The sequence below is a fragment of the Eucalyptus grandis genome, chromosome 6 (genome assembly GCF_016545825.1).
Source record: "Eucalyptus grandis isolate ANBG69807.140 chromosome 6, ASM1654582v1, whole genome shotgun sequence".
Lineage (NCBI taxonomy): Eukaryota > Viridiplantae > Streptophyta > Magnoliopsida > Myrtales > Myrtaceae > Eucalyptus > Eucalyptus grandis.
The window spans coordinates 3,668,147-3,740,235 of record NC_052617.1 but is presented as its reverse complement, the minus strand read 5'-3'; the positions used below and the strand labels follow the sequence as shown (position 1 = coordinate 3,740,235).

The window sequence follows — 72,089 nt, the reverse complement described above, 5'->3', positions numbered from 1 at the left end:
CGCACAGAAGCCCCAGAATTGAAAGGTGTAAACATATCCTTCTTTCAGATACCTGCTTCAACAAACTAGGGCTAAACCATTTTCCTTGCCATTCACCCTACAACTTTATGACCCAAATATCTTGATATTTGATATAATCAATGACGACTAAGATCAAATACCTTTTAACTCTTTGACAGCAAAAGTCACGTCTACTGGGTTGCTGCTATGAGCATACTGCACAAACTCTTCCACATGATGTATCCACGGCTGAGTGTAGGAAAGAGTTGTTCTCTGCAACCAAAATATGAACCATGATATTCTTCTCCATATTCAGTCGAAAAGAGTAGAGCTGGCGTCTAACTTTGGTAGGATCATTGTAGCTTCAAAAATCAATGGCTTTCCCACCATATTCACTTGCAACATAAGAAGGTATGGAGCTGAGTTCAGTTGCTGAAGCATCTTGTGAAGGATGTCTGAAAATTTGCAAGCAAGTTCAGATGACGAGGCCTCCCTAAAATATTTGCTGGGGCATTTTTTTGTATCTAGAGAAAGTTGTTGTACGATGGGTCAACAATTCAAGCTATCCAGTATATTTTTTTAATGCTTGCATACATATGACAAGAACTTGGCCTAAACCTCCACATGTACGCATTAACAAAAACTCACGGTTGGTACAGTGAGATAAACAGGTATCTCTGCATGGTGCAGCTTCTTATCAAATTAATGCAGGTTTGACAGGTGCCAGCCTGCGATTTGTACTGCACTCAGAAAACATACTGAATGGTATGTAGTTGAAATTATTGAGTCAAGGACTTAAAATGGTAAGTGCCCAACAAGAAAAGAAGTATAAGTGGTAGAAATCGGAATCTAATTTGACATAAACTTGCTGCTGTCTCTTTATTTTGAATCCGTTGGCTTTATAAGTCATACTGATGCACTGCAAAATCCGTAAGACAGAGTTCCCGCTGCTTTTGCATGATGAGAAAATGGAGAAGCTCATCTCCATGGCACATACGACGCAATGATGCTTATCACCATAGTTTGCAGTCCTTTTCCACAATGAATATGTCATTTTCAAGACTTCATTTCTGCTGATTTTTATATTAAATTGGAGCATATTATTTTTAGGAAGAAAAAGGAATCCTCTAACTCTTACATCTATGCCCACAAGTTTGAAATCTTAACCATCAAAACACCATTTCTGGCATAATGAACTTAGAGCACTGTGCGAACAGTTAAGAGGTCTTTCCTGTTGAAGAGCTGTATAGTCCTTTGAATTTTGGATGCACGTCCGCTCACTACACACTCAAATAATCAATGTTTGTAATAGGTGTTCTAAGGTAAGAACAGATTACCTACACATATTATTTAGTCAGTCACTTACAACTATAAACTAACAGATATATTAGAAAGATAAGCAATGACACTAAACCTTCAAAAGAGCGCTACATTGAACCTATGCGCCTTATACTATAAACGCATCAAAGAGGTTTGACTTGAAGGTCATCAAATAATAGGCAGATCTTGACGAATTGAATGCGTGAAAGGAAATGTGGAGGTTTAATAAGAATATTAGAATCTTAATTAAAAATCTACAAGAATGAAGGTTATACTTGTACTGAGATCAATAATATTTCTATTCTAGTTTCAAATTAGCACAAAAAGTGCGAAATGCCTCACACAAGCTTAGAACTTGGATTTTGTTATTTGGCAGTTAAATGCAACGAAGCAAAAGGAAGTCATGGAAAAGTATGTTCATATTAGAGTTATGCCAGCGAATGTAATCGTGCTTTCACTTGTTGAGTGTTGTAAAATTCCATACAATAGCATCAAACAAAATAGACTTTGAATCACCCTATCAACAGTATTAGATTCTTTCAATGACTTCAGATGTACGCACGTCAAGTTCTAATCAATGTAGGTTAATGAATTTCTGCCTCAAATCCACTGCCAAAAGTTTCATCCACTCGGCAACCGGTTGAAGGACTCAAATTTCACAATCAGACACTGTATCGACCGAAATGAGCCAATACTTAATAGAGCATAGCATCTAAACTAAACATCACTCATCAGGGCTCGAATAAGCAACTTCTTAGCTATTCCTCTCGATGGATGAAGCTGAGGAATGATCGACATGGATTTTACTCGCGACCCGCGAACTTTTTGACCGGAGCTGTGGGTGAGAGAGAGCGAAGAAGAAGAAGAAGAAGAAGAAGAAGAAGAAGAAGAAGAAGAAGAAACGGGGAAGGAGAAGCTTGACCAGAGAGGTCGTTCCCGACGCGGGAGAGGTGAGTGATGGAGTCAGCGACGGTCCTCAAGGCGTTGCCAGTTGCCAATGAGGTTGAACTCGATGTTTTTCGTTGGCGCATGTGCTTGGGTTTTGATATGGTAAAATGAAACGCGCGAAGGAATTAGGCGATGAATATGAAACCAGACGGGGAGGAATGCATATGCATGTTTCCGTAATTTATTTTTTGGCCAATGCGATTATTATAGTTGGTTGTTTTTCTATTTATATATTTTTTAAGGAGAGCCTTATTTTATTTTATTTTATGTTCATGTTTGTTGACTTATTTATGCTATTTGATCAAAAGCTTTTGAGTTAGTTGAATTTATCCCTTTTGAGCGCAACAATAATCCAATCTTTCTGATCTAAGTCAACCGCAGAATGCTCGGCTCATTTTTTGGTATATGAAAGAAGCAGACTCACACCATGTCGTGTAAAAATATTTCAATAGATATTTTCGTTAATTGATAACACGTCATCTACCATTTTTGGCCCCATAGATAAGATCATATCATTTGATGTTTACTGAAGTGAGTATATTAGCTTTCCGATTTATCAATGGATACTGGATAGCACGAAATAATGACAAATTTCAAGTAGTAATTATAATATATTCATAAAAGAACTAATCCTTAAAAAAAAGCACCAAATTTAGGTTAAGTGATAATTCTGACCCAACTTTCTTTTGTCTCGTAAAAAACTACAAACTTAAACCCTTATCTCAACTCTGGCCCACATCATCAACTCTATGTACAAACTCTATGTATGAAGTCAACCTTGTTTCAAGAAAAAAGGTTCATGGTGTCTCTCGATGGGCGGTGATCTATAGCTTTAGATTACGATACAATGGCGAAGTTTGGTCAAAGAAATTCAATCCGGGGATCTTTTTGATTTGTTGATGAAGTATAGGAGACAATGAACAACTTCACTGTTACTTTTCAATCTATGGCTCAAATAAGAAGATAATTAATAGCACTTTACATCTAGTTAGCAAGTGCACATGGATTTATTATTAAGGATAATCAATGGTTCTACGTTAGGGGAGGTCGGATTTGATAATTAAGTGAAAGTTGATGATTTTTTTTAGATAAAGAAAAGGTTGGGGCTAAAATTATCATTTGACCAAAAGTTGGTCCTTTTTTTGGTAATTAGGACATTCATAAAATGTATAGTTTAAATAGTTATTTATATACACTGGCTTTTGTCATTTATAATATAATTGATTATAGCATCACTTTGGGATATTTGTGCTGCAATAGGCTATTTTAAGGGTTTTTTTTTTTTTTGGGTGGTATTTGCCTTGATATAAATCCGAACTTTTTTGCGATACGTACAAAAAGTAACAATAATTTATACTCTGCAGTCCTTTGTCAAAGGGTTTTTTGTGGTTAATCATACTCTAAGGCGTTCGTGGGTTGGATACCATACAGGTCAAAGACGATTAAGCAACATCGTTGTTGGGAATTTTTTTTTATTAAACAAAGGAAATCACGAAGCCGTCGGAGACAATGGGAAATAGGGACCCGGAGGTCTGAAAACGAAACCCGTCTCGCCTATTTTTTTAGGTATTCAGTGTCATCATCAAACCTCCCTCCGAACCTGTTTCTTTCGTAGCTCTGGCTCCAAGCCTCTTCTTCCGCTTTCTGAACCTGTTCCTTCAAAACTCACGATCGCGACCTCTTCTTCTCCCACCGCACTTTTCATTATCACAAAAGAAAAGACGAGGCAAAGTCCAAGGTTAATGGCTACCAGAGGTCCAGCTAACGGCGGTGGTCGGAGGTAAGCTTCCGCATCCTCAATCATGTATTAACTACTGCTAGCCCAGCCTCCGTCTGGAAGTTGGAGAATTGCCAGCATGAGGAGTATCGTCCTCCATTGAGCGTGAGGAGGATCTCCAGGTAGCTGCATGGTGGAGGAGCCCCATAGAGCGATCCATGTTCCATGGAGGACCTCCCTCCGTCTGGAATTTGGACTGAAGCGTGGAGGTCGTACAGGTCGAAGCCGCTCCGGTTCTTGTCCATATAAACCTCCAAGGTGGACTCATCCAAGCTGCTCCAGGTCTTCTTGGCCTTCGACCTCCACCTTCTGCATCGAAGCGTGGAGTACGGGGAGGTCGAAGCTGCTCCAGGTCTTGTCCATATAAACCTCCACGGTGGACTGGTCAAAGCTGCTCCAGCTCTCCTTGGCCTTCGACCTCCACCTTCTGGACTGGAGCGTGGAGGTTGGCCAAGAAGACCTGGAACGGCTTCTTGGACCTCCAAACCTGGAGCAGCTTCGGCGAGTCCACCGTGGAGGTTTATATGGACAAGACCTGGAGCGGCTTTGACCTCCACGACTTGTCGAAGCTGCTCCAGGTCTTCTTGGCCTTCGACCTCCACCTTCTGGACTAGCGTGGAGGTCGAAGCATGGAGGTCGTGGAGGTCGTGGAGGTCGAAGCCGCTCCAGGTCTTGTCCATATAAACCTCCACGGTGGACTCGCCAAATCTGTTCCATGTTTGGACAAGGTCTTCTTGCGTCCTTCTTGCTGCTTCAGCTTAAGACAAGGTTGCAAGGTCTTATTGGGTCCTTCTTGCTGCACCAGGTTTGGATATGGTCTTCTTGCACCCCAAACCTGGAGCAGCTTCCGCGAGTCCACCGTGGAGGTTTATATATGGACAAGACCTGGAGCCGCTTCGACCTCCACGACTCGTCGAAGCTGCTCCAGATCTTCTTGGCCTTTGACCGGCTTCTTGGACCTCCACGGCCAAGGAAACCTAAACCGGCTTCTTGGACCTCCACGACCAATAAAACCTAGACCGGCTCTTGGACACTGTGGACTCAACGAAGCTGCTCCAGGTCTTCTTGGCCTTCGACCTCCACCTTCTGGATTGAAGTATGTAGGTCGTGGAGGTCGAAGCCGCTCCAGGTCTTATCCATATAAACCTCCACGGTGGACTCGTCGAAGCTGCTCCAGGTCTTCTTGGCCTTCGACCTTCACCTTCTGGACTGGAGCGTGGAGGTCGTGGAGGTCGAAGCCGCTCCAGGTCTTGTCCATATAAACCTCCATGGGCCTTCGACCTAGAGCAGCTTCGACGAGTCCACCATGGAGGTTTATATGGACAAGACCTCCACGGCTACCGTCGAGGTCTTGTCCACGGCCACCGTACCTCCACGGTGTGCAAGACCTCCATGGACATCACAGCGGTCCTCCACGAAGTCCACCGTGGAGGCTTGTCCATATAAATCTCCACGGAGGTCCTCCCTGGAGGTTTATACGGACAAAACCTGTGGAGGTCCAGGTCTTGGCCGTGGACACCATGGATTGGACCTCCAAGGACACCTACAAGACCTCGACGAGGTCTTGGACCTCCAGGGACACCACAGAGGTCCTCCACGGACTCCGTGGAGGTCCATATAAACCTGCATGGAGTCCACGGTGGAGGTCCGTATAGTCCATATACAAGAGGAACTCGTATTAAGAACAATTTACTAATTGGAAGTCTCGCTAGCTTTTCCTACTAAGAAAAGCTAAGACCTGCAATTAGCTTTACTTTGTTTCTACCCAGTGAGCATGGGGCGTGCCAAGTAGTTTTGGGCGTCTTCGTGGTTTTGTTTTGTGGATAAGTGCTGTTAGAGTGGTTGTTAGGGAGGTATCCCCAGGTACTCTGATGTTAATTTTTTCCCAATAGATGGGTTACTCCAGCAGTACATACACAGTATAAAATCCTGCAGTGCGTAGTCTTGTTAACTATGATTTGCTCTAGATGCTTGGCATCATACCGTGCATTAAGTTTCCTTTTGAACTTAAATTGGGAGTTTTTAATAGCTTTTGGATGGACTATCGTCTTATGCTATGCAGAAAGAGCACAAAACTTGAGCTTTTGCAAAAAATTTGTCGCCTAACACGCAGCTTGTTGATTTTAATTCCAAGAGGTGGAGCAGAGGTTACTCGTCAAATTGCTGCAATCATCCGAGCTCTTGATTCGCTGGAGGGGCACCTGACTGAAGCCCTCCCGTACACGGATGTTCCGGCCAACACTACCCGTGCAAAAATTATGCAGATCTACAGAGTGCTCAAATTCATCAGGATGGAAGAGCAAAATATGGACTCAAGGTTTCAACTCGCGTTCATTGTCATTACTGTTGCTCTCAAATGTGTAAGGTGTGGGCTACTGATGTATGTTCTATTTGGTGACATGCCTTGGCTAATTTTCATCCTCTATGTCTTGATGACATTCGCATTCATTGCAAATTAGACAATGGTGATAGTTTCCAAGTCTTTGAATGTTGTGGTTTGCTCTTTTTGAAGTTGTTTATCATTTTCTCAGACATGATGCGAATAAGACAATTGTAATAGTTTCCAGGTCTTTGGATGTTGTTGTTTGCTCTTTTTGAAGTTGTTTGTTTTTTGCTCAGACATGAACCTTGTCTTGTACTATTATTATTTTGAACTACTTTTACATTACAATGCTTTGATTTTATTACTATTGTTGTGCTTTTGAGATTAGTCTATCAGAATTACTTAGTAATTTTTATTTTCACACAGTACTTGCTAATATAACTAGGTAATCATGCCTAGTGCATGGTTGTGGACTGAAAACAATGGCCATTTGTGCATGTTATGTAATTTACTACATTACACACGATAATAACACATGAATTAAGTTGATTGAGATTTAGGTTCTTAAATCCACGGAAACAGTTGCTTTTTTCCTATATTATGAAAGCGTACACAAAATGTGCTTAAAGAAAATTAAAGTAAATTTATGGAAGTCAAATGTAAAAATAAATATTAACATAGTTTTTTTTTTGGTCGAAAAATATTAATATAGTTTAAAAAATTAATCTTGTAACTAGGGAAGCAAGCATTGTAACAGATGGAGACCTATCATGGTGACCGTTAACTGGTTGTAACTGTGCAAGCAAAAAGCAGTTCATCTCCTATTACTCATCGTGTTGAAACTCAACTCCATCTTTTCATACATTTGGGCTGTGTTTAGCGGTCGATATAAAATTTAGGATATGATAAAGTCAGATATAAATGGGATATAGGCATGATAAAATTATCCCATGGGGGAGGTGGAATAAAGGTGGATAAAATTTCTAATGTCTATAATATAAAAGTTATTTTTCTATAATAACAAAATTATTAAATTAACAAAATTGAAATTATATTTCAATATAAATAATATTTGAATTCTAATTTAAGATATTAAAAATAAAAAATAGAAATTTATTTTTAATTAATTTTATTTCAATTTATATATTCAACTTTAATTATATCTTATAATAAATATTCAATCTATAAATAAAATATTTTTATTTATTATATATTTTAGGTATTTTTGTATTTGGGTATGTTAGTATAGTTTACTATTTGATAAAATTTTATTAAAGAATGATGAAAGGGGAAAAAAGCAATAATAAAGAAAATAATATAAAAAAGAGGAAAAATAAAATAAAAATAAATTAAGAAGTAATATTACGAGAGATTTTCACCATCTCCGTTTATGAACATTTAGGTTCATTTATAATGATATGCCAAAAAATTGTACATGATATAATGTGAATATATCCGACTTTAATACTACGATTCACCAAATAATTGACAGGATATAAAAAAATCCCACGATTTCATATCTTATCCAATCCAGTTTTATTTCGATTAGAAATCCAAACAACTAAATATAGCCTTGGTGTTTAGTGGTTTGTTTTGACAGGCGATGGTGACCAAAGTTCCTAAAATTATAGTATGATTGCTGATGGTTCGGCAAAATTGGTGCTTGAAGATGCATTATCAAATTGGTGAAAGAAAATCTTATTTTGATTAACCACAAAAAAATTTAAAAATTCAAATCCAAAAATTCAAATTGACCTAAACCATTGCAATATATACATACCCATATCCAGATGCTTCGATTCAGTTCAAGTTTCACAAAAACCTATTGGACCGAACAATTGATACTTTGAGAGTGCGTTTGGTAATGTTTATATTTTGGGAAATATTTTTCTTTTTTAGAAACACTTTTTTAATGTTTTTGTTTTTGTTTCCAAGAAAAGTTTCTGAGCATTTGAACACGTTTGGTAACTATACAAAATTTCTGTTTTTCGGGAGAGAAATGCGTTTGGTACGACCCCATATATTCTTATGACTTAGAATTTCTTTTAATTTATTAATAATTTTATTACATTTTCATTTTTTTCTCCTTCCTCCAGTTAGTCGTTGGTCGGCGATCAACTAGAGAAGGGTTGTGATCGACCAAAGAAGGGTCGGGAAGGTCGGCCTCAGGGGGAGGCTCATCAGCCACTAGCGAGGTCAAGCCTTGCTGTGGCTAGGCAAGTCTCGACCTCGCCGTCGCGGTAGTTGGTGAGGCTCGGCCTCACCAAATCTCGGGCGAGGTTGAGCCCGGCCAAAGATCGGTGAGGCTTGCGGTGGCCAAACGAGGCCTCGCCGGAAACAAGAAAAGATATATATATATATATATATATATATATATATATATATTTTTTTTGTTTCTTGTTTCCCAAATTTGTTCTCGGGAACAAATTTATTCTCCGGAATAAAAAACTTACCCAATACATTTCTATTCTATTTTTACTCCGGGGAACAAAAAAAAGAAACACTTGTTTTCGGGAGTTGTATAAATGCACCCTTAATTTATACATGTAACTTGTTTCTTGTTGGGGAAGGATTAGATACAACGTAAATGTGGTAGTCGGTTGGGGGCATCGACCTCAGACTAATGCCTCTGCTCAGATCTGGGAGCGGCGTCGCCGGATCTCAATTGCCCAGAAGCCGTCTCATTGTCTCCACCTATGCACATTTCCGCACCCATTCAACGCGATCATGACCCGATTAAAGCCTAAATTACCAAAATTAATCTACGAAAAATCAACGAAATCGTTTTATAAAGCAGAAGATGATCTACCCCGAAAAGGGAAAAAAAAAATTAAAAACGACGACGACATTCGGGCATTGGTCGTGGGATGAAAACGAAAAACCGTTTTAGCCCTGACATCCCCGTCCTGCAGCCCATAATATTTTAATTTCCAAAAGAAAATAATAGGACGAAACTTACGTCAACGTGAATTCTGAAAAATAAAAAACCAGAGTTCATTTTCCGCTCGTTCATCACTTTTACCCACGAACTGACTTTCAGTAAAAAAATAAAACCGTTTTAGCCCTGACATCCCCTGTCCTGCAGCCCATAATATTTTAATTTCCAAAAGAAAATAATAGGACGAAACTTACGTCAACGTGAATTCTGAAAAATAAAAAACCAGAGTTCATTTTCCGCTCGTTCATCACTTTTAGTCTACTTAGCTTGCAAATTGTCGACGAAATTGGAAATAAACGAAAATTACGAAAAGGTAAAAGAAAAGAGCAGATTCCACGCCGACTGACCTGGCAAAACTGGGTTCTCTCTCTCACTCAAAAAGGAATAAATCCCATCTGAATTAATTCAACAGGAATCCAGTACACTTATAATAACTTTATCAAAAATCAATTTTTTGATCACAATTATAATAAACTTAACCCAAATTAATTTATTCGACCACCAAAAATCTACACTAGTATATTTATGATAAATATACTATTTGTTAAGTTGGATCAATACCACAAAAAATGACATAACTGTAACAAATAAAGAATAAAATCTTAAATTGATATATCAGTTAACTATCATGTAATCAAATTTAACAATTTCACTATAAAACTTATGAAAAATGATAAATTTGTTATAAATATATCGGTTCGAAATTTTTCATGATAAAAAAATTAATTTATAGTAAATTTATTATAAGTGTAACATTTGGGATTGGAATGAACCCATCCTATTTTCTTGAAAACATGCCTGCTGCCACATCATTCGCGTCGGATCGCCGACCCAAGGCAAAGCTCGCCACCCACACCCAACGGTTGGTGCTGGACTAAGACAGGGCCACGAGCGGTGGAATCGCACCTTCGTTAGCCACCATCGTCCGGTGCGCGATGCTGTCCTCGTACAACAGCACCACCACCGCAATCTCCTTCTGCCTCTGCGTCCCCTCCTCCGCCATCGCCACCCACCACCACCGGTATCCCCCCCCTCCACCAGCGCAGCCCTCGCCTCCGCTGCCCCAACCAACATGCTCACCACGACCGCCGCCTTGTCCACCATGCTTGACCCCAGCTCCAACATCAGCTCCACCACGGCCTCATCACCCCCGCCTGCACCGCCCTGACCTTGTTCTCCTTCGCGAAGCATAGCGAGTAGAGCGCAAACGACGCGTCATTCTTCCCCTGCAAACCCCCGCTCTCTAGGAGGCTCACTAGTGGCGGGATCGCCCCCGACTGCCCGATCGCCACCTTGTTCCTCAATATTCGAGAGGGGACGCAACGAACACGCCGGGTTCTCCTTTGCCGTCTGCGTCCCCATCCTCAGGGCCCTCACCAGCGGCTCTATCGCCCCCAGACGCAGTTATCAGCTCCTTGTTCTCGTTGTAAAGCGAGAGGTTGAAAATTGCCGTGACCACGTGCTCTTGGACCAGAGCAGAAAAGGTGTTTGTATGCAACAGTTAATTGCGGTTATGTCCAACTGTTTACCAATTCGACGAAATTTCAAAAATTTTGCTCCGATACACAAAATTCATTCTCGTAGTTACCTGAGGATCAGAGGACGAGATGAGAGTGATGAGAGGCCCGAGCGCGCCAGCCTGGGCAATGCAGACACGGTTCTCGGGCTTGTTCTTGGTGAGGAGCCTGATCTCGAGGGCAGCCTGCTTCTGCTTGTCGAGGCAGCAGGAGTTGAGGTTGCGGACGAGTTGGTGGATGAGGACGTCGTTGTTGTCGGAGGAGCAGGCGACGGGGAGGGGGCGCCTCTCATTCGAACAAGGGCCACGAGCATCTTGCGTGATCCAATACTGAACTTCCGTTCCAGAGAGAAGAAAAGGAATACCGACGCCGCTAATATAGACGGGTTTACTGTCCCCAGTTAAAAGTAGATTCATTTCTCAAGAGGGAACCCCTGGTAATAAAAGTCCATCAGCTGGCACTTGATCCCCAATGTTAAGAGGGAAAATATCGTCTGGACGAAGATGATGTGCAGGTAGTTTTTGTCTAAAACCGTTTCTGGTCACCTGAACCGCAATTTTTTTCTTCTCTGCATGGAGATCCTCAGACTGCAAAGATTGTTTATAATCACTCACGGCACTAACAAATACGACAAGCAGAATGCCAGCCACAATTCCAACTCCATCGCAGGCACACTTTGACTAGCCATCGATTATTATACCAACAATTAGAGAGACAAAGGCACAAACTACAAATTTATTCAAAGAACCAAGTACATTATGTCTTGGAGAGCTTCTGAAACAAAGAACTAGAATCCACGGGATGGGCTCTCCGCAGATGTCGAGAGCTCGTCTGCAATACCTTAACTCCCTCATGGCTTCTTAGTTTTTTCTCACTGTGGCCCTCAACAATGGACTCCGATTCATCTGCAGCCTTGACATCTTCAGGTACTTTGTAATCACTCAGTCCTGTAATCGTGCGATGAATAGCACAGGCTTCTGATCGCTTGGACAACCTCGGTTTCCAATTTCTTCTCCCCCGCTGGAGTGCCTCTTCCGACGAGTTCTTTGCCTTCACCTCCCCGAAATTCTCCTTCAAATGGTTGTCAATGTCTCCTACCGCCCCTCCTCACTCCTACTTGGCTAAAAATTAGCAACTTTTATGTGTACAGGAGAGGCCCTCGCCCGACCTAATCTCGACCTAATCTCAAGAGCGAAACCAAAGCTTGGAGGATTGGCATAAACGACTAGAACCTGAGGTTTCTACCGTACTACCAGATCGGATGTGGGGAAATGTTCTTAAGAGCTTCGATCTGATCAGTGAATCGAGAAGGAGACCAAAGCTGACTGGAAGATTAAAATAAAATAAGGAAAAGAACGAAACGGAACGATTGCCTTGGTCTTCTAAGCCTTCAATCCATCTTCGCTGGACGTTGATAGACGAAGCAATAAGTGGAGGTCTCATGGGACGCGAAGTGCACAATCTAGCAAGCAACTATAATGCGTCTGCAAAGGAAGTGCGACGCCATTGACGACGATGATGCCAGTGGGAGGAACGACTATATAGGGGAGGAATACGAAGGTGGGTCGGAAGCAACACCTCGACGAGTCGTCGACCTCCTGGAACGACAAAAAGGTCCTTTATAGCTGTGTAGTTTTCTCAAGCTCCTTCTAGGACATTTAGAAATTTAAAGTTGCCCCGGAAAATCAAAGATTTATATTGCTTTGCAAGATGCGAAACTTTGGAACAGGTTCTTGATTGGACTCCTGCCAACTTAAACTGTAAATGTAATTTAATGTTTAAATATTTTGATAAAATTAAAAAGATTTAAATGAATTCAAACTCCAGTTAAAATTACATAAAACTGTGATAATCGTTACAACTGTAATAATTGTCCTCTACCGGTCATATACATGCCGATAGATGTTTTTAATAGGGTTTTGCTTTCTGGATTACTTATGAGCCTAAACTTAGGACAAACGTTTTTATTAATTCAAGATATATAAAAGAATTGTCACGTTACTTATGAAAATATGGATACTTGAGCTTGATTTTATTCCATAACAAAGTAAACGATAAGAGATGGGAGTTAGACCCACACATCGTTTATAAGATGTAAGTATTTCGAAAATCTAAGTTTTGTCTTTTCGGTTTTTTTAAAATTACATTTCGTAGTTGCTTGACAAGCATGAGCACCCCCACCAATTTATTCTTCCCTTACTGACCATACACCTTCCTACTTTTCAGCATTATTAAAGTCAGGAAAGGTAGTTTTGACCAGGAAAAAGGGTAGGAAAGATGCCGGCCCTACTGTAAGTTTGCTTAGCTTCGACGGCCAAGATTTCTTTTGATACCTTGATCTATCTATTATGTAAATACATTATAATAGTGAACTCTTTCTTGAGAGTTGTCCTTCACTAGCGACGTGTAAATTGCGGAATTCATTCTGCTTGTAAAAAAATAATTGTCATGCACTCTCCACCCACTTTACTTACAACCATAATTTTGCATATATATCATTATACGTACGAAAATTCACGGAAAGAAAACTCTATTTTGCAACATCGCTCCCCATAAAGCTCAAAGACGAGGAGTAGAGCTTTGACTAGTCTTTTTGTATTATTTTTTTATTTTTTTATTTTTATAGCAGTAAAAAAGAGACTGTCAAAGGTCAAAACTCGGAGAAGACTTCTCTCTTTATTCTGTTCAGGTACCGTAAGCAAATCGAACAACGGGGATAAACGCGTTAACTTGTTGATTAGGACTCAGAGAGAGAGAGAGAGAGAGAGATTGTGATTGATCGAGAAGGCCCGCGGCAGCGTAGTCGTCGGAGAAAAATTTGGGTGCAGTTGGGATGACTATCACAGCACCGCAAGTCCCTCTCTTTCCCTTGGTTTCTCCCTCTTCTTCACGACTCTCCCTGTGGCCAGCCGTCGGCCATTGGTCGAAGGGAATAAACCAAAAAAGAAAAATGGGGGTGGGGGAAGAAAGTGAGGGAAAGAAACGTTGAAGAAAAAAGAGACTTGCAACTTTTTTTAAAGATGGGCCCGCGAGTGGACTAATGCTAATGCATTGCTGATTGCGAGGTGGCTATCCACCTGCACCCAATATTTCCTCGGAGTAGTTCACGTATGACTCGTACGTGATTTGCCCACACTCACTGCATGGTACTTCACAGGACCAAAATTTCAAACCGACCAAACCGCACGTATGGATCGGGCGTCGTCCGCCGAGAAAAGACAACTCATTTTACAAGATTCCTATACAATCGCAATTCCCCTCATGTGCTAATTCGGTGGACCGTACGAGTATGATACGAAATCCTTTACGCTATCCCACCACAGGATCTTCTTGTACCTTTCCAACAACCCTAGAAACCTGAACATCTTTTTTTTTTTTTTTTTTTCTTCTTTCAGGTTCACCAATCAATTTTATCTTGGTTAGCCTTGGCTTACCTCGATAAGTCCACGATCCCGAGCAATCTTAAAGGTGCATACCTCATAAGTCTGATTTCTTCGATTGTTTGAACATGCGGGAGCCAACTACGCTTAGGGTTCAATTTTCTTTGGTTTTGATTTGGGCCGCATCCGGATGAATAAATAACTTTGTTTCTCTCCGATTCAATTTATTCTGAATAACGAGCTGATTATCCAATTGTTAAGAATAAGCAAATAATAAAAGTAATGACGACGGGTGTGAATAATCCAATCCGCAAACACGCGCGCACACATGCGCAAAAATTGCTTACAGGCGATATTCTAAAGAAAAATCTCTTGATGTATTTTGTAAAAGAATGATGAAGGCTTCACTACGTGAGAAGCAAATCAATATCGATAACTAAAGAAACCGATCCCCTGTCAACTTGGGTTGAGTGGTATCGATTTTCAAGCAGATTTTTTAGAGGATGCTCCCGTTATCCACTTGCGTAGTACAGTATCATGTCTTTGTGAGGTACTTTATGAGCATTTAGGTAGTCGAGCATATGTGTTCGCCTCTGGATTTTTGAGAAAATAAAAATCAAATCAAAGTAAGCCATTCGAATAACCAAAACTATTCCATTTCACAAACCAATCCTTAGATCTTTCTAATATATGCCAATTCCGATTGCAAAGAAGCAATGAGTTTGCTTTGGTTCGAATTGTGGGGTGAGGGGAATGCCAACCAAGGAAAGCCTTACTTGACTTCAAAGCCCGTTTTGGCCCACATCCAAAACCTGTGTATAGACTACAGAGGGAATTATACTAGTTGTCACCTCTTTCAAGAGGATTTGCGGCATGTCAAGCCCTCATAAAGTTCTTTGCTTTGCATCGAATTAAATCACATGCTCCACTGCTTGTGGAGACCCCTGTCAATTCCTTTGACCTTCATTCTTGCGAATGTACTCCCCATACAGGATACTTCATGTGTTAGCTACAACACTGCACGGATTGATATGCACAGCACTTAGTATCCATCATTTACAATTAGGACTACTAGGGTATCTAATCCCATTGGCTTCCCTAACTTTTGCCTCTCAGTGTCAATGTTGGCTCAACAAAGTGCTTTTGCCGATGTTGTTTTTTCTTATCTCTACGCATTTCACCACTCCACCGGAAATTCTCTCTACCCCTACTATACTCCAACTTGGTATTTTCCACTACCTGTCCAGGGTTGAGCCTTGCGATTTGATGGCGGACTTAAAAAGCCACCTATAGACACTTTACACCCAATCATTTCGGATAATGCTTGTATCCTCTGTATGATTAGGTTCCATTTGTATACTTGGCGGAATCTAGCATATCTTAATCAAACCTTTTGCATGGGCTTGTTGAGCACTTATATGGTCGGGGGAGGCTTACTTATCCTTATACTTTGGCTGCTTTATCTATTTTTGGTTTAATTGCTTGTTGCTTTGTCTAGTTCAATAATACCGTTTGTCTTAGTGAATTTCACAGGCTATTGGGCCATAAGCTTCTTAAGCTCAGGCATTTACTTTCCTAGTTAGAGACCAATGTCTTGGGGCTAATGTGGGATCCACTCAAGGACCTACTGATTTAGGTAAATACTTAATGCGTTCCCCAATTGGAGAAGTAATTTGGGGGGGGGGGGAATTATGCATTTTTGGAATCTACATGCTCCTTGGTTAGAACCTTTAAGGGGTCCAAATGGATTGGAATTGTGTGTCAACAATACTATTTTTAATATTAAAAAGTATCTCACATTAACTATTTACGAAGTTTACACACTCTCTGTGTGTATAATATATACATGCGATCTCCACCCAACTACAAAATTGGACTTCTTAACATTTAAAACCAAAATAAATTATTTCAATTTAGATGTATATAGAATGTGCATATAAGATGGCCGTATAAACTAAATTTCCAAAAATCGTGCAAAAATAGTATATAACTCCATACGAAAGTAGGACTTTAGTGCTCACATGGCTACAGTTGGTCATGAATCTTATTTTTTCATTAGATAGTTCCAGACATGAGAAAGAGTTCGTCATATGCATTTGATTAAAAAATTGCCTAAAAAATCTTAAACCAATTTAGTCCTAAATTTTTTAATTATGCCAATTTAGTCCTAAATATTTTAATGATTTGTCAATTAGTCCCGAACCTTTTGATGATTTGCCCATTTAATCCTACTAGCTTAATCGGGTCAAGTATTCAAAGCTTCCACTTTGATAGATCCTTGCGGATACATTTAAAACGTCAGGTCCAAATTCATCGTATGAAATTCCATCTACATGATGACGAGATAGAAAACGTTACGATTAAATTCTGTGTTATTTTGGGCAAAAGACGTCATGATTCAAATGGGACGCGTACCAATATTCAAATCAGGCGATTTGATCGTTGAGCCAGCTCCTTAGAAGTCCGAAGTGCGGGACTTGGAACGCCAGTAGTTGTTTTTCATAGAAAGATAGGCATTACCTAACGATTAGAATGTTTCATTTTTATTGCTTTTGGTTCAATTTGAGAGAAGGCAGATTGAATAATAAACAACTCAGGAACCAGAAGTTCTATATTCAAATTCCATTGATTGCGCAAACTGCTCTAAGTTAGGATCACTTATACGGGTTGAAGGTTTAGACTTAACTGGATCATGAGATTTTTGAAGTGACCCATGGGTTTCTAGGTAGTCAAGCATTTGTGATTGCCTCTAGGTATTCGATAAAATAAGATAAAATCAAACTAAACCATTTGAATAACCACAAAACCATTCCATTTCACAAATCAATCCATAGATCTTTCCAATATACATTTGATTGCAAAGACGAATTGAACTTGGTTCAGTTCGAATCGCGGGTGACAAAATAGTTGAGATTTTGTGGCCGAAAATAGGGCTGAAACTTTGCTTTGCCTACTTGGGAAAGCCTTTCTTGCCTTTATAGTCCGTTTTGGCCCAAATCCAAAACCTGTGTATACAGACTATAGAGGGGCTTTTATTACCAGCTGGCTTTAATACAGGCAATGCAATATGTAGGAATGCTATTTGTTAGAGAAGAAAAAGTTTTTTTTTTCATTCTAGGCTCGATTTGTGTAATAGAAAATAAATGATTTGGAAAATAATTTTCTAAAATTAATTGCTTACATTACTTATAAAAATGAATGAATTGACAAAAATTCATTATTCGCAAAAGTATCTAGACATAAATTCTTATTTATTTCAAGTAATCCAAACCATCATTTAAAAAAAAAAAATGTTTTTTCAAATCTTCTTTTTCAGCGAAACAAACAAATACGTGTACAAGATGTGCACATAAGATTAGGCTGAATAAACTAAATTTCCAAAAGTCGTGCACGCATAGTATAACTCCTTACGAGAAACAAGGATTTTAGCACTCAACTCTCTCTCGGCTTTTCTATTTTCTGATGGATTGTTACCGACTTAAAACAATAACCATGGCTTCTATTGGTCATGAATCCTATTTTTCATTAGCCAATTCTAGACACAAGAAAGTTCATTAACGTACGTGTTGATTAATCTTCTGCATGACCGATCTTATGCGAAGTAATCATATTACTTTCGAGAGATTTTTTAAAAAACATCATAAACCTATTATGAGATGGCCAGTTCAGTCCTAAATTTTTCAATTTAACCAATTTAATTTTAAATCTTTTGATAATTTGTTAATTTAGTTATGATCAAATTTGGTTAGAAATTACTAACATGAATGCTAGTCGTTTTATGTGACGCAATTGGTGTTGACATTGACAATTTTGCAAATTTTTTTTTTTTTTTTTTCGAATTTTTTTATTTCATTTTTTTATTTTTATTTTTATTTTTCTCATTTTCCTCCTCCAGCCGATCCGATGAGCGTGATGATGCCCTCGCCAGTTTGGGTGAGACAAGGGTGTTGCAAAGGTGATGCCGATGAATGCGCCGAGACCGCTGCCAAGGATCCTGCGCTTCACAAGCAAGTTGGAGGAGAACTGCAATTTCCTTTGCACAAAAAGAAGTTTCCCTAGAGCTTTGCTGAGGATGCTTTAACCATTTAAATGGTTAAATGGCTGTCTTCATTTTCCTGTAAGGCGTCTGGGATGTTTCACCCAGCGGCCTCATCGCGGGAATTAGGCCCGGGGGATTATTTGGTTCAACCATTTAACCCTTGACGGTTTATCATTACCCCATTTTACATTTGGGGTTGACTCTGATAAATGGGACAGTTTAAGGACCTGTCCAAATCTAAGGAGAGTGAGTGAACTCGAGCTTGTGGTTAGGATTTTGAGAATGTTATCAAGCTAGCTCGAAGATCATGAGAGGTTCGCAAGAAAAATCACGAATAGTGATCATTACCGCTTGGGTTTGATTCTTGTGGTGGTCGAATGGGGAAAATTGGATGGTAGACATTGGATAGCCATTGCTGAGGCCTTGGACTGGCGGAGGGAAATTAAAAAAAAAATAAGGAAAAGGAAAAAGGAAAGGAAAGGAAAGGGAAGAAAAAAATTCATAAATATTTTAAAAAAATCATAAAAATTAATTCATACCAGTACTAACTATGTTATGTGAGATAATTGATGCCTAATTAACTTTTTCCAATCAAGTTTCACAGGAATGATTACATTGACAAATTGTTAAAAAATTTAATATTAAATTGGCCAAATTTAAAATGTTGAAACTGAATTGGTCGCTTCTCATTAGATTTATGATTTTTGGAAAATTATTAAACTTTGGTGAACAAATGAATAAGATTTGCTTCTATTTGACTGCAAACAAACAGGCCCTCCCATCTGACCAAAAAAAAAAAAAAAGACAAACGGGCCCTCCCACTTTTCCATGGTACTGATTTGGATTCTGAATGGACTCATCATTCTTACTCATAGTGGCATCGCGTCACCCGTGACGTCAATGAGAAGATCCATTTATTTCTTTATTGGACAATATTAAAAGTAGTCCTGCTCCACTTGATGAGAAATATTAATCATGTTTTGAAAATTGAGTATTCATTTCACATTGCTAAAAATATAATATATCTCTAACAGACGATAATCTATAGCCTGCGTTGAAAGTTTTGCTCTTCTTTTCTTTAGATTCTTATCTAGTATATTGGGGACACTTGCTAATAAAATTCCTACTTTATAAAATATGCGACGGAGCATGAACTTCAACATCATTTTAATTAATGGAAAAATACATGAACTCCTTTTCAACTGTCCTTTTGGTATAGTTTTTGCGTATTATTATGGTTCAGTCAGATAGTGATCTAGTCCTATGGGAAACATTAACGCTGTGGATTTAATTGTTTGTTACCATTCAATAATAAATAGGGATTACTGAAAAAACAAGCATTTTCAAATTTATGCTTACTTCTCAAGTATCATCATCGTTTTCAAAAACCTTCAATGTGCATCTTATTAAAAATGAAAAGACACATTTACCACAAACCTGACGCTGCCTCTAATGCCTCTCGCCATCAAGCCCCTTGCCTAGATGACCCACCATCTCTTCCCTCTGTCGAGAGGAGCTCCCGGCTCGTGACCATGGGAATCAAGCTTGAGTGAGCCACAAACTCAATGCGAGAGCTCTTGAGTCTCCCATGGCTGTGGCCATTGGAGACCAGGCCTCGATATGCTCTAGACTGGGTCTAAGGCAGCGGTCGTCATTGGCTCCGAGTCCAAGGACGGCGGGGGGCCGAGTGAAGAGGTGACACTGATGGGTGATGAGCAAGAGAGAGACAGTGGAGGAGAGAAAAATGTGTGTTAAGGTTTGTGAACTTTTTTTTTTTTGGGAGAAAGGGCAATTTGTAAAGGAATATGACAATTTCTAGAAATAAGTGAGATTGTGCAACATGAATTGATATGAAACTAGGCGCACCTCAGATGGTCCATTTGGAAACGCTAAGCTCCTAGAGGAGCTCTGGAATTCAGGAGTACAACTGAAAAAATAAATGAAAAACTCAAAATTTAAATTGTAAGTTTCAAAAGTAAAGATAGGTATATATTGGATGGAAATCTGGTGATTTTTTATAATTATCTCTATAGTGAGAACCAAAAGAGAAATCACCAGTAATTGCAATTTTGTTCCCACCGACTACCACACGACGTATCCAAAATAAAAAAGCTTGCAAAAGTTAGAATGAGCTTTAAACGAAGACTTTTCTTTCTCTATCTCTTTCTCTTTCTTATCAAGATGAAGTGACATGTCATGGAAAAGAGAACTTTGGTTCAAACGCCCTTTGGTCAAAAAAAAAAAAAAAAAACGCCCTTTGGTCCTTATGTGTTAGCCCCACCAAAAGAATGCATGGGGATTTCACTTCATAACTTTGCCTTCTCATTATTTTATTATTTCTCTTCTCTAATTTGAATGATATTCTACCTGGTCCCTACCCGTGTTGGGCATGCCAGGCAGCCTATCTATGGATCAGGCGGGGGATGTTTCCAAGTTGGTTACAAGTCTCCCCCGGTTTATCATTATCCCATTTTACGTTTTAGGTTGACTCCGATAAACGGAATATTTTAAGGACTTGTCCAGGTCTAAGGGCATTTCACCCATTCGTCTACCTCTTATTTTTCTTGGTGGGTAGAACCCAATACCCTAGATCCGTTTTAAAGTTGCGAGGGGTCAACCAGGGATCCCCCTTTAGACTTGGCTTTGTAATGGAGCCCATCTCGGGGTAGTTTACCGACCTGCCCAGGTCGAACCGACTACTTTCTTATAACACGATTTATCTTTTCTTTGTACCCAATTTTATTTATTTTTCATTCTACTAAATTGATAACCGTTCTATTAATCATAAACTTTTTTATTTTTATTTTTTATTGCTTCAATATGTTCATTAAATATATAGAGTTATTGGCTTCATATCAATCCACCTGATTTGGCCAATTGTTTCAATAAATCTCTATATATGGGACAAATATTTCAAGAGGTATATGACATCAATATAAACGTCCACAATGTTATTTGGTATAACTTATTTTGCTTTTCTGTTTTTAAGTTCTTACATTTAAAGCTTAGCTGATTGTCGAATTTTATGGAAAAAGTAGGTGGTAATGATAAATTGTAAAATATGCATACTCACCGCTATAACACATCAAATAGGAAGATGAAGCTTTGGCAACTTAAATTTCCCATGTGACAGAGATGATAATGATGATGATGAACACACACAGTCAAGACAAAAGCAAAGGAAATTTGTCAAAAAAAAAAAAAATTGTAGCTTTAAGAGAAAGGCATGAGTTCAAGCTAGTAAGTAGGAATAAAGCTTTATCCGGAGGTAATGAAAGAGAAGATGAAGACAATTATGGCAATGAAACTACGAGTTTGGAGAATGAGCTTAGCCATAATAATGAAGAACCCGTGCGTAGAAGGAAAGTACTATTGCTACGATCCGATTGTTAATAAACCCTTTTTGTTTGTAGGGATGAAATTTAATGATGCCAAACAATTATTAAAAAGAAAAAAAAACATTGATCTAAGTGCTTACAACCCAATTATCCATAGAAGCTCTATGGCACATTGGGTAGGAATGAGTCATTCCAAATAAGGTCCTTCCAGAAAGAACATATTTGTCCAATTATATTTGATAATGAAAGGGTAATAAGCGTGTGGTTGTCGAAACACTTCTTTAATATTGTCAAAGCAATGCCCAAGATCAAGAGTCCTTAGATTCAGCTATTAATGAAGGAGCAGTTGGGGGGTTAATGTGTCGATTTAGTACAAGAGAGCTAAGCTAAATGTGATGAAAATATTATTGGGTTGGTACAAGAAAGAATATGCGTGGGTACGAGATTATACTTGTGAATTCATGCTTCAAAACCTATCTAATAGAGCATATGTAGGAGTCGTACAGAGGTCACTGCCTGATTGTGGGCCTAGAATTGATAGATTTTATATTTATTTAGATGCATGCAAATGAGGTTTTTTGGCTGGTTGTAAAAGAGTTGTAAAATTGGATGAATGTTTTTTAAAATGTTTATGCAAGGGGGAGTTGTTGGCTATTGTAGAGAGAGATACCAACAATTAATTTTTTTGATATCTTAGGTAATTGTCAAGATAGAGAACAAGGATACTTAGTCCCGATTGTTCAAAAATTTAATGATTGACCACCGATGAGGGAGGACTCTCACACACGCACACGCCCACGCACACACACACATTGCCTAACAAGAAAAGGGTTTTTTTTTTTTTTTTTTTTTTTTGTTAAGCATCAAATGAGAAAGAAACCGTACGAAAAGAAAGAACAATAAGACGAGTTCTTGCTTTCGATGTATGTAGAGCGTTTTGCTTTGGCTTGAACACTAGTGAGTCTAAACTTAGGACAAATTTTTTCATTAAATCAATATAGTAATCTATGCTTAGAAATGGGGAAAACTAGGTCAATTGCGGCAGGTATGTTATCTCACAAGAGGCGAACCTCTGTTCAAGCTTTCAAGGGATTATCTTTTAGCCGCAAACTACCTGAAATTTTAGTTCAGAATATAGAGACTCTCAAAGATGTCCGGATGGCAACATCTCTAACTTATTTGAGCTGCATTTTTAGAGGATCCTACTAAACTGGAGAATAAGAAGTGTTTTAAAGAGATATGGAGAGAATTTACATAAGTACACACTTTACTTTAAGGGACTTTACCACTCATGAAAATATAAATTCTCAAGCTTGATTTTTATTCCTTAACTAAGTAAATGACAAGAGATAGGAGTCAAACCTAGACATTGTTTATAAGATGCTAGTATTTTGAAAATCTAAGTTTTATCTTTTCGGTTATTTTAAACTTACATTCGTGGTTGCTTGACAGGCATGAGCACCCCCACCAATTTATTCTCGCATCACTGTCCATACACCTTCCTGTTTTGTCAGCATTATCAAAGCAAGGAAAGATTGTTTTTTTAAGCGGGAAAAAGGGTAGGAAAGATGACTCCCCTAATGTATGTTGCTTAGCTTCGATGGCCAAGATGTCTTTTGGTACCATGATTTATATATTGTATAAATATATAATGATAAACTCTTTCTCAAGATCTGTCTAACTATAGCGATGAGTACGATGCAGAATCGTAGAAAGATTGATCATTCTCCTTATATAAGAATAATTGTCATGCACTCTCCAGCCATTTTACTTTCGACCACGATTTGCAAATATATATTTATATGTATATATATCATTATATGAATGAAAATTTACGGAAGGGAAACTCCATTTTGCAACATCACTCCCCATAAAACTCAAAGACGGGGAGTAGAGCTTTGACTAGTCTTTTTATATTATTTTTTCTTTTTTCCTCAGTAGAAATTAGGCCATAAAAAGCCAAAACTCGAATAAGACATCTCTCTCTTGTTCTGTTCGGATTCCGTAAGGAAATCGAACAGCGGGGATAAACGCGTTAATTAGTTGGTTAGGAGTGAAAGAGAGAGAGACGTTGTGACTGGTCAAGAGGGCCCGCGGGAGCGGAGTGGATAAGTTCACGTATGACTCGCACGTGATTTGCACGTCAACCCTAGTCTTTTTTTTTTTTTTGATCGAGAAATATGATATACGATTGATTACTTAGTCACTGTTTGGGACAATTACATCAAGAGCATCGGTGCATAATAAATCTAGAAAAGCAGGCAGGGGGGGTGGAACAATCAATTGGGGGAAAGAAAATTACACCGGCAGGCCTTTGCAAGCCAATCAGCGGGCCGGTTTGTTGTTCGACCACAGTGGGCCAGAGAAATGTCCCTGAATGTCTGCAGTTTCGCTCGGGCCCGGTCCAAGAGAGGTTGAATTCGCCAGTTCACTTCCGTCGAAGTGGAAAGTCCTTGCACGAGCGAAGAGCAGTCAGTTTGTACTTTCAGAGAAAGTTCCACACGGGTTGCAAGTAGATCTAGGGTTTCAAGCAGAGACAAAGCTTCTGCCTGTCTGCATGATGCTTTCCCAGGACCAAAGTTTCAAAAACTCAGTGGAGAGCTTTGCCCACACTCCACAGTCAAACCGACCAAACCGCACGTACGAATCGCGCGTTGTCCGCCGAGAAAAGACGGTTCATTTTGTAAGTATGATACGAAATCCTGTAAGCGATCCCACCACAGGATATTCTTGAATCGCGCGTTGTCCACCGAGAAAAGACGGCTCATTTTGTAAGTATGATACGAAATCCTGTACGTGATCCCACCAGAGGATATTCTTGGACCTTCCCTACAACCCTATATGCTTAAATATATCTTTCTTTTGCTTTTTCTTTTGGTTCACCAATCAACTATATTTATGCTAGCTTTCGCTTACCTCGATCGGTTCACGTTCCCAGACAATCTTAAGGGCGTGCATCCTAATAGTTTGATTTCTTCGAGTTCAATTTTATTTGATTTTTATTCGAGTCGGATCCAGATGAATAAATAATTGTGTTTTTTCTAATTCAATTTTTTCCGAAAAGGGGGCGAGTCGATTATCAAATTGTTAAGAATAGACAAATGATAAAAGAGTGCAAGCTTGATCCCACTATCTTCATAAGACTAGACCAATATTATCAACCGAAAATCAAAACAATATTTCTTCGGATGGACTTTGACAACCAACAAGGTATCATGGTAGAGAAGGGAAGTAAAAACAACAACACGGCACAAAACTGACAAAGATCTGAATTTCAGAAGCAAATGGGAACTCTGTCATAATTACTAAAGGGTGACTAGAAAACGTATGCAACAAATCAGTGTGGCCAACATACTTTCATGAACCATGCTTCTCTAGCTACTAAATAAGAACAAGTACAATACTCTTCAAGAAGGCGAGTTAACATTCACATGTAAAAAAGATGTGCGAGTCTAGCCAGAAATGAACGCGATTCGATTAGAAGAGATCTGTGCTCTTGCAGACTGGGAGTTGAGTCGGTTCAAGTGATTAAATTGGTTCAGTCGCTACCGCCTAGAGTCAGATTGGCCACCAAACTCTGTTTTCCCTGATATCCTCCGAGGACCTCTCCTCCACAGCAGCAAGAACCTGGGGATTCTGACCGTGCCAGGCACGATTGTCCGGCTCTGGAAAACGATTGTGTGTTTGATTTGGCGCCCGGTGGGGGAAGACTACATTGTCATATAATCACTCAAATCACTTCAGCTGAAGTAACCCTCAACACAAAATTTAGAATTTTCTAGCATGAATCCATCGAGACACCATTCGGAGACTCCTTGGAATGCAATTGACACAATATAATCATCACTCGGTCACTTAAGCTAAAGGCTAAAGCAACACCGAAGAGATGCCATTCAGTCGGAACCACGTAGGAAAATGTCGTTTTGGGTTGGCCCGCGCAGAAGCCCCAGAATTGAAAGGTGTAAACATATCTTTCTTTTAGAAGCCTGCTTCTACAAACTAGGGCTAAACCTTCTTCCTTGCAATTCACCCTACAAGTCTTGAGTATTACTTATTGTCTTTCAGTGATAGAGTGTGAGTTTAACAAAGAAAACGATGAAAAGAATAAACGTGAAAATGAGTACAACAACAGAGAAGAAGAAAATGACCCTCTTCCTGATACTTGAGTAGTGCCAAGGAGAATGTCCTTGAGTCCATTTGAGTGACTGCTAAGCGTTCAGAGAGAGAGAGAGAGAGAGAGAGAGAGAGAGGGACCCCGCTCGTCAGAAATGTGAAAGGCCTTCTCCTTTTTCTTTTCTTCTCCCTTCACTTTCTCTCACTTTATTTTCTTCTTCTTCCTTCACGGAACAATCACCGGAGGCGGCTTTCTTCTCTCACTTTCTTGTTCTTGTTCTTCTTCTTCCTTCACTACGCCCTCCATTTAGTTTGCGACCCTCTCCCAGGCGGCTGCTTCAGTGTCGCTGGACCTCGTCTATCGCTCACATGGTCGAGACACTCTCAGAGGAAGAGCTCCCACCTGTTCTAGCGGACGCTGCATCGCTCCGGCCTCACGGTGAGAGCCGACGTACATCCTCATCTTCCCACATCACCACAACCATCACCATACATTATCCATCAGCTAAAGAAACACCTCATTTAACCAAGAACAAAGTGGAAAAGGTATTTTACATTGAAATGCCTAGCTGCAAGCGACAATAGGCATAACTAGCTTATTGTGCTTCCTCAGTACTATAAGCAAAGAGCCAATAAAATTTAATTAAGCAGGAGAAATATATTGACAAGATCATCCAACTTAAATACACAAATCTAGCTAGCTTCAACCATTAATGCCCATAGTCAAGACATTAGCTCATTCGACCATCAAGAGGTACAAACAAGGTTATGAGTTTGAAAACCAAATTCCTTCAAATTCAGAAATTAAACAATGTTGAAGAGCATGATAATATTGCATGCATAATCTTAAGATCAAGGACTTCACTCAATGCGAATTAAGCTCAGTTATTGTCCATACAACAGTTCGATTCTACATGACTTCATCACTCATTTAATATTCCCGTTGCCGAAAGACCAAAGTGACAAAACAAGTTGGAAATTTCCTCTTCTCACAACAAAATCTATCTTTAGCACAAACCAATTGAAAGATCTAACCATCTTTTCAATGCGAGTGCACTCCAAACTGAAGATACGTTAAAAACTTCATAATCTTCAGATAATAAATTAATCAGATCGCAAGAGTTTCATGAACCCGCGAGGGAACATGCGAGATACCTCATCTTACCAATTTCTATGGTCTTCCTTCGGATTGCCTTCACACTCTAGTTATCTAAAACAGTGATTAAATACAACTAAATGTGCGAAAAGAAGATTTACTCTTGCCATATGCTGTCACAAGAAAGAAAACAATAAGCAACCTCATCACTAGCTCACAACATCAATGGTGTTAAGAGAAAGCAAAAGCGGGGACAACATAGAAACCTACATTGAAGTTTTTGGACATGACAGATTTCTATATTCATAATTTCCTTTTTAGAGAACCATCTTTAGAGCACAATCTTTTATATATTTGTGCAAAACCCAGCTAAAAGCCAATCTGTTGTTCTTCCCCTCACCCTAGAATACACGATTGACTTGTGCAGATCCCGCATTGAAGCAAGGGCTAATGCAATCTCTAGTCACATGAACAAATGCCATAGAACATTACTAACACATCAGCCATCACCATCAACAATAACCATCACCGTAACCTCTATGCTAACAGACCAAACCAATTGCTCAAAATCTTTGTAATTCCATTTCGAGAGAGGGGAGGGAAGGGGGGGGGGGGACCGTGCTGAAGCCACTAGGAAAGGATTGACACCTTGAACAAGGAAGTCCTCGACGATGCGGTGAAAGATGGTGCCGTCGTAGTAACATTCGAGGCGTAGAGCTTAAAGAAGTTCATTACGGCCTTGGGCGCTTCTTTTGGCCGAGCTTGATGTCGAGTGGGCATGCGTCGCGTTTAGCACTAACATACACAAATGACTTCTTCTTTTATCCAATTTCTACAGGACTCCGGGTGCAGTTGATCTCGATGAAGACAAATCTCTGATTTCAGAGTTTCCTCCCCGACTGCAATGTTCCAAGGCTCATAAGTTGCCGAGGCTGAGAGATATGGTGTGGCCACAGTAGACGCCGCTAGGGTTCTCAAGAGACTGGCACGAGCATGCGTGGGGGAGAGAGAGAGAGGAGTCTGATGAATTGTGGCAGCCGATGAGGCTCCGGAGGCAACGGTGGAGGTGAAGGGGGCTCGGGACCGAGCAGCTGCGACCAAGCGAGGGTCATGGGGGAGGCGACGTGCCAGAGGCAGATCTTAGCAGCACCTGCGACCGACGAGGGCCTTGGGAGAGGCGGAGGCGAGCGATCAGGCGTGCGGGAGAATGAGAGAGAATGTGTCTTTGTCTTTTCTTCTCAACTCAATGAAGGAGAAGGCAAAAGAAATGTTTGCAAATTGAAAAGAGGAGAGAGATTTTTAAGCGGCAAGAGCATTAAATGTTGCTTTTGCCGAGGCTTTTTTTCAATGACGTAAGAGAGAGAAAAAGAAAGCCTCACATTTTAGACTTTTTCATTTTCCAGCCGTCCAAGTCAGTGAACACGTGTCGACATTTCAGTGGAACCATCTAGGCTCGTGCGTGCCACGTAGGACGATGACGTGGTGATTGCTAACCACTGAATATTTTCTCCTCTTCCTGATACTTGAGTAGTGCCAAGGAGAATGTCCATTTGAGTGACTGCTAAGCGTTCAGAGAGAGAGAGAGAGAGAGAGAGAGAGAGAGAGAGGGACCCCGCTCGTCAGAAATGTGAAAGGCCTTCTCCTTTTTCTTTCTTCTCCCTTCACTTTCTCTCACTTTATTTTCTTCTTCTTCCTTCACGGAACAATCACCGGAGGCGGCTTTCTTCTCTCACTTTCTTGTTCTTGTTCTTCTTCTTCCTTCACTACGCCCTCCATTTAGTTTGCGACCCTCTCCCAGGCGGCTGCTTCAGTGTCGCTGGACCTCGTCTATCGCTCACATGGTCGAGACACTCTCAGAGGAAGAGCTCCCACCTGTTCTAGCGGACGCTGCATCGCTCCGGCCTCACGGTGAGAGCCGACGTACATCCTCATCTTCCCCTCGTGCGCGTCAGCCTCGAGATTTTACCTGCACTGAAGAGAATTGGAGGAATTGTGTTGTATTGCTTTCCTTTGTGTACATGTACAGAAGGCTATTTATAATACATAAAAGAAAGACAAAAATAGGAAAAAGAAAATATACACAAGACAACGTTTTCCTTGGATGAAGCAGCGAGCACCGGACGCAGCAAAGCAAAGGAGCAGCTGATGATGAAGTAGACACAAGCCAGAGCCACAACAGATTCGGAATTACTGCCAATCCAAAACCTACCATTGAGGGCGAAGAAGATGGAGCCTTGAAGAAGAGAAAAGAGGAGAAAAACAAAACAAAAATAGTGTGCCTTGGCCAAAATGCAGTGTCACCGGCAGGAAAATTTAAGCGGCGATGTCTGAGCTGCAGAATCATGTAAGTTCGGACTAAATTACGAGAGACCACTTGTACTAATCAGACGCTTTCCCCTCGACTTACCTCGTTCCATCTCCCTTGTTAGATGTTAATCGTTCTCCATTTACATATATAAACGTGATTTGCTTGTCACTCACAATGGCTTCCTAACTCACCGTCCAACAAAGGAAAAAAAAAATCGGCTTCCTACCTCGGGAAGTTTCGTGTTTTACCTTCTGTTATGAGATGATTCGCTGAGGCGGTGTCTTTATGAAACCGAGTTAGGTAAATAATTGGCTTGATTGCATACAAGGGCAAACGCGAATTTTCCTCGGGAACTCCTCTTTGGTCGGTCAACAGCAGGCGCAAACTAGTTGCAAATGGAAAGCCAGAACAGAGCTTTCGAGAGAGAAAGATCAATTCATTGCCGAAGCACCTCGCCTCTGCTTTCCTCAGATGCGGGTCATAGGTTCATATGGCAATTCAAAGCCATACTTATTTTCGATAGATTTAGCGCATTTTCTTTTAACTCATTGTAACTGCGTAAGCAAGCATTGGAACAGATGGAGGGAGACCTATCATAGTGACCGTAATTCGTTGTAACCATGCAAGCAACTAGCAGTTCATCTCCAATTACTGTTTGTGCTGAAACTCAACTCTGTCTTTTCGTACGGTGTTTAGTGGTTTGTTTTGATAGGTGACGGTGATGAAAGTTCCTAAAATTATAGTATGATTGCCCATAGCTCGGCGAAATTGATGATTGAAGATGCATTATCAAATTGGTGAACGAATATCTTTTTTTGATCAACCACAAAATAATTAAAAATAATTAAAATCCAAATATCCAAACTGACCCAAACCGTCGCAATATATACACGCCCATGTCCAAATGTTTGGGTTCGGTTCAGATATTACGAAAACCTAAATTGAACTGCACAGGTTTTTTTTCTTTTTTTTCGTCAGAACTGCACAGCTGACACTCCTAATATATACATGTAATTTGGTTTTCGCTGGGGAAGGATTCGATGCGGTGAGCATGTGGCGGTTGGTTAGGGGGCACCAACCTCAGACTAATACCTATGATGTTCTGGCAGCGGCGTCGCCGGATCTCAGTTGCTCAGAAGCCGTATCAGTGTCTCCGCCTGTCCACATTTCCACAACCATTCAACACGATCAGGACGCAATTAAAGCCTAATTAACCAAAATTAACCTACGAAAAATCAACGAAGTCGTTTTATAAAGCAGAAGATGATCTACCCCGAAAAGGAAAAAGAAAAAAAATTAAAAACGACCACGACCACGACGACCACGACGTTCGCCGTCGCTATTCTGAAAAAGAAACAAATCCTATTTTCCTCAAAACATGCCTGCCACGTCATTCGCCGTGACTCGCCGACCCGAAGCGGAGCTCGCCGCTCGCCACCCAACACAGAGTCAATCTCGTGTCTTACCTTTTGCTTTCCGCGGTTGGTGCCGGACTGCGACAGGGCCACGAGCGGCGGAATCGCCCCTTCCTCAGCCACCATGGTCCGGTACGCGCTGTCCTGGCAGAGCTGCAACAGCACCACCACAGCGATCTCCTTCTGCCTCTGCGTCCCCTCCTCCACCATCTTCACCAGCACCGGTATCCCCCCCTCCTTCACCAACTTAGCCCTCCCATCCGCCGCCCACATCAGCGTGATCACCATTTCCGCCGCCGCCTTGTCCACCATGCTTGACCCCAGGTCCGACATCAGCTCCACCAGCGGCCTCATCGCCCCCGCCTGAACCACCATCGTCTGGTACTCGACGCCGTCCTTGCAGAGCTGCAACAGCACCTCCACCGCAAATCGCTTCTGCCTCTGCGTCCCCACCTCCGCTATCTTCACCAGCACCGGTACTCCCCCTCCTTCACCAGCGTAGCCCCCGCCCCCGCCGCCCTCATCAGCGTGATCACCATGCCCGCTGCCATGTCCACCATGCTCGACCCCAAGTCCGCCATCATCTCCACCAGCGGCCGCATCGCCCCCGCCTGCACCGCCCTGACCTTGTTCTCCTCCACGAAGCATAGCGAGTAGAGCGCGGCCGACGCGTCCTTCTTCCCCTGCGACCCCCGGCTTCCCAGGAGGTTCACCAGTAGCGGGATCGCCCCCGACCGCCCGATCGCCACCTTGTTCTCCTCAATCTGCGAGAGGCGGAGCAGCGTGCACGCCGCGTTCTCCCTCGCGGTCGTCGTCCCCGTCCTCAGGGCCTTCACCAGCGACTCTATCGCCCCGGACGCCGCAATCAGTTCCTTGTTCTCGTCACAGATCGAGAGGTTGTGAATCGCCGTGACGCCATACTCTTGTGCCTGAGCAGACAAGAAAGTGTTTTTATGCAACTGTTAATTACAGTTATATCCGACTGTTACCATTTCCATGGAATTTCAAAAATTATGCTTCGCCGGTTGGCGACAACGAATAACCAATCCACAAAATTCTTTCTCGTAGTTACCTGAGGATCGGAGGACGAGATGAGAGTGATGAGAGGCTTGATCGCACCGGCCTGGGCAATGCGGACGCGGTTCTCGGGCTTGTTCTTGGTGAGGAGCCTGATCTCGAGGGCAGCCTGCTTCTGCTCGTCGAGGCAGCAGGAGTCGAGGTCACGGACGAGCTGGCGGATGAGGTCGTCAGAGGCGCAGGCCCTGTCATTGGAACTGGGGTCACAAGCATCTTGCGTGATCCAATACTGAACTTCCGTTCCAGGGAGAAGGAAAGGAATACCGACGCCGCTAGCATTGACGGGTTTACCGTCTCCAGTTAACCTAGATTCATTTTCCAAGAGGGAACCCCCGGTGATAAAAAGTCCATCAGCTGGCACTTGATCCCCAATGTTAAGATGGACAATATCGCCTGGACGAAGATCACGTGTAGGTAGTTTTTGTCCAATACCATTTCTGGTCACCGGAACTGCAATTTTTTCCTGCTGTGCACGCAAATCCTTAGACTGCAAAGGTTGCTTACAATCACTGTTGGCACAAGCAGATACCACAAGCAGAATGCTAGCCCCAATTACAAGGCCCTCGAGGGCACACTTTGACCAGCGTTCGATCATTATACCAACAATGAAAGAGACAACGGCACAAACTGCAAATTTACTCCGAGGAACCAAGTACGTCATGCCTTGGAGAGCTTCCAAAATAAAGAACCAGATTCCACGGGATGGGCTCTCCGCAGATGTCGGGATCTTGTCTGTAATACCTTCAACTCTTCCATGACTTGTTAGTTTTTTCTCATCTTGGCCCTCAACAATGGACTCCGATTCATCTGCAGCCTTCACATCTTCTGGTACTCTGTAATCACTCGGTCCTGCGGTCGTGCGATGCGCAGCGTGGCCCTCTGATCGCTTGGATAGATTAAGCATGAATGCGAACCTCCGTTTCCAATTCTTCCCCAACGAGCGCAATCTTCTCCCTCGCTGGGGTGCCTCCTCTGACGAGTTCTTCGCCTTCACCACTCCGAAATTCTCGTTCAAATGGTTATGTCTCCTACCCCTCTCCTCACTCCTACTCAGCTATAAATTAGCAACTTCTATGTACACAGAAGAAGCCCCAACCCGACCTAATCTCAAGCGCGAATCCAAAGCTTGGAGGATCGGCTAACATGAGTAGATCCTGAGGTTCCTAGCGTACTACCAGATCGGATGTGGGGAAATGTTCTTAAAAGCTATGATCTGATCAGTGAATCAAGCAGGAAACCAAAGCTGAACGGGGAAGATTCAAAAGATGAGGAAAGAACTAACCGAAACGACCTTTATTCAAAAAACGAGGTCTTGTGGTATCCGCGAACAGCACGACGATCTAGCAGGAAACCAAAGCTGACCGGGGAAGATTCGAAAAATGAGGTCTTGTGGTATCCGCGAAGAGCACGACGATCTAGCAAGCAACAAAAATGCGACTGCAATGGAAGTGCGACTAAATGGACGAGGAAGACGAGGACGATGGTGGGTGAGGAGCAAAATTTCGACTTGTCATTGACCCTCTCTCTTTGTAGACCCTATGACGCTCTCTCTCCTCCGCGCATGGGCTCCCTCTCGGCAATCTCAAGGGTCTCGGGCTCAAAACCAAGGTCAGTGGGATCGTATGGACGACTTGACCTTGGTGGAATTTGGACGGCGGGTGGAGTAGGAAGACTTCGCCGACATGGGGTCTCCAAAGAGAAGAGAGAGAGAAAGGAAGAGGGGGAGCATGGGATGGGAAAAGAGGGACACCTTTTTTGAAAAACGTTGGATTAAGGGAGAGAGAGAGAGGGGGGAGGGATCCGACGTTGTTGGGTGGTCGTTGCTTTCGTTTCCTCGACATAAAAGGATTCTCCTTGGCCGACCCTTTCTCGGTTGGTTCATCCCCCTTTTCTTTCTCCTTTATCTAAAATAATAGGATTATAGAAGTAAGCGGTGGACCATACGAGCATCATACGAAATCCTTTACGCACCACAGGATATTCTGGGACCTTCCCTACAACCCTAGAAACTTAAATATCTTTCTTTTGCTTTGTCTTCCGGTTCTCCAATTAATTATATTTCGGCTAGCTTTTGCTTATCTTGATCAGTCCACGTTCCCGAGCACTCTTAAGGATGTGCATCCTAGAAGTTCGATTTCTTCGATTGTTTGAACACGACAGAGCTAGTACGCTTTGGATTTGATTTTCTTTGGTTTTTATTTAGGTCGGGGATCCAGATGAATAAATAACTCTGTTTCTTTCCAATTCAATTTATTCCGATTATGGGTCGAGTCGATTATCAAATTGTTAAGAATAGACAAATGATAAAATAATGATGATGGGTGTGAATGGCAATCCACAAACACGCACGCACGGAGGAGCAAAAATTGCTCACACGCGATATTCTAAAGAAAAATCTCTCAATGCATTTTGTAAAATAATGATGAAGGCTTCACTACATGAGAGGTAAAGCAATATTTATAACTAAAGAAAACCCTAAACATAAAAACCAGGAATAAAATAAATATGACATCCTAATAAGACGATCTTAACCCAAATTCGTAATTTTTAAATCAAAATACAATAATATCTTTAATAAAATCCTAAAGATGAGAAAATATATAAAAGAAAAATCTCATTCACAATTATTAAGAATGCATTTGGTTTAGCATTCCCAATGGGCTTTCGGCCTCCGAAAACCCCTTGGAGGCCGAAAGTCCTTTAGAGAAATATTTGACTGATTGATAACTATTTTGAAATAACTTTCAAGTAAAAATCCGTATTTAAAAGGTTAAAAACCCAATGGTAGTAGGGATAAGCATTAAGCTTTCAACATTTGACCAAATGTTATAACTCAATTTTTTTCTTTCAAAACTACCCTCGCCCATTCTTCAATTTTTGATTTTGCCATCGTTATTATTTTTTTAAATGCTAAAAAAATCAATATATATAAATATATATAAATGCTAAAAATCAAATATTTATAAATGCTAAAAAAATCAAATATATACATTTTTTTTTAAAAAGACGAACCCTTCACCAATTCATCAAAGGGCTACAGCCGCCAAGCCAAATTTGGCGCTAACGACCATTGGTCAAGGCAAGCCGAGGTCAAGTGACCTCAAGCGAGGGTCACGAAACCCAGCAAAGAAGGGCTATCGAGGTCGCATCACCTTAGGCAACCTAAGCAGCATGACTTAGGCGATTGCCACATGGGTCTTGCGGCCTCAGGTGAAGATTGTCTGAGGCTATGAGATCTAGGTGGCGATCACTTACGTCGTCGCCAAGGGTCGCTGGAGGTTGGGCGACCTCGGGCAACCCTCGCCAAGGTTGTGCATCCATCGCCAAACGTCACCCGTCAATCACAATTGATAGCAGTCGTAGCCCTTCACCATACCGGCAAAAGGTTTAGTCCATTTTTTAAATATAAATATATATATATATATATTTGATTTTTTTAACATTATTGTCAAAAATTATATTTGAAAAGTTGCATATATTTTTTTCAATTTTAAACAAATAAAAATTAAAAACTAATATTATCAACCAAATAGCTTTTTAAATGTGTTTTATACTAAACGGTATTTATCTCAAAATTGCTTCTCAAAGCATAATTTACTAAACAGCTTTTGCATTTATCTAAAACTCTTTAGGTTAAACTGTTTTATATTTTTCTAATGGGCTTTTAGAATGCTGAATTAAATGCATTCTAATTGATCCTGTGTCAATTAGGGTTGAGTGGTATCGATTTCCAAGTATCTTATCTTTGTGAGGTACTTTATGGGCGTCAAAGTAGTCGAGCATCTGTGTTCGCCTCTGGATTTTCGAGAAAATAAAAATCAAATCAAAGTAAGCCATTCGAATAACAAAAGCTATTCCATTGCACAAATCAATCCATAGATATCTTTCTAATATATGCCAATTCCAATTGCAAAGTGGGAATGAGTTTGCTTTGGTTCGAATTGGGGGTGAGGCTCTGCCAACTCAGGAAAGCCTTGCTTGACTTTAAAGCCCATTTTGGCCCAAATCCAAAAACCTTTGTACAAACTATGGAGGGCCTCATGTGTGTTTACAATGCTATTTTCAATATTAAAAAGTATCCCGCACTAATTCTTTACGGAGCCTATACACTCTTCATGTGTGTGTATATATATATATATATATATATGTATGGTCTCCACCCAACTACAAAGTTGGAATTCCTAACATTTAAAAGCAAAATAAATTATTTGTCAATTTAGATGTATATAGGATGTGCATATAAGATGGGCCGCACAAACTAAATTTCCAAAAATCGTGCACATACATATAGTTTAACTCCATATGAAACCTAGGATTTTAGTGCTCACATGGCTTCAATTGGTCATGAATCTTATTTTTCATTATACAAGAGTTCATTAAACTGTTCATATGTATTTTATGAAGATATCGTCTAAAAAGTTAAAACCTATTATACGGTAGTCAATTCAATCCTAAATTTTTTAATCATACCAATTTAGTTCTAAACACTTTGACGATTTGTTAATTTAATGCTAAACCTTTTAATGATTTGCCCATTTAATCCTTCCAGCTTAATTCAGGTGAAGTATTCAAAACTTCCGCTTTGACCGATCCTTGCGGATATATTTAAAATGTCTTGTCCAAATTCATCATATGAAATTCCATCTAAATGATGACACAATAGAAAACACTACAATTAAATTCTTTGTTATTTTAAGTAAAGGACATTATGATTCAAATAGGACGTGTACCAATATTCAAATCAACCAATTTGATCATTGAGCCAGCTCCTTAGAAGTCCGAAGCGCAGGATTTGGAACGCCATCAGTTGTTTTTCATAGAAAGATAGGCATTACCTGAAGATTAGAATGTTTCATTTTTATGGCTTTTGGTTCAATTTGAGAGAAGGCAAATTGAATAATAAACAACTCAGGAACCAGAAGTTCTATATTCAAATTTCATTGATTGCGCAAACTGCTCTAAGTTAGGATCACTTATACAAGTTGAAAGCTTACACTTAACGAGATCGTAAGGTTTGTAGAGTGATCCATGGGTTTTTTGGTAGCCAAGTATCTGCGATTATCTCTGGGTATTCGATAAAATAAGATAAAATCAAACTAAGACATTCAAATAACCACAAAACCATTCCATTTCACAAATCAATCCATAGATTTTTCCGATATACATTTGATTGCAAAGTCGAATTGAATTCAGTTTGGTTTGAATCACGGGTGACAAAATAATTGGGGAAAATTGTCCAAAATGTCCTAAACCTATTACACGTTTACCAATTCAATTATAAACCTTTCAACTTTGTCAATTGAATCCTAAACTTTTCAATATTTTGCTAATTGAGTCCATCCGGCTAATTTTGGTCGGAATTTGTTGATGTGGACGCCGATCATCCTACGTGGCACCGCCGACGCCGATGTGGCAAAATTTATTATTTTTTAATATTTTTCTAATTTTTAAACATTTTTTGTATTTTTAATTTCTTTGGCCAGTCACCCAATCTTCGACAATCGGCTAGAGGCAACAATTGGCAAGGGTCAACCTCCTTGACCTCGTTGTCCTTAGGTGGGGCTCCCCCTTGCTAGAGGCCAGCAAGGGTTGACCTCGCAAGCCTTAGGCGAGGTTGCCCTCACTGGGATCTCGGCAAGGGGTGACCTTGCCAGCCTTGGGCAAGCTCGCCTTCGTTGGATCTGGCAAGGGCGAGCCTCGCTCGCAGTCGACTAGGTCACCCTTCACCTGGTCCCGATGGGGGCCACCTCACCAGACTTGGCGAGGGTGAGCCTCGACTGAGGTTGGCAAGGCTGACCCTCGTCGATTGTGGCTTCTAGCCAATTGTTGGAGGCTGGGCGACTGGCCATAGGAAAAAAAAAAAAAGGGGAAAGAAAGAAATAAAAATAAATTAAAAACATTAAAAATAATTTTAATATTCGAAAAAATTAAAAATGTATCACGTCAGCAAATTCCGGTCAAAATTGGCCGGATGGACTCAATTGGCAAAAAGTTAAAAGATTTAGGACTCAATTGATAAAAATGTAATATGTTTAAGATTTTTTGGATAATTTTCCCAAATAATTAGGATTTTGTTGCCGAAAATAGGGCTGAAACTTCGTTTTGCCTACTTGGGAAAGCCTGATACAGGCGATGCAATATGTATACAGAATGCTATTTATAAGAGAAGAACAAATTATTTGTCATTCTAGACTCGATTTGTGTTGTAGAAAATAAATGATTTGAAAAACAATTTCCTAAAATTAATCGCTTATATTACTTATAAAAATTAATGGACGACACGAAAATGTCTACACATAAATTGTTATTTATAATAAAAACGTTATTTATCAACTAATTATTTGAAGTAATCAAAACGATCATTTTTAAGGAGAGATGTTTTAAATCTTCCCTTTCTACAAAACAAACGACTATGTATACAAGATGTGCACATAACATTAATAACGTTCAATAATGCCTATTCTTTCAACATGCTCATTAAATGTTTTGGGCGGCAGTCCTTTTGTTAAGGGATCTATTATCATAAGATTGGTGCTAATGTGCTCAATTGACACTTTTTGTTTCTGAACTTCTTCTTTGACAGACAAGTATTTGATCTCCATATGCTTAGCACCCTTAGAATACTTGTCATTCTTAGAGAAGAAAACTGCTGCAGAGTTATCACAATAAATTTTCAGCGGCTTGGCAATACTGTCGACAATCACAAGCCCTGAAATAAAATTCCGTAGCCATAATTCATGAATTATGGCCTCAAAGCATGCCACAAATTCAGCTTCCATAGTGGATGCAGCAATAATTGACTGCTTTGCACTCTTCCATGAAATTGCCCCTCCAGCCAGAAGAAACAAGTAACCAAACGTTGATTTTCTTGTATCGGCACATTCGGCTAAGTCTGAATCTGAATATCCAATCACCTCGAGATGATCAGATCTTTTATAAGTGAGCATATGATTCTTCGTTCCTTACAAGTATCTAAGAACTTTCTTTGCAGCTTTCCAATGATCCATTCCAAGATTACTTAGATACCTACCCAGCATTCCGACAACAAAACTGATGTCTGGTCTGGTGCAAGTTTGTGCATACATTAAGCTCCCCACAATATATGCATAAGGAATATTATTCATTTGTTCTCGTTCCAATTCACTTTTCGGACATTGCATAAGGCTAAATTTATCACATTTCTGAATTGGAACTATTCCTGCTGAACATTTACTCATATTAAATCTCTCTAAAATTTTCTCAATGTAGGCTTTCTGAGACAATCCTAATAATCCTTGTAATCTATCACGGAATATTTCTATTCCTATCACATATGATGCCTCTCCCATATCCTTCATTTCAAAATTCTTAGAGAGAAACTTCTTGGTTTCATGTAACAAACCAAGATCATTAGCAGCAAGCAAAATATCATCAACATACAGAACTAGAAAAATAAACTTGCTCCCACTAATCTTCATATATATACATCGATCAACGGTGTTTTCCTTAAATCCAAATTAAGTTATGGTATCGTTAAACTTAAGATACCATTGCCGGGAAGCTTGTTTAAGTCCATATATTGACTTCTTTAATTTACATACCATGTGTTCCTTTCCTTTAACTGAAAAGCCTTCGGGTTGGTCCATATAAACCTCTTCCTCTAACTTCCCATTAAGAAAGGCGGTTTTTACATTCATTTGGTGTAACTCCAAGTCATGATGAGCCACCAAAGCCATAATGATTCTAAGTGAGTCCTTCTTAGAGACCGGTGAAAATGTCTCTTTATAGTCAATGCCTTCTTTCTAAGTAAAACCCTTTGCAACAAGTCTGGCTTTATGTCGTTCAATATTGCCTTTTGAGTCGCGCTTGGTCTTAAAGACCCATTTACACCCGACCTTCTTACATCCTTTAGGCAATTCAACAATATCCCAAACTTGATTTTGATGCATGGATTTTAACTCTTCTTCCATGTCATTAAACCATTCATTAGAATCTTCACATTCCATGGCTTGGGAAAATGAATCTGGATCATTTCCAATTCCTAAGTCAATTTCTGACTCTTGTAGATAAACCATATAGTCATAAAAAATAGCCGACCTCTTTTCTCTTTGAGATCTCCTTAATGATATTTCTTGTGACTCGGCTATTGGAGGTTCATTATTGGCATCTCTATTATTGAGTGTTTGTTGTTCTCGATTATTGTTAGATTGTACTACAAGATCAGAAACAACAACTTTAGAAGCTTTAGGCATAGGAACTTCTACCCTTACTTCTTGAATGCAAGCATCATGCATTCTTTCACTCCCACTGATGTCACCATTCTCAATGAACCTAGCATTTCCAGATTTAACAATTCTTGTACTATGATTAGGACAATAAAATTTATACCATTTGGATTTCTCTGCATAACCAATGAAATAACCACTAGTCGTTCTTGAATCCAATTTCCTTTCATGTGGATTGTAAATTCTTACTTCGCTTGACAACCCCAAACATGCGGGTGTCGTAAACTAGGTTTCCTTCCCGTCCACAAGTTCAAATGGAGTCTTTGAAACTGCTTTACTAGGAACCCTATTTAATAAGTACATAGAAGTCTTTAAAGCATACATCCACAAAGACAAGGGTAAAGATAAATGACTCATCATACTCCTAACCATTTCCATTAAAGTACGGTTACGCCTTTCTGCTACACCATTTTGTTGTGGTGTACCTGACATTGTGTACTGAGCACAAATGCCATGTCTTTCAAGGAATTTAGCAAATGGACCTGGACATTGTCCCGATTCATCATATTTTCCATAATATTCATCGCCTCTATCCGATCTTACTATTTTCACCTTTCTATCTAATTGCCTCTCAACCTCTTTAACATACACTTCAAGTGCATTCACTAATTGAGACTTATCATGCAGTAGATAAATGTAACCATAACGTGAAAAAATCATCAATAAAGGTTATGAAATAGCTTTCCTTACCAAAAGATGGAACATCAAAAGGACCATATATGTCAGTATGTATAATTTCAAGAAGCTTTGTGCTTCTTGTGGCACCTTTCTTAGTGTGCTTTATTTGTTTACCTTTAATACAATCAATACACACTCCAAGGTCAGTAAAATCCAAATTTGGAATAATTTCATTCTTCACTAATCTTTGCATTCTTTCTTTGGATATATGACCTAACCGTTTATGCCACAAGTAAGTATAATTTTCATTCACCAAATTTCGTTTAGTGCTAACATTATGATGCAAGGTCATTAATGTCTCAACAAAAGTATTATCAAGTCTAAATTTGTAGAGACCATCACATAAAGTTTCAGTTCCAATAAGAGTATCACTCTTAAATAGACTGAAAGATTCAGATCCAAACTTACAATAAAATCCCGCAACATCAAGTCTTGGCAAAGAAACTAAATTACGAGAAAATGTAGGTACATAAAGGGTTCGAAACAAATCCAAATAATGCCCAGTATTTAAGATCAAACGATAAGTGCCAATGCCTTCAACTAGAGCTTTGTCTCTGTTCCCCGTAATCACATAACTTTCATTTGGCTTTATAGTTTGGATCGTAAGAAATCCCTGCATCGTATTTGACACATGAGTGGTAGCACCAGAATCAATCCACCAAGTATTATAAGGAACTTTAGTAAAGTTTGATTCAAAACATACTAAAGCACAAGGCTTACCTTTCTTTTCGAACCAAGCCTTACATTTCAAACAATCTTTCTTCAAGTGTCCAATTTTGTTGCAAAAATGACACTTAATAAGATTGTGTTCCTTCTTGTGGATTTGAGAAGCCTTTGAAGAGTCATTCAGAACGTGTAGTCCTTTCTTCTTGCTCCTTCCACCTTTCCTCTTAAAATTCTTTTGAACTTCATGATGACTTGAGAGATAAACAGAATGAGCCTTTTGATTCTTCATCCTTGTTTCCTCTTGAACTAACATACTGGCTAATTCGTTTACATTTCACTTATCTTTTATAGTGTTGTAATTCATTTGAAATGACCCATATAACTCATGAGGTAAGGAATTAAGTATAAATTGTACTAAAAAGTACTCATCCACATTCATTCCCAAAGTCCTTAACTTTGCTGCTAAATTAGTCATCTCAAGTATATGCTCATGCATGGTACGCGAACCATCATATTTCATGGTGGTCAGTGTGCTCATCAGTGTACCGGCAAGTGACTTATCAGCAGTTTGAGAACGCTCTTCTACAAATTTCATAAATTCCTTAACATTGTTAGTCTTGGGAAGAGAAGTCTTTAAGTTATTTGCAACTGTCATTCGCATGAACATTAAGCTCAGTCTGTTTGATCTTTCCCAAGCTTTATGGAAAGACTTTTCATCATCGCTACTTTCATCAGTAATAGCAGCTGGTTTCTCAGCTTGAAGTGCTAAATCAAGATTCAGGACAACTAAGTGAAACTGGACTTGTTCACTCCAATCAAGAAAATTTATCTCATTGAATAAGGGAACAGATGAGGCGTGCGAATGAAGTGAAACATGTACAGATACTGCAAATGTGTAAGAAAATACTCATACATTAGTGTTTTGAGAATATCACCTAATTAGATTCAAACTAAACTACACATGCACATCATAGTTCTCCTTTGGGCGATCCTATGATATACAAATATATATAAACCATAATGATGCTAATAACTTTTATTTGATAATTGTAAATATATCTTATTAAAATTTATTTGTTATCTTTGGATATACAAACAAATTTAACAAATCATATTAATTATCAACCATCATGTTCATGAATTATAAGAAAATAATTAACCTTTGGGTTAATCCCTAAGTTCTTATAATAAATGAACTTCAATATACCCATAACTTCAATAATGATATAAAACATATCAATTTCATATATAGCATCAATTAATCATGGGTAATTGAATAAAATAATTTACAATATCAAAAATTCAAAAGACTTCAAGGTTTGGCCACTTTGGTGACTAACAAACCATTCATAATATAAATTTTCAATATTATAAAATACAAATATTTACCAAATTTGCATACAAGGATAAAAACTTAGCAATGGCAGGATAAAAGTATAAGGGCAAAATCATAAAATCATAATTCCATACGGGTAGAACCATAAAATTATAATCCAAGAGCAAAATGGTAAATAATTAGCAATGGCAGAATCGTAATTATAAATTAAACAGGGGCAGAACAGTAAATAACCATCAAAATGAGGGCAAAACGGTAAATAGGAGCCTCGCGAGGGGCAAAATCGTAAAATTCCGGCACGTGCAGTTGCGTGCGTTGCAACCGTGCGGGAAGCCCCCGCGCGTGACAGCACGTGGAGCCCATGCGCCTTCTTCCTCGCGCACAGACGCGATTTTTCGCCGGTTTTTAGCCGTTCCACCGCGGTTTCGCTGCCCGTTTCCTCTCCGGTAGCCCATTCCAGACACAAATAAAATAATAGGTTTTGAAGAGCATGCCGGCAAGATCACATGGGTCCAAGCGAAAATGACCAAGAAATTGGCCCCAAATCAAACCAAAGTTTCAGAACACAAAACCTCCACCACCGCCGCTTCCGCCGCTCGATTAGCCTCCGGCAAACACCAATATACCGGAAAAACTCATGGCTAATGTTCTTCATGGCAGTGCGACAGTGTGGGTCGAAATCAAGCGGTGGGTTGCTGGATTTTCCTCGGAACCGGCGAGTTTTTACTTGCCCTCAAAATTCCGGAATTTTTCCATTTTCGTCCATTTCCACTCGTGCACAGTAACTTTTCTTCACCATTTTAGTCCATAAAAACATTCCATCATTCGGATTTTCTTTAACAGAACCTTCCAAAACATTTCAACAACAACAAATGCTACGAACAGGATCATTCAACAAATCATCATGCATAAATCATAATATTTCTTTAAACGGAAAAATCATGAGATCATAAACCAAATGCTCTGATACCAACTGTTAGATTATAATTCATATTAATACTTGATGCGGAAATTCATAACAAATCAATGATCTTTGATCTTCATGATTTTCACAAATAGATTCAGACAAACCTTTATCCATAGCGCTACGCTTGATGATGATCGTTGTAGAAAACCCAATGATCTCGAACCAAAAGGAGAAATCCGATTTCTCTCCCTTAACCCACTAAACCTTAATGTATTCAATTAATGGAGGAGAGAATACGTTTTTTCTGTTATTGTTGTTCGTATGTGGGTGGAGAGAGGACCGGACTCTATTTATACGTTCATTGAAAATGTGTCTTCTATCAAAGCGATATACCCTTTCGTTTTATTAGAGTCATACCTTATCGTAACCAATAATTATTTATAGTATTTCAATGATTTATTAAACCATATAATAAATCACATAATATAGGCCACAATAATTCTTACAGCCGCAGCTCAAACATGGCAGGCGGAAGCAGCACAGAGCAAAGCCATGAGGAGAACCTTAGCCAATTGGTCTCTCTAGCATCAGTCTGAATACAATTAAATACTCCAAATTCATCTCCCTCCACCTTTGCAACGACCGAATAGCATCCACCACCAACGCATGTGGGGTTCCGACAAAGGTGATCTGAAATAAGGCCCCCTCATGATCCTAGTAAAAGCTATTCAATGACATTTGAAGATTGGCAGCGTTTCAAGGACTGGCATTGCGATGTTCAGCGAGGTGATATACCTAAGATAACGCGATGGTTTCTTCCACTCCTTCCCCATCTTACCACCCGATCATCACTCATATCCTTTCAACGTATATCAATCAACATCAATAGTGAAGAAATAAGATCCTAAAATGACCAACACCTGAACGGATCGCCACCTAATACGGAGTATGCGCCCAGGGGCAGGGACACCACCCTCAGGCTGAACCTTTGATATCCTGGCAGCAGCGCTGCCGGATCACGATTGCCATGGAAGCTCCATCAGTTTTTTCGCCTGTCCACATTTCCGCAACCAATTTCCACAATCAGCATGCAATTAAAGCAAAATCGATCTACGAAGATCCAACGAAATCATTTTATAAAAGCAACAGATGATCCATTCCCCCTCCCAAAAAAAAAAAAAAAGAAACACAACAATGGAGCGTAGGTCGTGGGATGAAAACAAATATACTTGCACCCACGAACTAACTTTCAATCGAAAAGACTGTTCCAAATTTCACACCTAAAACTTACACTGCATACTCTAGAACTTGACACTTACTTTGTCTTATTCCAGAGTCGGTTTCAAATTCTACTTAGGTTCCATCTGTATTATTAACTGAACGATTGTGATAAATCATCTTTAAATGACTACCATTTATTATTACAATCCACTAAAGATAACTTATATCTAAACACACGAAAAAAACGAAATATTAATAAAGTAAAAGTTTTATTCATAAAAAGGAAGCTTGACCTAATGATTCCAAATTATACACTTATCATTAGACGTCATGGAATACCGCGAGATCGTGCAAAAATATAAACCAAGAAGCTCTGATGTCCTAGCAGTGGTGTCACTGGATCACGATTGCCGTAGAAGTTCCATCAATTTTTTCACCTGTCCACATTTCCCAATCTCCACAATCAGCATGCAATTAAAGCAAAATCGATCTTATGAAGATTTAACAAAATCATTTTACAAAAGCAACGGATGATTTATTCCCCCTGCCAAGAAAATGAAAAAAAAAAAAAAAAGAACAACAACAACAACAATGGAGAGTAGGTCATGGGATGAAAACGAATATACTTGCACCCACAAACTGACTTTCAATAGAAAAGACCGCTCCGGATTCCACATGAAACTTACCCATCGGGATAGTTTTTTCTTAATCTGACACTTGCACTGCATATCTTAGAACTTGAAGCCCACTCTGTCATAGATTTTAGGGTTGGTTTCAAGTTCTATTCAGGTTTCACCTATATTATCTTTAAATGACCACCACTTGCTACTACAATTTAGTAAAGATAACTTACATTTAAACACACACAAAATATGAAAAATTAATAAAGTAGAAGTCTCAATCATAAAAAGAAAGCTTGATCTGGTAATTCCAAATTACACACTCAATACTAGACACCTTGGAAAACTGTGGGATCGTGAAAAGATATAAATCAAGAAAAATACAAAAACTTGTTTCAGATTCCAGAGTCCACCTACTTAGACCCTATAACTTGTACATTGAAATAGATTTCCTAATTTTTGGAATTTGAAACCTACCCTACATATCTTAAAACTGAATAGGTTTCCACTAGTCCAATTTTTCAGTTTCGGATTTTATCCTAGAACTAGGCTCACCCCTAAATAATATCTTGCCCCAAAAGGGGCATCCATATTTGGTCACAGCAACACCATTTTGTCTTTTAACCATTTTAGTGCCTTGCATTATCGGAGTCCATCATGTTTAAGCTAAGGACAAGAAGGGTGGACAGTGTTGAAGTGAATTTTCAAAAGGAAAAAACTAACTCGTTCATCGCTTTTAATAATTCTATTTAGCTGCAAATTATCGAGGAAAATGGGAAATAAAGAAAATTACATTTAGAAAGAAAAGGTAAAAGAAAAGGGCAGATTCCATACGACGCGGCGGAGCTCACCACAAGGGCAGAAGAGTCAAATTGGGTGTCTTACCTTTTGCTTTCGGCGATTGGCGCCGGACTGAGCGAGGGCCATGAGGAGCGGAACCGCCCCCGCCAGACCTACTTTCGTCCGGTACTCAACGCTATCCTCGCAGAGCTGCAACAGCACCCCCACTGCGATCTCCTTCTGCCTCTGCGTCCCCACCTCCACCAGCTCCACCAGCACCGGTATCCCCTCCTCCTCCACCAGCGCCACCCTCGCCTCCACCGCCCCCAGCAGCCTGCTCACCACAGACACCGCCATCTCCACCATGCTCGAGCCCAGGTCTGCCATCAGCCCCACCAGCGGCTGCATCACCCCCGCCTGCACCGCCCTCCCCTTGTTCTCCTGGGCGGAGCAGAGTAAGTAGAGCGCCGTGCAGGCGTCCTCCTTCCCCCGTGACCCCCCTCTCTCCAGGAGGTTCACCAGCAGCGGGATCGCCCCAGACCGCCCGATCGCCACCTTGTTCTCCTCGATCTGCGAGAGGTGGAGCAGCGCGCACGCCGCGTTCTCCTTCACCGTCGACGTCCCCTCCCTCAGGGCCCTCACCAGCGGCTTTATCGCACCGTACGCTGCTATCATCTTCTTGTTCTCGTCGCAGAGCGAGAGGTTGAGAATCGCTGTGACGCTGTACTCTTGCACCTGAGCAGACAAGAAAGTGTTTTTATGCAACAGTTAATTACAGTTATATCCAACTGTTACCAATTCCATTAAATTTCAAAAATTATACTCCACCAATCGGCGACAATGAATAACCGATCCACAAAATTCTTTCTTGTAGTTACCTCAGGATCGGAGGACGAGATGAGAGTGATGAGAGGCTTGATCGCACCGGCCCGGGCAATGCGGACACGGTTCTCGGGCTTGTTCTTGGTGAGGCACCTGATCTTGAGGGCAGCCTGCTTCTGCTTGTCAAGGCAGCAGGAGTCAAGGTCGCGGACGAGCAGGCAGATGAGGTCGTCAGAGGCGCAGGCGCTGTCATTCGAACAGGGGTCACAAGCATCTTGCGTGATCAAATACTGAACTTCCTTTCCAGGGAGAAGAAAAGGAATACCGACACCGCTAGCATGTACGGGTTTGCTGTCTCCAGTTAAACTAAATAAATTTATCAAGAGGGAACCCCCGCTAATAAAAAGTCCATCAGCTGGCACTTGATCCCCAATGTTAAGATGGAGAATATCGCCTGGAAGAAGATCATATGTAGATAGTTTTCGTCTAAGACCGTTTCTGATCACCGGTTTTTCCTCATGACTTCTTAGTTTTTTCTCATCGTCGGCCTCATCAATGGATTCCAATTCTTCTGCACAAATTTGAAATCCTGCAGCCTCGACATTTTCAGGTACTTTGTAATCACTCAGTCCTGCAGGCATCCAGGTATGACTAAACATGAGAAAAATAACAAAACAGAATAAGGAAAATAAAAGGATTTACTTTTATTGAAGGATTATCACCTTGGATGAACTGAATTGCAGCCTGCGAAACTATGACAGCAACCCTAAAATTTGTCTGCAGCAATCAAAATGAAATTAGAAAAGAATGAAGACGAAAATTAAGAGCACGGAACAACAAAACTATTAACTAGTGCGATCACTCGTGTAATCTACTCGAGAACAGGTACCAAGGAAGATAGAGCCTTAACATTCCAAAGAGCAAGTCATTTTGGACTACAAATCTGAAAACAGCTCATTTTCAAGATAAAGTCATAAAACAAAAGCTTAGCAATCGCACAGGCAAAAAAAAAATCTCTCTCTCTCTCTCTCTCTGAGGTTAGTGCAAGATCTCAAGTTCCCCGGCGATAAGAGAGAGGAAACAAAACAGCGGCAGACCGGCCTTAAACGTGTGACGAATAGCATCAGCTTCCGATCGCTTGCTCAGATTAGCCGTGAACCGGAACCTACGTTTCGGGTTCTTCACCAACCAGCACGCCTTTCGCCACCTCTGGAGCGCCTCCTCCGACGAGTTATACTCCACGTACCCGAAATTTTCCTTCAAGTAGTTGTCCATGTCTCCTACCCGACCTCCTCACTCCTACTCAAGCTGAGAAGTTCCCAACTCCTATAAGCCCTAACCCGACCTAATCTCCAGCGCGGCGCAACCTCGGTGTTGACACCTAAATTTTTGCATAATTTTTAGGGTTAATTTTTACTAAAAGAAATATAATTATTGCATGGCATATAATTTTGGATGCATTTATTCGTTATTATTGCATGAACCGGTGACGGATGGATTCGAATTAATTCAGCTAGTTAGACTAAGCCTGCGATAAAGAGACTTCGGACAAGCCCATGAAGGAGAATCGCGTAGTGCTTCATATGGGATATTTGAAACTCATGCGTAATCAAGAGGAAGGATATTGATATATCCTATTGATTTCGTCAACACGAAAGGATGGAAAGGAAATAAAAGTGGCAGAAGGATTTCAAGGAAAAGGAAGGACGTGACTTGGGCTTAAAAGGAAAATAAGTATATTTGCATGGTTAAAGGCATAAGCTCCGAAAGGAAAGAAATAAAGCGAATATATTTTGGTGCATCCACGATAGGATGGCGGATCACCTTCTCTTCCTGTGGGGCTTCACAATTCAATAAAAAGCCACACATTGAAACGACCAGTAGGGAGAGAACGGGGAGAGAGAGAAGAGATTTCGTTTTTTAGCCGTCAAGGCTGGTCACCTTCAACAGCCGTGCCCAAGTTCTCGTACCAGCAACGTCACTGTCCATCATGTGTTTTCTCGACGATGATTCACGAAAACCTACTCAGCGAACGCCTAGTAACGCCAACGACCAGTGAGCAAGGTTCAACAGAGTCCCGTCGGCACTTCAACGCTTCACATCTGTCCCCGACGACTGGTCATGCTTGTGGTGATATTCCGCAACACCTTTCCAACGCCCACAGCTTCCAGACGTGTCTCTGCGTTCCAGCCGGCTAGCTTGTTTTTGTTCTGGCAATCACAGTATGCCTGACGCCTTCAGATCGTTGCAGCGCCACTTGCAGTGATTTCTTCGCCCGACGAAGAACTCAGCCATCCCAGCGCATTCCAGTCCAGCACCGGCATCATCTCCAACCCCGCCACAGCCGCTTTAACGATTTTATGAGCAACTCAAGTGACACCAGCAAAGCATCCAGGTTGACTCTTCATCAATTCTTTTCTGGTCACATCCCCATTATAGTTTCTTTCCCTCCAGGATTCGTCAGTGGGCACAAAAGAACGTTCGCAATACGCGGTGAAATTTGTCCTGTTTTGGTCAAGTTTTTTTTAAAAAAGAGAATGATTGATAGCGAGGCTTATTACTGCCGATCCCCACGGCGAAGAGCTGCCGATCCGATCGCTGACCAGCCCGACGCCTTCAACATGTCGCTGCCTCCCCTCTTCTGCTAATCTCCAGCGGAGCCTTTGACGAGTCGAACATACCCACTCGGATCCGAACCACACCAGTAGCCCCGCAGATTTTCGACCAAGATACTGCTTTCCCTCGACACCGATCCAGCCACGTTTCTGTTTTGTAGGTTCATTGAGGGAATCTTTGGCCAAAGCACGACCTCGCGTCATACGAGGGACCCGGGAACTAAGAACCAAAAGATGGATTAAGTGGAGACCGATTCTTCATCTCTATCTGATATTCATATTTTATTATGTCTTGACTTATTTCCCCAGATCCATTTACGTTGGCCACATGCAGAACATCCTCGAAGAAGAAATAATAAAAGAAAGTCCAGAGTCCTTACCCTCGGCAAGTTTCTGAACTAATCGAAACTTTCCGATGAACACCACCACCCACCGCCGATCATCCGTCGAGCAGATTCCAATGAGTTCAAATTTAGTAATATTATTTGCGAAATTAGGTAATTATCTTATCTAAATTTAATTTGGATATTTTATTGCTTAATACATGATTTTCAATATCTTACGTGCAATATTTGAATTATCGGCGTTTTCCCAATTATGATTTATTGCCCAATTCGCAACTGCACACCGGTTTTTTATCTTGTCTAGCTTTAGATGAAATAATTAATCAAGCGGGAATAAAATTGATATTTTGATCTTTAAGGCTTAAGATCAATTTATCGATATGTGTGATATTTTTGATGATTTTGAATGATTTGCCTTGTTAGAATATTGCATGCTCTAGGGTTATTTGCATATTTAGATTAAGCATTTTATTTATCATGAATTATCGAAAAAGATAAATAAATTTAGGATGTTAGATTTTTGTTAGCTTAAATTGCATGTTTAATCATTTGACATTTTTTTAATTTCGAAATTAATTAAAAAAATCATCATGCATATGTCATGTAGAATTAGGGCATCTTTTGCACGTCATTGCATGTTTATTAGTTATAGGTTTAAATAATTTCTCCTAGATAGATTGCATGCTTATTAAGAAAATAAAAAATCATGTGCATGTCATATAGAATTAGATTCATGAAATGCACGTCATTTAGGGATTGTTATTAGATCCATTTAATTAGAAATTATATGTCATTAGAGTTAGGTTATTTAGTTAATATTGCATCGCATATTGTATAATTTTCATTAAATAAGTAGAAAAAAAAAAAGAGAAATTGCGTGTTTGTTGATGTGGATTTTGAATTAACATTGCAGATGATTTCGTTGCTACGAGTAAGTCCTGCATTTTCTATTTACTTTCTTGGGTGTTAAATTGATGGATTGCGCATTCGCATGATCGCTTCGCATGTTAGAGAATTAGATTTAAAATCAATCCAAGCTGCCTACAAAACATTTTCTTTGAAATAAAAGAAAAAGGTACCAAAAAGGCGTTAGAAAGGTCTAGCGTAACCAAGTCCCCGAATTCATAATCTCTGATTCGGAGTAAAGTAAAATCTCCCGTTACTTTACTTGGGTTTCTAATCGACCCACCAAAAATAGATTAGTGGCGACTCTAATTGAAAATCAATTACCATTAGCCAGACCCTAGGTGATTCACACCTGAAAAATTTGGTCGCAACACTCGGGATCTTCGATTCAAGGGATTGCTTGGTCTCTGAGGCCTGCTATTCCAATTTCTGCATAATTCATAATAGACGGGGCAGTAGACAGGGTCGCGTGGGGATCTGTTTGGAATGCGCAAGAACTTTAGCGAGAGAACGAAGGTGAGGGTTTGGTCTGTCCGGAGCAAACGCTTCGAGGCTTCGGCGACCTTTTTAAGACCGAAGGAGAAAGGTTCCCCGAAGTTTACAGTTTTCTTTTCCCCTTCCTTTTTTTTTTTTTTTTTTTTTTTTTTTTGGGAAAAACTTTTCCCCTCCTTCAAATAAGCGTTTTAGAATCGACCAAAAAAAAAAAATAAGCGTTTTAGTTTGGAGGACATTTGGAAACTCAGAGTTGACCCCGAAAATCCAAAAATTATATTTCTTCGTAAGATGCGAAACGTTTGGACATGTTCTTGATTTGACTCCTGACAGCTTAAACTTGTAAACGTAATTTAATATTTTAATATTTTAATAAAAAATTTAAAAATTTAAGTGAATTCAAACTCTTTAATTAAAATTACATAAAATAATCGTACTCTACCAATCGTATAAGTGCCGATATATTTCGATACTTAAATACCTTAAAGGCATCTAATGCTTCATACTTATTATGAATCAAATGCATGCGTGAGGTAATCATCTTGAAAAGAGATACATGAGTCCATATCCGGACTACAAATATCCGTATGTATGATTTCTAATAATTCTGTACTCCTCTTGCACCTTTTATGAAGAGTCACACAAGTATTTAAAATCTAAGTATATTCATTTACTAATGCTTAATTCTTTCTATGGAGATATGTCACAATCTTTACAACATAGAATGTTCTTTCACAACACATTTTCATTTTTTAACATGCATCGCATCATAATAGGCGTTGTTTGTAAATTAATCGAAAAAGACCATCGGACAAGTTTGACAATTTCAGCAGAAGTTTGAATCTGAAAGTTAAGTATCCAAGGTACAAGTCTTGAAACTGAAATTAAGTTTCTGTCACTGCATATTCTTGGGGAGGCCCTTTTCCCTTTTAGCCTTATTTTTTTCTTGTGAAACTTTCTCCCAATTATTTTTTTCTTGTGGTTTTTTATAGGGTTTCACTTCCTGAATTACTTATGAGCGTAAACTTAGGACAAATGTTTTTTTATTAATTCAAGATATATAAAAGAATCGTATTGTTACTTATGAAAATATGGATACTTGAGCTTCATTGAAAAGAGATAGGAGACCCCAGCATTGTTTATAAGAGTATTTTGAAAATCTAAGTTTTGTCTTCTCAATTTTATTTTTATTTTTTAAATTGCATTTCGTAATTGCTTGACAAGCATGAGAGCACGCCACTGATTTATTCTCCCATCACTGTCCGTAAACCTGCCTACTTTTCAGCATTATCAATGTGAGGAAAGATGGTTTTGACCAAGAAAAAGGGTAGGAAAGATACCTGTTCTAATGTAAGTTTGCTTAGTTTCGATGGCCAAGATTTCTTTCGATACCATGATCTGTCTATTATGTAAATACATAATAATGAACTCTTTCTATAGATTTGTCCTTTAATAACGACGTGTATGTGCTAAAATTTAAAAAGATCGATCATTCTCCTTGTAAAAGAATAATTGTCATGCAGTCTTCACCCATTTTACTTTCAACCACAATTTACATATAATATATATATATATATATAGTTATATGCCCGAAAATTCACGGAATAATAACTCCATTTTGTAATATCACTTTTATTTTGTCTCGTAGAAGAAATGAATTCCATTTGCGTATGTGTTCCTAGTAAATAGTGGGCACTCTATTCTATTACACAGATCAGGTGCAATCGTCATATCGCTTCCGATCTATATGACCTCCCGGTACAAAGTACACCTCATCCCTAGAGGCAGGTAACCTAACCTTTAAAGACTTTGGTTAATACCTTGAAAAACCTCAAACTGGTACACATGTGACAAATTTACCCCAAACTATTTTTTTGACCACCAAAAACCCCAAACTGGTATACCTTTGACAAATTTACCCTAAACTAGTACACTTGTGACAAATTTACCCTCTGTTAGTTTTAGTTAAATTTTTTTGTTAAATTATAAAGTTAAATAACACGTGACAATTGATCGGTATATCAATTTGGGATTTTACACTTTGTTTGTCATAGTTTATAATTTTTGTGATTTTTTTGTGGTATTAATCTAATTTTTCGGAGGGTATATTTGTCATAAATGTACCAGTTTGGAGTTTTTTGTGGTCGAATAAATTAATTTGGGGTAAATTTGTCATAAATGTACCAGTTTAGGGTTTTTTATAGTTAGTCGGGGTAAATTTGTCACAAATGTACCAGTTTGGGGTTTTTCATGGTCAAAAAAATAGTTTGAGGTAAATTTATCACAAATGTATCAATTTGGGGTTTTTTTAAGGTATTAACCCTTAAGACTTTGAAGCTCAAAGACGAGGAGTAGAGCTTTGACTAGTCTTTTCATATTATTTTTTCTTTTTTAAGCAATAAAAAAGAGACCATGAAAAGCCAAAACTCGAATAAGACATCTCCATCTTGTTCTGTTCGGGTACCGTGAGGAAATCGAACAACGCGGATAAACGCATTAATCAGTTGGTTAGGAGTGAGAGAGAGAGAGACGTTGTGATTGGTCAAGAGGGCCCGCGGGAGCGGAGTGGATAAGTTCACGTATGACTCGCGCGTGATTTGCACGTCGACCCTAGTCTGCATGATGCTTTCACAGGAGAACCCTTTCACAGAACCAAAATTTCAAAAAGTCAGTCGAGAGCTTTGCCCAGTTAAACCGACCAAACCGCGCGTGCGAATACAGCTCATTTTATAAGTATGATACGAAATCCTTTACGCGATCCCTCCACAGGCCACAGGGATCACGAACCACAGAATATTTTCTCCGCCACAGAATATTCTTGGACCTTCCCTACAATCCTATAAACTTTAATACCTTTCTTTTGCTTTTTATTTCGGTTCACCAATCAATTATAGTTAGGCTAGCTTTCGCTTCCCTTGATCGGTCCACGTTCCCGAACAATTTTAAGGGCGTGCATCCTAGAAGTTTGATTTCTTTGATTGTTTGAACACGCTGGAGCCGAGTACACTTCGGGTTCTATTTTCTTTGGTTTTTATTCGGTCGGATCCGGATGAATAAATAACTCTATTTTTTCCAATTCAATTTATTCCGAATAGGAGTGAGTCGATTATCAAATTGTTAAGAATAGACAAATAATAAAATAATGATGATGGGTGTGAATAACAATATGCAAACAGGTGCGCATGCATGCGCAAAAATTGCTCACAACTGAAATTCTAAAGAAAAATCTCTTGAAGTGTTTTGTAAAATAATGCATGGGAAGTAAATCTATAACTAAAGAAAACCCTAAACATAAAAACCGCCAATAAAATAAATATGAAATCCTAATAAGACAATCTTAACCTAAATTCACAAATTTTAAATCAAAATAGAATAATATATTTAATGAAATCCTAAAGATGATAAAATAAATAAAAGAGAAATCTCATTCACAATTATTGACTGATCCCATGTCAATTAGGGTTGAGTGGTATCGATTTCCAAGTAGATTTTTAAGAGGATACTCCCGTCATCCACTTGCGCAATACAGTATCATGTCTATGTGAGGTACTTGAAGGGCATCCAAGTGGTCGAGCACATGTGTTCACCTCTGGATTTTCGAGAAAATAAAAAATCAAATCAAAGCAAGCCATTCGAATGACCAAAGTTGTTCCATTTCACAAATCAATCCATAGATCTTTCTAACATATGCAAATTCCGATTGCAAAGTTGGAATGAGTTTGCTTTGGTTCGAATTGTGGGTGAGATTCCGCCAACTTAAAAAGGCCTTACTTGACTTCAAAGCCCGTTTTGGCCCACATCCAAAACCTTTGTATAGACTATAGAGGGCCTCGTACTAGTTGTCTTTAATACATGTGTGTCGACAATGCTATTTTTAATATTTAAAAAGTATCCCACATTACTTATTATACACTCTTACGTGTGCGTGTATATATATATATATATATGGTCTCAACCCAACTACAAAATTGGACTTCTTAACATTTAAAAGCAAAATAAACTATTTTTCAAGTTGGCTGTATATAGGATGTGCATAAAGATGGGCCGTATAAACTAAATTTCCAAAAAATCGTGCATATATACTATAACTCCAGATGAAAACTAGGACTCTAGTGCTCACACGGCTTCAATTCGTCATGAATCTTATTTTTCATTAGACAAGAGTTCATTAAACCGTTTATACGTATTTTATGGAGAAATTGTCTAAAAAGTCTTAAACCTATTATGTAGCGGCCAATTCAGTCCTAATTTTTTTTTAATTATGTCAATTTAGTCATAAACCTTTTGACAATTTGTCAATTTAGTCTCGAACCTTTTGATGATTTGCCCATTTAATCCTTCCAGCTTAGTTCAGACCAACTATTCAAAACTTCCTCTTTGACCGATCCTTGCGGATACGTCTTGTCCAAATTCATCATATGAAATTTCATCCATAAGATGACGGGATAGAAAATGTTATGATTAAATTCTTTGTTATTTTGAGTAAAGGACGTTATGATTCAAATAGGACGCGTCCCAATATTCAAATCAAGCGATTTGATCGTTGAGCCAGCTCCTTGGAAATCCGAAGTGCAGGACTTGGAACGCCATTGGATGTTTTTCATAGAAAGATAGGCGTTACCTAAAGATTGGAATGTTTCTTTTTTATCGCTTTTGGTTCAATTTGAGAGAAGGCAGATTGAATAATAAACAACTCAGGAACTAGAAGTTCTATATTCAAATTTCATTGATTGCACAAACTGCTCTAAGTTAGGATTACTTACAAGGGTTGAAAGCTTAGACTTAGCAAGATCATGAGATTCGTAGAGTGATTCATGGGTTTCTAGGTAGTCAGGTATTTGTGTTGCCTTTGGGTATTTGATAAAATAAGTTAACAATCAAATTAAGCCATTCGAATAACCACAGAACTATTCCATTTCACAAATCAATCCATAGATCTTCCTAATATACCAGTTTGATTGCAAAGTCGAATTGACTTCGCTTCGGTTTGAATCGCAGGTGACGAAATAATTGGGATTTTGTGGCCGAAAAAAGGGCTGAAACTTTGTTTTTTTGCCAACTTGGGAAAGCCTTACTTGACTTTATAGTCCGTTTTGGCCCAAATCCAAAATCTGTGTGTGTAGACGATAGAAGGGTTTTCATCACCAGCTGGCTTTGATACATGTGATGCAATTTGTATACGGAATGTTATTCATAAAAGAAGAATAAATATTTTTTAATTTAGGCTTGATTTGATTAGTAAAAGATAAATGATTTGAAAAATACATTTTTAAAATTAATCGCTTATATTACTTATAAAAATGAATGAACGAAAATTCATTGTTCATGAAAATGTCTACACATAAGTTGTTTATTTATAATGAAAAACGTTATTTATCGACTAATTATTTGAAGTAATCAAATCGATCATTTTTAAGGAGAGATGTTTCAAATCTTCCTTTTCTGCAAAACAAACGACTATGTATACAAGATGTGCACAGAAGATTAGGCTGAATAAACTAATCTTCCAAAAGTCGTGCATATATAGTATAACTGCTTTCTAGAAACAAGGATTTTGGCGCTTAACTCACTCTCATCTTTTCTATTTTTTGATGGGTTGTTCCCAACTTAAAATAATAACCATTGCTTCTATTGGTTATGGCATTGACGTGGATGATTTTACAGTTTTTTAAAATATTTTTTTTGAATTTTTGAATTTTTTCCTTTTTCCTTTCCTTTTTTTTTTCCTTAGCTTTTTCCCATTTTCCTCCACTGGCCACAGGCGATGGCATTGTAGATCCAACGAGGTTGATGACACCCTCGCCAGTTTGGGTGAGACAAGGGCGTCGCAAAGGTGATGCTAGCAAATGCACGGGATCGCCACCCAGGATCCTGCGCTTCGCAAGCTAGTTGGAGGAGAATTTGCAATTTCCTTGCACGGATTGGAGTTTCCCTAGAACATTGCTAAGGATGCTTGACTTCGACGGAGATGAATCAGAGAGGAAAGCGAGTGACCTCGAGCTCGTGGTTGGGGTTTTGGGAATGTTGTCGAGCTGGCTCGAAGACCATAAGACGTTCGCAGGCACAATCACGAAGAGCGAACGTTATCGCTTGGATTTGATTCTTGTGGTGTCAAATGGGGAAAATTGGACGATTGACCTCGGATAGCCGTTGCTGAGGCCTCAGACCGGCGGAGGGAGATTAAAAAAACAGGAAAGAAAGAAAAGAAAAAAATTCATAAAATTAAAAAAAAAAAATCGCAAACAATCATCAACATTAGTACCAACTATGTTACGTAGGACAGTCAACGCCAACGTTAGCTATTTCCAACCAAATTTGATGGGAATAACTACATTAACAAATTATTTAAAAAATTAAGATTAATATGGCCAAATTAAAAATGTGAAACTGAATTGGCCACCACGCATTGGATTTATGATTTTTGAATAATTATTTTTTAAATTTAAATAATATTTTATACTTTGGTGAACAAATGAAAAAGAGTTGCTTCCATTTAACTGCAAGCAAACAGGCCCTCCCACTTTTCCACGGTATTGATTTGGATTCTTAGTGGTGGACTCATTATTTGTACTCATAGTAGTATCACGTCGCCCGTGACGTCAATGAGAAGATCTCCATTTGTTTTTTTCCTTTATTGGACCATATTAAAAAGAAGTCGCGGTGCACTTGATAAGAGATATTAATCATGTTTTGAAAATTGGGTATTCATTTGACAATGCTAAAAAAGAGAAAATATCTTTAGCAGTCGATAATCTCTAGCGTGCATTGAGAGTTTTGCTCTTTTTATCTTTAGATTCTTATCTAGTATATTTGGGACACTTACTAATAAAATCCCTACTTTATTAAGTATGCGACCGAGCATCAACTTCGAAACCATTTTAATTAATGGAAAAAAAATCTATATACTGTTTTTCAATTGTGCTTTTGGTATAGTTTTTGCATATTATAATGGTTTAGTCGGACGGTGGTCTAGTCCTATGAGAAATGATAACTTTGTGCTTACATCTCAAGTATTATCATTATTTTAAAGACTCTACAATTTGCATCTCATTAAAAATGAAAAGACACATAAACGCCTAAACCCTATCCCCTTGACGCTTCCTCGAGTGCCTCTCGCCATCGAAACCCTTGCCCAGATGACCCACCGTCTCTCCCCTCTCTCTAAAGGAGCTCGCGGCTAGTGACCATGGAAATCAAGCTTGTGCGAGCCATAAACTCAACCATGATGGGCTCAAAGGGCAATGCATGAGCTCTCGGGTCTCCCATGGCAGTGGCCATTGGAGACTAGGCCTCGATATGCTCTAGATTATGTCTAAGGCAGCGATCGTCATCGGCCTCAAGTCCAAGGTCAACGACGATCAGGGACGCCGAAGGGGGAAGGAGGGTCAGGGTCAGGAGGTGGTGTCGATGGGTGACGACTGACGAGCAAGAGGGAGAGGGTGGACGAGAAAAAAATGCATGTTAAGGTTTGTGAATTTTTTTTTTCTTTTAAGAAGAGCAATTTGTAAAGGAAAATAACTATTTCTATAAATAAGTGTTGTGCGATGAAAATTGACATAAAACTAGGAGCTTCTCAAGGAGTCCATTAGAAGTCCGCCGAGCTCCTAAAAAAACTCTGGAATTTAAGAGTACACCTAACCAACTTAAGAAAGAAAAAAAAAAAAAGTGGACAACTCAAGGTCTAGATTGTAAGTTTCAAAAGCAGAGATGCCTATAATATATAGGATGGAAATCTCATGATGTTTTTTTAATTATCTATTTAAAAGGGAAACCACCGGTAATTGCAATTTTGTTCCCACCTACTATCACATGACGTATGCAAAATAACAAAGCTTGCGATAGTTAGTATTAGCTTTAAACAGAGTGCATTTGTGGGAGGCAGGCAGATTCGGGATAATATATTAATGGTTCAGGAGGTGCTACATAGACTACGAACCAGCAACAGGAAAAAGAAATTCCAAACAGTTTTAAAACTTGACATGCAAAAGGCGTACAATCGCATTGAGTGAGATTTTCTTAAGGCCTGTCTAACAAAATTAGGTTTTTGCGACCTATGGGTACAGTGGATCATGCAATGTGTGAGCACAGTATCTTTCAGCATAAATTTCAATGGAGAGCCCTTATCTTTCTTCAAATCCACTCGTGGCTTACGCCAAGGCGACCCACTCTCACCTTACCTCTTTATCATTGTGGCCAATGTACTGTCCATCCTGATGAAGAAAGCTGTTCAGGAGGGTTCGCTTATAGGAATCAAATTGAACAACCACTGCCCTACTCTGTCCCATCTACTCTTTGCTGATGATTCGATCTTCTTCCTGCATGGAACAATTGTAGAATGTCAAAACTTGGTTGATATTTTAAATCAATACTGCTTTGCTTCAAGTTAGGCAATCAATCTCAACAAATCAGGCATCTACTTTAGTAAAGGATGTCCTACAGCTCTAAAGAGAAACATGGCATCAGCTCTTAGAGTTCCAAAAATCACAAAGACAGGGAAATATTTGGGTGTTGACACCTAAATTTTGACGATTTAGTTTATTTATTTATTACATAGAAAATTAGGGGTTAATTTTATTAATTGCATAGCATATAGATTTATATTTGCATTTATTTTGTTATTGGCATTTTATTTATTGGATCAGTGCGAACGGGTTCAAATTAGTTGGACTAAGCCCACGGAGCAAGTAAATTGGCCCAAGCCCGTTTTCTTTTAATGACAAAAATTACCTAAATGGAGATTTGAAATAATATTACGGTGGATTTTTCAGTATTTTCGAGGAGATAATGCGAGCTCATTTTTGTGAGATTCGGAATCTGGAAAAATTCGATTACAATCAAGGAAGTTTGGCGATGTTCGATCAATCTTTGGTGAGTTATTAAAAATAATAAAATGGACGATCTAATGGGAAAAGGATTTCTTGCTGATCGCGTGAATGTAAACTTGTGGACAAAGACATTAGAAAAAGGCAAGAAGGGATTAGCTGATGGGAAGAAATGTTTAAAAAATATTCTTCAATGAGGACACATGGATCCGCAATGCATACAAGGGAAAGAAAAAAGAATAAAACCTCACAAAAGAAGGAAGTCGGTAGGTGGTTTTCTTTAGTATATTCATATTTCCTGTTTTGAAGTGCAGAGTCGGATGCTATAAAAGCAAGCTCACAATAGACAAAAAGAGAGGGCCGCACATATTGATACATACGGCCACGGTGAGGGGGAGCAATTCTGAATACACAGAGACACACACGTGAGATAAGAGGGAGATAGAATGCTCTACCGAGCTTGGTCGAGATCCCCGTGCCATGTGAGTCCCGCCAGCCACATCGCCGCTCTCATGCTCGTAACGCTGCCCCATTGCGAGACCACCGCCGGGACGAGCTGCTGCACTAGCATCCTCAGCTGCGTCGTGATCCCCTCGATGAAGCATCCGCGAGCCACGAGTCCCCGCAGTTCAATCCTACAATTTGCTCCACCTTGACGTTCATCCAAGCAACATGTGGCGGTGGGTACATTAAAATTTTTATAAAGATGTGTGCTGATCAAAGAAGCAGAGAACACATCCACACGTCTGAAGAAAGGATTCCACCGCACATGAATTGACTCCGCTCTCGATGATCCCGAGTGTGATTTGCAAGCCACGGTGACCATCCCCACTCCCGACGTCCGACAAGTCCAAATTTGGAAACACATCCGAGTGACATCAAGAGCTAGCTAAGAATTTTGGTCAATTTGGTTCCCATATATTCTGTTGCCATTCCTTGAAATATTCTAATGTTGGTTGAATCCCTGATATAGAAAATGACAGCCGCAATTGGGAGGAGCGTTAAAAAGGAAAAAGTTTCTTGCTTCTTTTTCTCTTTGTAGGTCAACGGAAGATCAATACAAGGAAACTCGATACCCCGAGAGATGAAGCAGAGCGGTGATTTTTGGCTTGGTTTGTCAGTCCTTGCAGCGAAACCAGAATCTCTAGCAACTCCAGGCCGGTGAGCAATTTCCAAGGGTCAAGCACTGCTCAGCAGGACCCGGATTTCCCACTGAATTTCATCCGAATCCAGCGTGCACGAGACAACCGGCAAAGTTCTCAGCCAATCTCCGAGCACCACACCGTGAATGACCAGCTCGAGCATCCCAAGCTGAGATGCCTTGCCGGCTTGCTCTGAAGCACAGTTGGTCATCACGAACCGGCCGCCGTTTGAAGACCAAATTTGGAAGCAATATTTGGGATAGGTAAAAATTGTCTATTCTAATTTTCGAAAATTTTGTTTCCCTATTTGATATATTCATTGGTGCACATGATGGAAATTCCCGATATGCCATGAAATTCGCAACTCGAGTAGCCTCTTGAATTAGGAAATTTTCCTAATTTCGCAACGTGCATATGATTGACAGTCCGATTTCACGCTCGAAATACGACTCGCATCGCACGGAAAAATCGCCAATCAATCTCACGCTCGAGATATGATTCGCGATTTTATTTGAAATTGGCCAATCCGATCTCATGCGCGAGATACGATTCGTCAATTTATTTCCAAAATGGACATGGATGATATATTGCCCGATTTGTTGCCGTGATGTTCTTGATGTCTTATTTTGATCGCTCCCGTAAAAGAAGGAAAAATCAAAAAAAAAAAATGCATTCGTTTAGGATGTTAATTGCATGTTTAACTATTTGGCAATTATTAATTTCGAAATTTTAAAAAAGGGGAAAAATGAAAAACACAAAAAAAGTCATTATGCATATGTCATGTAAAATTAGGGCATTCTTTGCACGTCATTGCATGTTAAGATTGCATGTTATAGGTTTAGATAATTTCTCCTAAATAGATTGCATGCTTATTAGGAAAATAAAAATCATGTGCACGTCATATAGAATTAGTTTCATACAATGCACGTCATTTAGTGATTTTTGTTAGATGCATTTAATTAGAAATTGCCCGTCATTAGAATTAGGTCATTAGATTAATTTAGATTGCATATTTAAGTGTTGCATTTCTTTAATTTCGAATCTCATGGAAAATAAAAAATTATTTAGAATAAATCATCTCATGCTTAGGATAGACTACATGCTTAGTTATGTATAGCTAAGTCATGTTGCCATGTCATATTATTTCATGTTAAATTAGTGGCATGCATTGCATATTGCATGATTTTCATTAATTAAGTGAAAACAAAACAAAAATTGCGTGTTAATTAGAAATCATATTTAGACTTGCTGATGTGAATTCTAAACTAACAACGCAGATGCTTTCGTTGCTATGAGGTAAATCCTGCAATTTATTCATTTGCTTTCTTGAGTGTTAAATTGGTGGTTTGCGCACCTGCATGGTCACCTCACATGTTAAGGAATTAAAATCAATTCAAGTTGTTTGCCAAACAATTTTTTTCAAAATAAAAGATAAAGGTACCGAAAGGGCATTAGAAAATCTAGTGTAACCAAGTCCCCGTACCCATAATCTCTGGTTCGTAGAAGTAAAGTAAATCTCCTATTACTTTACTTGGGTTTCTAATCGACCCACCAAAAATAGATTAGTGGCGACTCTAATTAAAAATCAATTGCATGTTAAGAACTCGAATCTAAGTCGCGCGGTGGTATGGGCTTGGGAGAGCCCGAGTTAAGTTTAGGCTTAACAATCCATTAGCCAAACCCTAGGTGGTTCACACCCCGAAAAAAAATTTGGTCGCGACAGCTTGGCGACTCCGCTGGGGACTTGAGTTAAAACTCTTAGTGGACTTAGGCCAATTTTCTTTTCTTTTGAAAAATGTTTTTGTTTGGCAGCAAGGATTCCAGTACGTCTTTAACATTTAAGGTGTTAAATTTTTTTTTGCAGGATGGGAGGTATAAGGGAAGTGTTTGCTAACATTTATTTTGTAGAGAGGTGTAGGAATGTATGGTTTATTTTCATGAACGAAGTGTTGCTTGATATAAACTGTCGTGCATGCCTTCCATCTAGCACTACACTATTGCACACACAACCCGCTGCCGGACCTGGGCCGCATAGGATCATTTAGGATGGTATTGAAATGGATACCACTCCGACCGCATGCTCGCGGTACGAGTCGCCCATCTCAATCCCGAAGTTTCTTTCATGGTGTCAAGAGTACCCACCTCGGTCCGCATGCTCGCGACCCGGGTCGGCTCTTTGACCAAGCCGGAGTCATGAGGACCGACATAGTCCACAAGCCCGTGGCTAGTCGATCATCCTTGTGGCTCCACTTTGATAAGCCTTATAGAGTAGAAATCGAGCCACTTATCATGCGCATGTCTATGTGATTGCCATTGATTTTCCTTGGTGAAGTAAGTATTCTATCTCTATACTATGCAATTTACTTTTGGTCCATCCATGACAATCTAGGTTAGTCATTTGATCTAATTCATTTGTCAATTAGAAATGAAATGAGGAAATTGCCATGCAATGGATTATTTGCCAAAAAAAAAAAAACTTTGGAGAATTTGTTTTCAATTCACGTTTGGGAAATTTGGTCTTGTTAGAGTGTCTATCTTTATTTTCCTAGTCCATTTTTAGGAAATGCCCTTCTTGGAAGAACTTTTCATGAATAAATGAAAAAAAATGGAAAAATCGATTAGATCATTGTCATGGATCGACTTTCTATTTATCCTCATGCTTACATGTTCCGTTCATTTGAATTAGGTGATTATGGAACGATCCCGCTCATCCATCCGTTCACGATCGAGAGTTAAAATGACGGATCAAAAAGAGCTTATCTCTTCAAGCAAAAATGCTGCAATCTATCTTTAGTGAGAAATTGCGACTCCAAGAAGAGAGCCAAGAAGACCTTTTGAATCTTCTCATTTTCCTGAGGTAGTCGAATTTGATGCCATCATGAAGAGGGTAGCGACACATCTAGATGGAAGAATATCTGATCTGAGGGGTTCGTATCACAAGATCAAGGAGGGTGAAGAATTCAAGTACACATGATTCATGGTCCTAAGTTGTTCCATTTCCTCATTTAATTAGGGGCAGGCACCTTCCCTTGCGTGGGAATTCTTATCGCTTTTTAGGGATTGATTTCAATTTCTTCTGTGCTTGAGCATTACATTCTAATAAATGTAATTTGATTGATGAATATCAATAGAATTACAAGTTTTGAAGACATGATCGGGTACACCAAACTAGCCCGGTGACGATATCCAACAATGAAAAAAAGATATCATCCATGGAGAAATTCTGAGGATTGGGCTTCTTCATGCTTCCTCATAAGAAAAATTTATTTTGAAACCATTTCAAAAGCATGCATTAGGTTACCCTTGTTTGTTTTTCTAACTTATTTACTTCATGTCTCGAGCATAATAGAGAGGCGTTTGAAAATAACGCGTCAATTTCCAATGATAGTGGGCCCATTGATTTGGGAACATACCTCCAAAGGAAAAGTAGATGTGGGGGGCAAAGGATCATTTCCTATCTGATTGTGATGACATCTCCCAAGAGTGAAGAGGACTTTAAACACTACTTATCATTTTACTTGTCTGAGCGATTTCCTTGCACATCAATAGGAAATTGAGGACAAGTCGAAGAAGATCATCTAGATTCCAAAGTGTGATGTGTGGCACATCTCTTTACAATTTGTGTGTGATGCCATTTCCATGAGAAAATGTTGGAACAAGTCAAAAGAGAATCATCCGTCTTGGATGAAATGGACACATTGTGTTCATGAACATAATCAATTTTGGAATTGACACTTTTATTTTTTTTCCTTGCAGATGGCGAATTGGGACACTATAGATTCTAGTAGTAACATGACTGAGACAAAATCTCGATCCGAGCCAAAATGGTTATGCAATTTGAATTTACTTTGATGATGCATAATATCCTATTCATGCACGTTGTTTTGTGCAGGGGCAAAAGCAAGATTTCATCAAATCAAAGATCGAATTTTCATCCTCGATTGATCAATTTGTGTGTTTGTTCCCTTTCAATAGGGGCAATCTAAGGACACCCATTGCTAAGACAGTCCCTTCGTGAGACAATTCCTTGAATGAATGCTTGAAATCATGTTTTCATACTTATGAGAGCATTTTTTAGTGTAATAAATTGTTTGTTTGAAGTCACAAATACTTTTCATGCTTAAAGTTGCTAGACACTTTTGAAAAGAGAATTTTCACATTGATTTAGCTCACCAATTTCATGTGGAGATTTGTCAAGATAGACAATTTAATGGAGTGACATCAATGCTTAAGAATGCTGAATGAGATGTGTCAGGATGATGAAAGGCAAGCCTTATCCTATACACAGTCCCTACTTATACACTTGTGAGATGAGTGTAGGAAGTTCCATATCTACAAGGTAAAGAGTTCTCTCGCAAAAGGTACGATGACCGAAATGATGAGGGGCAGTTCATTTCTCTATCCCAAACACTACATGTGATACATTGCTTAACTACTTTGAGCCTTATACACTTGTGAAGATTTTTTTAAAGTTATCCCTGTCAAGAACCACCCCACATCGGGGCAAATTGGAGGTAAGATGGCACCATAAGGTGAAGGAAATGGATTGAAATTTTCTTGCTCTCACTTGCATCAATCTTCTAGTCATGCTATTACATTGAATTCATGTGGTAATTTAAGTGCCTTAGAATGATGAAGAGCAGTTCTTTCTCTATCGTACACACTTTTATCCATTGCATAGCCTATTTGAGCCTATGAATTCATTTCACATTAAACCTAGTTGGTGATCATCCCTCACATTGGGGCAAGGCAAAAGGCAGATGAAGACCCTTGAAAGTTCGAGTGTCATTATTTTACGCATGCATAGAATTCAAAATAGAACTAAGGGGCATGAAAAAGCAGTGTGCCTGGTAAAAGCAAGGCCAATGCCCATGAAAAAAAAGTGAAGAAAAAATGAACAAGAACTAGGGGCATGAAAAAACAGTGTGCTTGATAAAAGCAAGGTCGATGATGCCCATAGATGAAAAAGAGAGTCAAGATAAAGACTATCTGTTGTAAAAAGATTGTGTCTCCAATGGAGCAATACTCAAAGAACTCAAAAGTTGAGTTTTTACAATCAATGGGGCATTTCATGAAGACAATCCCCGATGATGAAAAAAGAAAACTGGTGGCAATGCCAAGATGATCACCAACTTTCACCCTTTACACACATTTTGAGCCCGATGATCCTTTCATTTCTCAACCCATGAACCTAACCTATGTTACGTCCCTTACAAAGTCTCTTCAGATTAGGGCACTTGAATTAACATAGGGATTCACATGTTTTAAGCATCGCTCGAAGAAGTGCGAGCAAGATTATATCTTTCTCATTTTGCAGGGTTCTTGACTTGTAAACCCGGAGATGATTACAAAATTGTTCTTTCAATTGCCTTGACTCAAAGAGTCCCTTTGTTAAACCGTTGACCAAGCCCACATTACGGTCCTTGTTAAAGACCTCTCGGATTGGTGAGGTCGTACGCTTGCGAGAATACTTGGACCCTTATTGGTATGATGACAATGAGATGGAGTGATTCTCATAAAATAGCCTCTAAATGAGAGTGAGTGAAAGTCCTTTCTAACTGAAGGTCCCTCATTTGGTATTCTTAAGAAATCCATGTCATGAGTGAAGATTGTCTTGAATGATAATTCTCTCCAATGGAAATTTGGGTGATGCAAAGGTCATTATACATGAACCCGATTGAGTTGATGAAAACCTCACTAAATTTTGAAATGTGCATTCTAGAGTAGCTTAGATTCTCTATCTCTTTGATGAATGCATATCAGTTTTGCTCTAAACCATGTCGACGGGTAATTCAAGTTCCTTTCAGAATGTTTCATGATATTAGAGATGAGAAGCCTCCACCATGAGGTGAAAGACCTCCATGGGATATCCAAATTCCAAAAGACATATCCCCAAGAATCAGAGATATCATCAGGTAAGTATATCTCTACCATACTCTAAAATACTTGTCATTGTGCAGGTATTCTCTCTCAAGTACATCGACACTTGACTTGGTCAAGTTGTCCAATTATATCGACCTAGTGTGCTTTCGTAGCCCAGAGTCCATTTTATCGAACTGGCGTGCTTTCGTAGCCGGAGTTCTTGACTCCGGCGTGCTTTCGTAGCCTAGAGTCCATTTATCGAACCGGCATGCTTCCGTAGCGAGATTTCTTTTATCGATCTGGTGTGCTTTCATAGCCCAGAATCCTTTACACCGACACTCGATCGAGTTGTTCCCCAAAGATTTTCCACTAGATTCAATCTGGTTAAGGCGACCGAAGAAAGGTTCAGGTCCTGGTCAGATGATTTTTGTCGCAAGGTTGGGCGACCGAAGAATGGTTCGGGTCCTAGCCAAGCAAAACCTCAATCTAGGCGACCGTAGAATGGTACGGGTCTTGGAAAAGCAATTTCCTCATTCAGGCGACCGTAGAATGGTACGGGTCCCTGAAAAAATAATTTTCTTCGTTGAGGCGACCGTAGAATGGTACGGGTCCTTGACAACACCTATTCCTTATTCGGGCGACCGTAGAATGGTACGGGTCCTGAAAATGAATCCCCCGTTTAGGCGACCATAGAATGGTACGGGTCCTAAACAAAACATTTCTGCCGTCTTGGGCGACCGTAGAATGGTACGGGTCTCCGGGGAAAGCAGTTCCTTACAAAACATTTCTGCCATACTAGGCGACCGTAGAATGGTACGGGTCTGGGAAAGCAGTTCCTTACAAAACATTTCTGCCGTATTGGGCGACCGTAGAATGGTACGGGTCTGAGAAAGCAGCTCTTTTCTGCCATACTAGGCGGACCGTAGAATGGTACGGGTCCTGGAAAAGCGGTTTCTTCACAAAGTTATGTTACTATTCTAGGCGAAGTAGAATCGTACGGGTCGGGACAGGTAACACTCACTACCTCGAATTACTCTATCCTCCTCGAAGGTAAGTTATTTCAAGTAAGTTCATCTATCATTTGCATTAGTACTTTCATGCATCATATAAATTGCATTAAAAAAATGGAATTCATGTTCCAACAAAAAATCATCCATTGCATACACATAACCAAAATTTAGGTCTCAAATTATCTTTGAAGGCAACCTCTTCGAGCTCACCTTCAAAGAGGGGCAGCTGTTGACACCTAAATTTTGACGATTTAGTTTATTTATTTATTACATAGAAAATTAGGGGTTAATTTTATTAATTGCATAGCATATAGATTTATATTTGCATTTATTTTGTTATTGGCATTTTATTTATTGGATCAGTGCGAACGGGTTCAAATTAGTTGGACTAAGCCCACGGAGTAAGTAAATTGGCCCAAGCCCGTTTTCTTTTAATGACAAAAATTACCTAAATGGAGATTTGAAATAATATTACGGTGGATTTTTCAGTATTTTCGAGGAGATAATGCGAGCTCATTTTTGTGAGATTCGGAATCTGGAAAAAATTCGATTACAATCAAGGAAGTTTGGCGATGTTCGATCAATCTTTGGTGAGTTATTAAAAATAATAAAATGGACGATCTAATGGGAAAAGGATTTCTTGCTGATCGCGTGAATGTAAACTTATGGACAAAGACATTAGAAAAAGGCAAGAAGGGATTAGCTGATGGGAAGAAATGTTTAAAAAATATTCTTCAATGAGGACACATGGATCCGCAATGCATACAAGGGAAAGAAAAAGAATAAAACCTCACAAAAGAAGGAAGTCGGTAGGTGGTTTTCTTTAGTATATTCATATTTCCTGTTTTGAAGTGCGAGAGTCGGACGCTATAAAAGCAAGCTCACAATAGACAAAAGAGAGAGGGCCGCACATATTGATACATACGGCCACAAAGTGAGGGGGAGCAATTCTGAATACACAGAGACACACACGTGAGATAAGAGGGAGATAGAATGCTCTACCGAGCTTGGTCGAGATCCCCGTGCCATGTGAGTCCCGCCAGCCACATCGCCGCGCTCTCATGCTCGTAACGCTGCCCCACATTGCGAGACCACCGCCGGGACGAGCTGCTGCACTAGCATCCTCAGCTGCGTCGTGATCCCCTCTGATGAAGCATCCGCGAGCCACGAGTCCCCGCAGTTCAATCCTACAATTTGCTCCACCTTGACGTTCATCCAAGCAACATGTGGCGGTGGGTACATTAAAATTTTTTATAAAGATGTGTGCTGATCAAAGAAGCAGAGAACACATCCACACGTCCTGAAGAAAGGATTCCACCGCACATGAATTGACTCCGCTCTCGATGATCCCGAGTGTGATTTGCAAGCCACGGTGACCATCCCCACTCCCGACGTCCGACAAGTCCAAATTTGGAAACACATCCGAGTGACATCAAGAGCTAGCTAAGAATTTTGGTCAATTTGGTTCCCATATATTCTGTTGCCATTCCTTGAAATATTCTAATGTTGGTTGAATCCCCTGATATAGAAAATGACAGCCGCAATTGGGAGGAGACGTTAAAAAGGAAAAAGTTTCTTGCTTCTTTTTCTCTTTGTAGGTCAACGGAAGATCAATACAAGGAAACTCGATACCCCGAGAGATGAAGCGGAGCGGTGATTTTTGGCTTGGTTTGTCAGTCCTTGCAGCGAAACCAGAATCTCTAGCAACTCCAGGCCGGTGAGCAATTTCCAAGGGTCAAGCACTGCTCAGCAGGACCCGGATTTCCCACTGAATTTCATCCGAATCCAGCGTGCACGAGACAACCGGCAAAGTTCTCAGCCAATCTCCGAGCACCACACCGTGAATGACCAGCTCGAGCATCCCAGCTGAGATGCCTTGCCGGCTTGCTCAAGCTACAGCACGGTTGGTCATCACGAACCGGCCGCCGTTTGAAGACCAAATTTGGAAGCAATATTTGGGATAGGTAAAAATTGTCTATTCTAATTTTCGAAAATTTTGTTTCCCTATTTGATATATTCATTGGTGCACATGATGGAAATTCCCGATATGCCATGAAATTCGCAACTCGAGTAGCCTCTTGAATTAGGAAATTTTCCTAATTTCGCAACGTGCATATGATTGACAGTCCGATTTCACGCTCGAAATACGACTTGCAATCGCACGGAAAAATCGCCAATCCAATCTCACGCTCGAGATATGATTCGCGATTTTATTTGAAATTGGCCAATCCGATCTCATGCACGAGATACGATTCGTCAATTTATTTCCAAAATGGACATGGATGATATATTGCCTGATTTGTTGCCGTGATGTTCTTGATGTCTTATTTTGATCGCTCCCGTAAAAGAAGGAAAAATCCAAAAAAAATGCATTCGTTTAGGATGTTAATTGCATGTTTAACTATTTGGCAATTATTAATTTCGAAATTTTAAAAAAGGGGAAAAATGAAAAACACAAAAAAAGTCATTATGCATATGTCATGTAAAAATTAGGGCATTCTTTGCACGTCATTGCATGTTAAGATTGCATGTTATAGGTTTAGATAATTTCTCCTAAATAGTTGCATGCTTATTAGGAAAATAAAAATCATGTGCACGTCATATAGAATTAGTTTCATACAATGCACGTCATTTAGTGATTTTTGTTAGATGCATTTAATTAGAAATTGCCCGTCATTAGAATTAGGTCATTAGATTAATTTAGATTGCATATTTAAGTGTTGCATTTCTTTAATTTCGAATCTCATGGAAAATAAAAAATTATTTAGAATAAATCATCTCATGCTTAGGATAGACTACATGCTTATTTATGTATAGCTAAGTCATGTTGCCATGTCATATTATTTCATGTTAAATTAGTGGCATGCATTGCATATTGCATGATTTTCATTAATTAAGTGAAAACAAAACAAAAATTGCGTGTTAATTAGAAATCATATTTAGGACTGCTGATGTGAATTCTAAACTAACAACGCAGATGCTTTCGTTGCTATGAGGTAAGTCCTGCAATTCATTCATTTGCTTTCTTGAGTGTTAAATTGGTGGTTTGCATACCTGCATGGTCACCTCACATGTTAAGGAATTAAAATCAATTCAAGTTGTTTGCCAAACAATTTTTCAAAATAAAAGATAAAGGTACCGAAAGGGCATTAGAAAATCTAGTGTAACCAAGTCCCCGAACTCCATAATCTCTGGTTCGTAGAAGTAAAGTAAATCTCCTATTACTTTATTTGGGTTTCTAATCGACCCACCAAAAATAGATTAGTGGCGACTCTAATTAAAAATCATTTGCATGTTAAGAACTCGAATCTAAGTCGCGAATTGGTATGGGCTTGGGAGAGCCCGAGTTAAGTTTAGGCTTAACAATCCATTAGCCAAACCCTAGGTGGTTCACACCCCGAAAAAAAATTTGGTCGCGACAGCTTGGCGACTCCGCTGGGGACTTGAGTTAAAACTCTTAGTGGACTTAGGCCAATTTTTCTTTTCTTTTGAAAAATGTTTTTGTTTGGCAGCAAGGATTCCAGGTACGTCTTTAACATTTAAGGTGTTAAATTTTTTTTGCAGGATGGGAGGTATAAGGGGAAGTGTTTGCTAACATTTATTTTGTAGAGAGGTGTAGGAATGTATGGTTTATTTTCATGAACGAAGTGTTGCTTGATATAAACTGTCGTGCATGCCTTCCATCTAGCACTACACTATTGCACACACAACCCGCCGCCGGACCTGGGCCGCATAGGATCATTTAGGATGGTATTGAAATGGATACCACTCCGACCGCATGCTCGCGGTACGAGTCGCCCATCTCAATCCCGAAGTTTCTTTCATGGTGTCAAGAGTACCCACCTCGGTCCGCATGCTCGCGACCCGGGTCGGCTCTTTGACCAAGCCGGAGTCATGAGGACCCGACATAGTCCACAAGCCCGTGGCTAGTCGATCATCCTTGTGGCTCCACTTTGATAAGCCTTATAGAGTAGAAATCGAGCCACTTATCATGCGCATGTCTATGTGATTGC

The 72,089-nt window shown here is 39.6% G+C and overlaps 1 protein-coding gene and 2 pseudogenes across 1 annotated transcript; all 3 read right to left on the bottom strand.

The window, feature by feature from the left end:
* Window positions 1–10,180: 10,180 nt before the first annotated feature.
* On the bottom strand, window positions 10,181–11,239 carry LOC104451117 (annotated as a pseudogene).
* An 18,672-nt stretch (window positions 11,240–29,911) lies between these two features.
* LOC120294891 lies at window positions 29,912–33,388 on the bottom strand (annotated as a pseudogene).
* Window positions 33,389–44,911: 11,523 nt separating this feature from the next.
* Window positions 44,912–51,310, bottom strand: LOC104451233 (U-box domain-containing protein 4). Its single transcript, XM_039315763.1, has 6 exons — window positions 51,127–51,310; window positions 47,985–48,255; window positions 47,606–47,660; window positions 46,940–47,514; window positions 46,167–46,796; window positions 44,912–45,098 (listed from the first exon to the last, which is right to left on the bottom strand). Exons 2-6 carry the CDS (start codon window positions 48,156–48,158, stop codon window positions 45,063–45,065), a joined length of 1,470 nt encoding a protein of 489 aa, XP_039171697.1. The 5' UTR covers window positions 48,159–48,255; window positions 51,127–51,310; the 3' UTR covers window positions 44,912–45,062.
* Window positions 51,311–72,089: the final 20,779 nt, after the last annotated feature.

Bases quoted from the DNA above. Each gene is read 5' to 3' on its own strand.
- LOC104451233 (XM_039315763.1), bottom strand. From the start codon at position 48,158: ATGGACAACTACTTGAAGGAAAATTTCGGGTACGTGGAGTATAACTCG. The intron at 46,797-46,939 runs GTAACTACAAGA...TTGTCTGCTCAG, and splicing joins TCTCGTCCTCCGATCCTGAG to GTGCAAGAGTACAGCGTCAC. The intron at 45,099-46,166 runs GTAAGACACCCA...AAATGTGGACAG, and splicing joins CCAATCGCCGAAAGCAAAAG to GTGAAAAAATTGATGGAACT.